A 72,089-nucleotide genomic window follows, 5' to 3' on the forward strand; every position below is an offset into this window, starting at 1 on the left:
GGGCGGGCAGAGTGCGGCCGGTCACATCCTGCTGCCTCTACTGCAGGGCGGGCAGAGTGCGGCCGGTCACATCCTGCTGCCTCTACTGCAGGGCGGGCAGAGTGCGGCCGGTCACATCCTGCTGCCTCTACTGCAGGGGCGGCCAGAGTGCGGGCGGTCACATCCTGCTGCCTCTACTGCAGGGCGGGCAGAGTGCGGCCGGTCACATCCTGCTGCCTCTACTGCAGGGGCGGCCAGAGTGCGGGCGGTCACATCCTGCTGCCTTTACTGCAGGGCGGGCAGAGTGCGGCCGGTCACATCCTGCTGCCTCTACTGCAGGGCGGGCAGAGTGCGGCCGGTCACATCCTGCTGCCTCTACTGCAGGGCGGGCAGAGTGCGGCCGGTCACATCCTGCTGCCTCTACTGCAGGGCGGGCAGAGTGCGGGCGGTCACATCCTGCTGCCTCTACTGCAGGGCGGGCAGAGTGCGGCCGGTCACATCCTGCTGCCTTTACTGCAGGGCGGGCAGAGTGCGGCCGGTCACATCCTGCTGCCTCTACTGCAGGGCGGGCAGAGTGCGGCCGGTCACATCCTGCTGCCTCTACTGCAGGGCGGCCAGAGTGCGGCCGGTCACATCCTGCTGCCTCTACTGCAGGGCGGGCAGAGTGCGGCCGGTCACATCCTGCTGCCTCTACTGCAGAGCGGGCAGAGTGCGGCCGGTCACATCCTGCTGCCTCTACTGCAGGGCGGGCAGAGTGCGGGCGGTCACATCCTGCTGCCTCTACTGCAGGGCGGGCAGAGTGCGGCCGGTCACATCCTGCTGCCTCTACTGCAGGGCGGGCAGAGTGCGGCCGGTCACATCCTGCTGCCTCTACTGCAGGGCGGGCAGAGTGCGGCCGGTCACATCCTGCTGCCTCTACAGCAGGGCGGGCAGAGTGCGGGCGGTCACATCCTGCTGCCTCTACTGCAGGGCGGGCAGAGTGCGGCCGGTCACATCCTGCTGCCTCTACTGCAGGGCGGCCAGAGTGCGGCCGGTCACATCCTGCTGCCTCTACTGCAGGGCGGGCAGAGTGCGGCGGTCACATCCTGCTGCCTCTACAGCAGGGCGGGCAGAGTGCGGGCGGTCACATCCTGCTGCCTCTACTGCAGGGCGGCCAGAGTGCGGGCGGTCACATCCTGCTGCCTCTACTGCAGGGAGGGCAGAGTGCGGCCGGTCACATCCTGCTGCCTTTACTGCAGGGCGGGCAGAGTGCGGGCGGTCACATCCTGCTGCCTCTACTGCAGGGTGGGCAGAGTGCGGGCGGTCACATCCTGCTGCCTCTACTGCAGGGCGGGCAGAGTGCGGGCGGTCACATCCTGCTGCCTCTACTGCAGGGCGGGCAGAGTGCGGCCGGTCACATCCTGCTGCCTTTACTGCAGGGCGGGCAGAGTGCGGGCGGTCACATCCTGCTGCCTCTACTGCAGGGTGGGCAGAGTGCGGGCGGTCACATCCTGCTGCCTCTACTGCAGGGCGGCAGAGTGCGGCCGGTCACATCCTGCTGCCTCTACTGCAGGGCGGGCAGAGTGCGGCCGGTCACATCCTGCTGCCTCTACTGCAGGGCGGGCAGAGTGCGGCCGGTCACATCCTGCTGCCTTTACTGCAGGGCGGGCAGAGTGCGGCCGGTCACATCCTGCTGCCTCTACTGCAGGGCGGGCAGAGTGCGGCCGGTCACATCCTGCTGCCTCTACTGCAGGGCGGCCAGAGTGCGGCCGGTCACATCCTGCTGCCTCTACTGCAGGGCGGGCAGAGTGCGGCCGGTCACATCCTGCTGCCTCTACTGCAGGGGCGGCCAGAGTGCGGCCGGTCACATCCTGCTGCCTCTACTGCAGGGCGGCCAGAGTGCGGCCGGTCACATCCTGCTGCCTCTACTGCAGGGCGGGCAGAGTGCGGCCGGTCACATCCTGCTGCCTCTACTGCAGGGCGGGCAGAGTGCGGCCGGTCACATCCTGCTGCCTTTACTGCAGGGCGGGCAGAGTGCGGCCGGTCACATCCTGCTGCTTTACTGCAGGGCGGGCAGAGTGCGGGCGGTCACATCCTGCTGCCTCTACTGCAGGGCGGGCAGAGTGCGGCCGGTCACATCCTGCTGCCTCTACTGCAGGGCGGGCAGAGTGCGGCCGGTCACATCCTGCTGCCTCTACTGCAGGGCGGGCAGAGTGCGGCCGGTCACATCCTGCTGCCTCTACTGCAGGGCGGGCAGAGTGCGGCCGGTCACATCCTGCTGCCTCTACTGCAGGGCGGGCAGAGTGCGGCCGGTCACATCCTGCTGCCTCTACTGCAGGGCGGCCAGAGTGCGGCCGGTCACATCCTGCTGCCTCTACTGCAGGGCGGGCAGAGTGCGGCCGGTCACATCCTGCTGCCTCTACTGCAGGGCGGGCAGAGTGCGGCCGGTCACATCCTGCTGCCTCTACTGCAGGGCGGGCAGAGTGCGGCCGGTCACATCCTGCTGCCTCTACTGCAGGGCGGGCAGAGTGCGGCCGGTCACATCCTGCTGCCTCTACTGCAGGGCGGGCAGAGTGCGGCCGGTCACATCCTGCTGCCTCTACTGCAGGGCGGGCAGAGTGCGGCCAGTCACATCCTGCTGCCTCTACTGCAGGGCGGGCAGAGTGCGGCCGGTCACATCCTGCTGCCTCTACTGCAGGGCGGGCAGAGTGCGGCCGGTCACATCCTGCTGCCTCTACTGCAGGGCGGGCAGAGTGCGGCCGGTCACATCCTGCTGCCTCTACTGCAGGGCGGGCAGAGTGCGGCCGGTCACATCCTGCTGCCTCTACTGCAGGGCGGGCAGAGTGCGGCCGGTCACATCCTGCTGCCTCTACTGCAGGGCGGGCAGAGTGCGGCCGGTCACATCCTGCTGCCTCTACTGCAGGGCGGCCAGAGTGCGGCCGGTCACATCCTGCTGCCTCTACTGCAGGGCGGGCAGAGTGCGGGCGGTCACATCCTGCTGCCTCTACTGCAGGGCGGGCAGAGTGCGGCGGTCACATCCTGCTGCCTCTACTGCAGGGCGGGCAGAGTGCGGGCGGTCACATCCTGCTGCCTTACTGCAGGGCGGGCAGAGTGCGGCCGGTCACATCCTGCTGCCTTTACTGCAGGGCGGGCAGAGTGCGGGCGGTCACATCCTGCTGCCTTTACTGCAGGGCGGGCAGAGTGCGGCCGGTCACATCCTGCTGCCTCTACTGCAGGGCGGGCAGAGTGCGGCCGGTCACATCCTGCTGCCTCTACTGCAGGGGCGGCCAGAGTGCGGCCGGTCACATCCTGCTGCCTCTACTGCAGGGCGGGCAGAGTGCGGCCGGTCACATCCTGCTGCCTCTACTGCAGGGCGGGCAGAGTGCGGCCGGTCACATCCTGCTGCCTCTACTGCAGGGAGGGCAGAGTGCGGCCGGTCACATCCTGCTGCCTCTACTGCAGGGCGGGCAGAGTGCGGGCGGTCACATCCTGCTGCCTCTACTGCAGGGCGGGCAGAGTGCGGCCGGTCACATCCTGCTGCCTCTACTGCAGGGCGGCCAGAGTGCGGCCGGTCACATCCTGCTGCCTTTACTGCAGGGCGGGCAGAGTGCGGCGGTCACATCCTGCTGCCTCTACTGCAGGCGGGCAGAGTGCGGGCGGTCACATCCTGCTGCCTTTACTGCAGGGCGGGCAGAGTGCGGCCGGTCACATCCTGCTGCCTCTACTGCAGGGCGGGCAGAGTGCGGCCGGTCACATCCTGCTGCCTCTACTGCAGGGGCGGCCAGAGTGCGGCCGGTCACATCCTGCTGCCTCTACTGCAGGGCGGGCAGAGTGCGGGCGGTCACATCCTGCTGCCTCTACTGCAGGGCGGGCAGAGTGCGGCCGGTCACATCCTGCTGCCTCTACTGCAGGGGCGGCCAGAGTGCGGCCGGTCACATCCTGCTGCCTCTACTGCAGGGCGGGCAGAGTGCGGCCGGTCACATCCTGCTGCCTCTACTGCAGGGCGGGCAGAGTGCGGGCGGTCACATCCTGCTGCCTCTACTGCAGGGCGGGCAGAGTGCGGCCGGTCACATCCTGCTGCCTCTACTGCAGGGCGGCCAGAGTGCGGCCGGTCACATCCTGCTGCCTCTACTGCAGGGCGGGCAGAGTGCGGCCGGTCACATCCTGCTGCCTCTACTGCAGGGCGGGCAGAGTGCGGCCGGTCACATCCTGCTGCCTCTACTGCAGGGCGGGCAGAGTGCGGCCGGTCACATCCTGCTGCCTCTACTGCAGGGCGGCCAGAGTGCGGCCGGTCACATCCTGCTGCCTCTACTGCAGGGCGGGCAGAGTGCGGCCGGTCACATCCTGCTGCCTCTACTGCAGGGCGGGCAGAGTGCGGCCGGTCACATCCTGCTGCCTCTACTGCAGGGCGGGCAGAGTGCGGCCGGTCACATCCTGCTGCCTCTACTGCAGGGGCGGGCAGAGTGCGGCGGTCACATCCTGCTGCCTCTACTGCAGGGCGGGCAGAGTGCGGCCGGTCACATCCTGCTGCCTCTACTGCAGGGCGGGCAGAGTGCGGGCGGTCACATCCTGCTGCCTTTACTGCAGGGCGGCAGAGTGCGGCCGGTCACATCCTGCAGCCTCTACTGCAGGGCGGGCAGAGTGCGGGCGGTCACATCCTGCTGCCTCTACTGCAGGGCGGGCAGAGTGCGGGCGGTCACATCCTGCTGCCTCTACTGCAGGGCGGCCAGAGTGCGGGCGGTCACATTCTGCTGCCTCTACTGCAGGGCGGGCAGAGTGCGGCCGGTCACATCCTGCTGCCTCTACTGCAGGGCGGGCAGAGTGCGGCCGGTCACATCCTGCTGCCTCTACTGCAGGGCGGGCAGAGTGCGGCCGGTCACATCCTGCTGCCTCTACTGCAGGGCGGGCAGAGTGCGGCCGGTCACATCCTGCTGCCTCTACTGCAGGGCGGCCAGAGTGCGGGCGGTCACATCCTGCTGCCTCTACTGCAGGGCGGGCAGAGTGCGGCCGGTCACATCCTGCTGCCTCTACTGCAGGGCGGGCAGAGTGCGGCCGGTCACATCCTGCTGCCTCTACTGCAGGGCGGCCAGAGTGCGGGCGGTCACATCCTGCTGCCTCTACTGCAGGGCGGGCAGAGTGCGGCCGGTCACATCCTGCTGCCTCTACTGCAGGGCGGGCAGAGTGCGGCCGGTCACATCCTGCTGCCTCTACTGCAGGGCGGGCAGAGTGCGGGCGGTCACATCCTGCTGCCTCTACTGCAGGGCGGGCAGAGTGCGGCCGGTCACATCCTGCTGCCTCTACTGCAGGGCGGGCAGAGTGCGGCCGGTCACATCCTGCTGCCTTTACTGCAGGGCGGGCAGAGTGCGGCCGGTCACATCCTGCTGCCTTTACTGCAGGGCGGGCAGAGTGCGGGCGGTCACATCCTGCTGCCTCTACTGCAGGGCGGGCAGAGTGCGGCCGGTCACATCCTGCTGCCTCTACTGCAGGGCGGGCAGAGTGCGGCCGGTCACATCCTGCTGCCTCTACTGCAGGGCGGGCAGAGTGCGGCCGGTCACATCCTGCTGCCTCTACTGCAGGGCGGGCAGAGTGCGGCCGGTCACATCCTGCTGCCTTTACTGCAGGGCGGGCAGAGTGCGGGCGGTCACATCCTGCTGCCTCTACTGCAGGGCGGGCAGAGTGCGGGCGGTCACATCCTGCTGCCTCTACTGCAGGGCGGGCAGAGTGCGGCCGGTCACATCCTGCTGCCTCTACTGCAGGGCGGGCAGAGTGCGGCCGGTCACATCCTGCTGCCTCTACTGCAGGGCGGGCAGAGTGCGGGCAGTCACATCCTGCTGCCTCTACTGCAGGGCGGGCAGAGTGCGGCCGGTCACATCCTGCTGCCTCTACAGCAGGGCGGGCAGAGTGCGGCCGGTCACATCCTGCTGCCTCTACTGCAGGGCGGGCAGAGTGCGGCCGGTCACATCCTGCTGCCTCTACAGCAGGGCGGGCAGAGTGCGGGCGGTCACATCCTGCTGCCTCTACTGCAGGGCGGGCAGAGTGCGGGCGGTCACATCCTGCTGCCTCTACTGCAGGGCGGGCAGAGTGCGGGCGGTCACATCCTGCTGCCTCTACTGCAGGGCGGGCAGAGTACGGCCGGTCACATCCTGCTGCCTCTACTGCAGGGCGGGCAGAGTGCGGCCGGTCACATCCTGCTGCCTCTACTGCAGGGCGGGCAGAGTGCGGCCGGTCACATCCTGCTGCCTCTACTGCAGGGCGGGCAGAGTGCGGCCGGTCACATCCTGCTGCCTTTACTGCAGGGCGGCCAGAGTGCGGGCGGTCACATCCTGCTGCCTCTACTGCAGGGCGGGCAGAGTGCGGGCGGTCACATCCTGCTGCCTCTACTGCAGGGCGGGCAGAGTGCGGGCGGTCACATCCTGCTGCCTCTACTGCAGGGCGGCCAGAGTGCGGCCGGTCACATCCTGCTGCCTCTACTGCAGAGCGGGCAGAGTGCGGCCGGTCACATCCTGCTGCCTCTACTGCAGAGCGGGCAGAGTGCGGCCGGTCACATCCTGCTGCCTCTACTGCAGAGCGGGCAGAGTGCGGGCGGTCACATCCTGCTGCCTCTACTGCAGGGCGGGCAGAGTGCGGGCGGTCACATCCTGCTGCCTCTACTGCAGGGCGGGCAGAGTGCGGGCGGTCACATCCTGCTGCCTCTACTGCAGGGCGGGCAGAGTGCGGCCGGTCACATCCTGCTGCCTCTACTGCAGGGCGGCCAGAGTGCGGGCGGTCACATCCTGCTGCCTCTACTGCAGGGCGGGCAGAGTGCGGGCGGTCACATCCTGCTGCCTCTACTGCAGGGCGGGCAGAGTGCGGCCGGTCACATCCTGCTGCCTCTACTGCAGGGGCGGCCAGAGTGCGGCCGGTCACATCCTGCTGCCTTTACTGCAGGGCGGGCAGAGTGCGGCCGGTCACATCCTGCTGCCTCTACTGCAGGGCGGGCAGAGTGCGGCCGGTCACATCCTGCTGCCTCTACTGCAGGGCGGGCAGAGTGCGGCCGGTCACATCCTGCTGCCTCTACTGCAGGGCGGGCAGAGTGCGGCCGGTCACATCCTGCTGCCTCTACTGCAGGGCGGGCAGAGTGCGGCCGGTCACATCCTGCTGCCTCTACTGCAGGGCGGGCAGAGTGCGGCGGTCACATCCTGCTGCCTCTACTGCAGGGCGGGCAGAGTGCGGGCGGTCACATCCTGCTGCCTCTACTGCAGGGCGGGCAGAGTGCGGCCGGTCACATCCTGCTGCCTTTACTGCAGGGCGGGCAGAGTGCGGGCGGTCACATCCTGCTGCCTCTACTGCAGGGCGGGCAGAGTGCGGCCGGTCACATCCTGCTGCCTCTACTGCAGGGCGGGCAGAGTGCGGCCGGTCACATCCTGCTGCCTCTACTGCAGGGGCGGCCAGAGTGCGGCCGGTCACATCCTGCTGCCTCTACTGCAGGGCGGGCAGAGTGCGGCCGGTCACATCCTGCTGCCACTACTGCAGGGCGGGCAGAGTACGGCCGGTCACATCCTGCTGCCTCTACTGCAGGGCGGGCAGAGTGCGGCCGGTCACATCCTGCTGCCACTACTGCAGGGCGGGCAGAGTGCGGGCGGTCACATCCTGCTGCCTCTACTGCAGGGCGGGCAGAGTGCGGGCGGTCACATCCTGCTGCCTCTACTGCAGGGGCGGCCAGAGTGCGGCCGGTCACATCCTGCTGCCTCTACTGCAGGGCGGGCAGAGTGCGGGCGGTCACATCCTGCTGCCTCTACTGCAGGGCGGGCAGAGTGCGGCCGGTCACATCCTGCTGCCTCTACTGCAGGGCGGCCAGAGTGCGGCGGTCACATCCTGCTGCCTTTACTGCAGGGCGGGCAGAGTGCGGGCGGTCACATCCTGCTGCCTCTACTGCAGGGGCGGCCAGAGTGCGGGCGGTCACATCCTGCTGCCTCTACTGCAGGGCGGGCAGAGTGCGGCCGGTCACATCCTGCTGCCTCTACTGCAGGGCGGCCAGAGTGCGGCCGGTCACATCCTGCTGCCTCTACTGCAGGGCGGGCAGAGTGCGGGCGGTCACATCCTGCTGCCTTTACTGCAGGGCGGGCAGAGTGCGGCCGGTCACATCCTGCTGCCTCTACTGCAGGGCGGGCAGAGTGCGGCCGGTCACATCCTGCTGCCTTTACTGCAGGGCGGGCAGAGTGCGGCCGGTCACATCCTGCTGCCTCTACTGCAGGGCGGGCAGAGTGCGGCCGGTCACATCCTGCTGCCTCTACTGCAGGGCGGGCAGAGTGCGGCCGGTCACATCCTGCTGCCTCTACTGCAGGGCGGGCAGAGTGCGGGCGGTCACATCCTGCTGCCTCTACTGCAGGGGCGGCCAGAGTGCGGCCGGTCACATCCTGCTGCCTCTACTGCAGGGCGGGCAGAGTGCGGGCGGTCACATCCTGCTGCCTCTACTGCAGGGGCGGGCAGAGTGCGGCCGGTCACATCCTGCTGCCTCTACTGCAGGGCGGCCAGAGTGCGGCGGTCACATCCTGCTGCCTCTACTGCAGGGCGGGCAGAGTGCGGGCGGTCACATCCTGCTGCCTCTACTGCAGGGCGGGCAGAGTGCGGGTGGTCACATCCTGCTGCCTTTACTGCAGGGCGGGCAGAGTGCGGGCGGTCACATCCTGCTGCCTTTACTGCAGGGCGGGCAGAGTGCGGCCGGTCACATCCTGCTGCCTCTACTGCAGGGCGGCCAGAGTGCGGCGGTCACATCCTGCTGCCTTTACTGCAGGGGCGGCCAGAGTGCGGCCGGTCACATCCTGCTGCCTCTACTGCAGGGCGGGCAGAGTGCGGGCGGTCACATCCTGCTGCCTCTACTGCAGGGCGGCCAGAGTGCGGCGGTCACATCCTGCTGCCTTTACTGCAGAGCGGGCAGAGTAATAATGAGGGGATAATTTATCTTCAGTCTATGGACTGAAAAACTGATGCAAAAAGACAGCACTATACATATTAAAGAAATAGGATTAGAATTGTACCTCTTGCTATGTTTGTTTCTATATAATACTCCGAACTAAAGTAGCTGCAAGAGAGAAAATAGTACGGCTCTAACCAATGCACAGATGGACTAAGTATGTCCCAATACACGGATGTACTAAGTATGTCCCAATATACACGGATGTTCTAAGTATGTCCAGGTGTGTCCCTTATGAAAACATGCAGGTAAAACTCTTTGGCTCCCACAGTTATTTTCTAATGCTTTGTACTGTGTGTCTCGGTGTGCTTTAAAAGTATAGCATTGTGGGAGAGGAATGCATCACAAATACCATGTATTGTTATTATATGTTTATTTAGTGTTAGCATGTATTGTAGCAATCCAGCATTGTCTAAGTCTTTGTCGGTGCAATGCAGAGTTACTGTACAAGGCCGCCTCCCCAAGACTCCCTGGTTTTAACAGTGCTGTATAAATCAGACACTCCTGCCATTAAAGTGACTAGCCTTACCCCTTATCCTAAAAGCTCCGACTGTTATCCCCTAATACTATCACTATCCCATACCCTAAAAACCTTACCATAAAATCCTTTACCCTACCCAAAAAAGCCCTACAGTTAACCCTCTAAGCTAAACTAGCCCCCTACTCCAAAACTAACCCATCCCCTTAAACTAACCACCTACCCTAAAACTACCCTTACCCTAAAATGAAAACTAACCCATACACTAAAATTAAAACTAACCACCCACCCTAAAAATAATCTCCCACACTAAAACTAACCACTTACCCTAAAATTAAAACTAACCCCCTAACCTAAAAATAATCCCCCACACTAAAACTAACCCCTTACCCTAAAATTAAAAAACTTACCCCCTACCCTAAAAGTAATCCCCTACCCTAAAACTAACCCCCTAACCTAAAAGTAAAACGAATCCCCTACCCTAAAACTAACCCCTTACCCTAAAAGTAAAACTAACCCCTTTGGCAGTACAGCCTGTAGGCGAGGTCAGACAATAGTCCACACGTGCAGTTCCAGGGTAAACCAAATGTTTAGTGGTTTTATTTCTCCACAACACAAATAAACATTTGGGCACACTGTCCCTTTGAGGCAAAACAAAACTCAGAAAAAGAACACCTACTCCCCATAGGGAGATCTTGCTAAACATTCCAGGCCCTATCTATCGGGCTGGCTAGACCCCTAAACTTACACCACAATAATTATGGAACAATATTAAAGTCCTTACTGTATCTTTGTTTGGGAATCTCTGTCCCTAGAGAGAACTTAGGAAATCCTTCTGGATAGCAGCTTGCACAGGACTGCTCTGTTGTCTGAGTCAGCCAACATATATAAGATGTAAAGTTACAAAAAGCAAGTTTCATGCATATGCTGTGAAAACAAAATTAAGTGCGCAACCCAAAAAACAACCCAATTGTGTTGAAAGATCAATATCTAAAAGTAATACTACTAATTGGTGTGAACCCTCCTTATTGTATTCTACTCAAACAATGGTTTAAGGCACAACCCTACTGTGGAAGTGACAAAAAATTATTTAAAACCATACATAACCGTTGGTATGTTGCGTATGCTTTTCTACAGTAACAGAATGGCTCCACACTCCCAAGAACTAGAGACAAAAGACAAAAAACAAGCACAAAACGCAAATAGTGAAGTATATCAAAACATTTTTAGTGTTAAAAAAGGAGGGGTAAGTATTCTGCGTACATCAAAACAATAGAACATAAGCATTTCGTGTCTCAATACACGAGTTACCACACAGCTGGCATCAGGGTTGGCGATAGAAGGAGATTCCCCAGGTAACTGGACCTCAGCCCTCTCCAGATGTCATCTGACTCCGTGGCTGTAGTTCGTCACCAGCGTCCAGGTCGGCTCCGGATCACGTGTTTTCAGGAACTCCGTTGGCGCTTCTGTGGTATTGGTAAAGAAGTTCTTACTCCAAAAGACACACTATGTGTGCATCGGGACACAATTTCTGAGTCCACTCAACAGTCTATTGTTCTGATGTACGCAGAATACTTACCCCCCCCTTTTTTAACACTAAAAATGTTTCGATATACTTCACTCTTTGCGTTTTGCGCTTGTTTTTTGCCCTTTGTCTCATGCATATGCTGCCTGCCCAAATAAACACAAAAGAGACTTTGGGGGCTATGCACAAAGCAGTGATAAGTGTTTTTAAGTGAGATAAATGCTTTCTGGCGCAATTTATGGTGCACATTTTTTAGCAATGACTGTGTTTTGATGATAAAAAGCCTTTTAAGCGCGATACAGGCAGTCCTCGGTTATCCGACACAATGCGTTACTCAAAATGGCGTTGTAAAGCGAAACGTTGTAAAGCGAAACACGTTTTCCCATAGGAACATTTTTTAAATGAAAGGTTCCGTTCCTGAAGGCATTTTTAACACTAAAATACACCAAATATTTTATGCAGGCAATAAGATATGCAGCACACACATAAATTATATAGTGCATATACTGTATAATATATAATATAACATAATAAATAATATAATATTATATAGTATAATATATATATATACGCTCTTACGACGCTTTGCAATGTTGTTTATGTGAATACGTATATATATATATATATACACACACATACACAACTTTGCAAAGCGTCGTAATAACGTTGGATAAGCCGTTTTGGCGTTGTAAAAATGAATATAGGTATACATTGCATAGCGTTGGATAAGCCATTCGTTGTAAAGCGAAGCGTTGTAAAACGAGGACTGCCTGTACGGCAGTGTTATCACTGCTTTGTGAATCGCGCTGCACGCAATATTGAGAAATAAAGGCTTTTATCTCACTTAAAAACACTTATCCCTGCTTTGTGCATAACCCCCAGTATGTGCAAGGCTAAAGGAGCAAACAGCATCATCTTCATATACTGTATAGTGTGTGCTACGTTTCCAATATCTCATTGTTAGTATTTCATGGTCCTGTTCAATCTGATTATGTTTGTGTTAGTTACATAGTCAACGCCTTCTTCTCTACCTCCCTATATCACCAAGCTGCTGTGTTATACTGTATACTGTAAACGTGTAGTAAAAGAAAGTAAAATGCTATTTTCACAGAAACAGATTACTCTGCTTCTCATATTTTTATAATGTTTTCTCTTTTTAATGGCATTCTTTTTTATACAAGTGCTATTTGGTTTATCGGCAAAGTCAAAATAACAAGTATACTGTATAGCTTTGATAAATCAGATTATATTAAGAAAAGTGATACAATAGTGTCTCAGCTTGTTCAGATCTGTAGATGTAAAAAAGTATCATAGAATTATGTATTGTACGCAAAGATTTTGATAATTAATGTATTAATTATCAAAAACTGCCACAACCCTCTTTTCCACAACTGACAACAGTGAATGTTTAAAAACACAATGATTACTTGTGGCAAGTAATGCCCTTTAACAATGTAGCATTGATATGTATGGCAGCATGTATCCCATTTCATTGGTAACCATAGGTATTTGGCAACTCATTTAGAACGATCAGAAGCAGACTCCTGTCGCACAGTTTTGCCTACAAGCATTTTATGTGGCTGAATCATTCTCTTTAACTGGAGATTTCACTGAGAATCAGCAGCGGACCTTCCACACGACTTGATGAAAGCTAATAGCAAAAATGAATGTCAAATAAGAGCTGTGATGACAAATGTTTGCATTACTGCTGAGGTGGCGAATGTGCTGCATGTTCAGTCCAAGAATTACCTCTATTTAGAGAGAAGTCAAGAAAAAGAATTGCTAACACTAAGAAAGTACAAAACATAGAACGCACAACTTTCCTCATACAAATGAGGCGGATACCACAGAGCTGGCACAGCAGATCTGGAAAATATTAAATGTTAGGGATTGACAAACCACACTGGACGTTGGTTAGAAATTAGATACATTAAAAATGAAATCGCATTTTCTACTTTGAAAGATGAAACAACTTTGGCTCAATAAGACGTTCAGCTGCTCGTGTAGGCCAAGGGTTCCTAGGAAATTCCCCGCCTCTTCCGGGAATCTTAGCGAGACTTGCCTCCCATCTTTGTTTACGACTAGTCGGAATGGGAAAGCCCATCTATAACGGATCTCGTTATCTCTGAGGACCGGCTGTGACTGGGCAGAGGCTTCTTCTTCTTGAGATACAGTAGTAGATCTGGAAAGATCTTGGAATTCCAAATATTCTTGATTCCTGCAGCCTCTTAAAATGTTCTCCTTGGTGGTGTAATAGTGTAATTTTACTATTGTGTCCCTGCTTTTCCGAGGGGCCGCTAATCTTGGACCCAAGGCTCTGTGTGCTCTGTCCATGGGCAGGTCGCTTGTTAGGAGAGACAGGGCTATTTGGGTAAATAATTTTGTTAGATAGGGTTGTAACTCATCTGGATCAATTGCTTCCGGGATGTTTCTTACTCTGAGATTCTGTCTTCTTTCCCAATTTGCCAAGTCGTCGACGTTATCTTTCAGGCTCCTGATTTCGTCGTTAAGTCTAAATAACTCATCTCCCATTGAACCCTGACTCTGCATGGATTCTTCGAGTTTATTCTCCAGCTGTGTGGCCCGCTCCGTCAGGGAAGACAGATCTGCCTTAAATTCAGCAACAGCCTTATCCAGAGCCACTTGGAAAACACCCTGCATCTCTTTAAATAACTATTTCAAGGCTTTTGGGGTGATTTGGGTGTTCTCCTCTTTATCTTGTACTTGATCCAGCTCAGTAATGTTTTCCCCTTGTTGTTGATGCTGAGGTTGTTGTTGCTGTGCACGCGCGAGCGCCATCTTGGATTTCGGCAGCCGGAGAGCCGTCTTTTGGAAAAAACGGGTCACCGGAGGAGGCTGCGGCTTCCTATCCTTTTTGGGGCATATCTGCAGGTTCCGCTGATGGGGAGAGGTATTTCAGAGAGAATTTGGGCGGTTTAGAGGGCTGAAACTTCCACAATTGATGCAGAGTCCATTGAGCAAGCTCAGAAAGCTCCCATCCTCCTCAACGCTGTGTGCGCACCCCCACTCAACCTCTTTAACAGAACATATGGTCTTGCGCACATGGGCACCAAATTAAGTAGACCACAAAGTCATATCATAGGTATAAAAACCATGAATTTTAAATGTTTTACCTGTTCTGGGAGGATGAAAAAGATCTCAGAATGACAGAGTGTGCAATATAAACATGGAAACGTTCTATACTTTCTGGTGGACAAAAAGGTTTGTGGGGGAAATGAAAACTAAGGGTCTGCATGAACCAAATAATCCCATATATTGTCCCCCTAGCTAAAAGAAAAAAATGGAGAGTTCTTAGAAATACTGTACTTTTCAACTTTAGATCACTATCCAATATATCCCAGGGTTTTAATATGATATTTCTAATATGATTCCATGTAGTAGAATAAGTACATACAAATGGGAGCCTAATTTGGCCTGGATCAGTAACCTTTGACTTTGGTGTCCACCAGGGCAGACCTATCAAGTGTATTAACCTTTTGGATATGTATGTGTAAAGTTTTATCAGAATGTCCTCTAACAGCAAATTTACCAGCAATTTCTGTAATATGTGCTCCAAGGTTCCTTACAGTCCTCTTTACTTTACTTGCATAAACTGAGATTTCTCACCAATCCTCGAGGATAAAACTATTAGACCTTAGAAGTTTGTAACAATCAGTCGGTTTTATGTATACAGTATGTCCGTTTGTGTTATCCATTTTAGACACATTAACATCTAAAACATGTATTTGTTGATAATCCACAGTAAGTTTGAACCTAATAGTTGAATGCTTTGTATTCAGATGGTTCACAAAACCATCCAATGACTGCATAGATCCTTCTGACATATAAAAACATCATCTACTGTATGTAGCGCTGCCATAGGGTACAATTTGCACAAAAGGGTCCACATTATAGATGAATTTACGTTCAAAATAATTCTGGAACCTATTTGCATACTCATGTGCAACATTGGACCCCATGGTGGTACCTTGACACTGTTGGTAATAGTGGCGCTCAAAACAAAACTATTTTTGTGTGAGTATAACCTCCAAAAGTTTAACATAAAATTCACTCTTCTCACTAGTGATGTCTTTATCTATTAGTCTTTATTGTCAACAATCCTTCCCTATGTGGGTTTAATGTATAAATACTTTCCACGTCTACAGTTACTTGACGTATCTTTGTCAATATGCCCCAAATCCTGTAAGATTCTCAGGAAGTATACAAAAAAAAGAAAAGAGCGCAGAGAAAAAAACTCTATGAAATATACAATTCACAATCCCTTCTAAGGGGACTAAAGTCCAGCACTAATACAGAAAGAGTCTCACACCGCTGCAATTCTCCAAATGAATCAATTACCGCAAATCCAAAGAAAGTTTGGTGGTGAATGCACAGGTAGATAGCCTCCTGCCTCTTCCTGGACTGAGAGTTTCCCGCTGCTCCAATCCTCTCCAGTGTTCCAACGGGGCAAAAAAAGGCACAATATCTAAAAAAGAAAAGAGCGTGGAGAAAAAAACTCTATGAAATATACAATTAACACAAATATTTATTATAGCATATAGAACACTTACAGTTTAAAATCACTCTATGGGCTCGCTGATATCCTCCCCGTATCACCCGATGGAAAGAACTTAGAGACCCCGGCTCCTCGGTCCACTCTTGGTGCACAGATCTAGTTAGTGCACGGAGCGGTGACCCTGCACAAGGCAGCCGAACTACGGATCCCAGCGTTCACTGCGGGTCCCACACATCTCGCCAGAGCTGCCGGTTAGCTAGACCGGCACTCCTATGGCTCTTATAGTGAACAGGAAAGGATTTTCAGTGTCCTGGCGGGGTTTGATACCACGTCCAGCCCTCGGACACTGTAACAGCAAATATCCCTCTACGCGTTTCGTGTGTATTCACGCTTCATCAGGAGGTAATTTTGGAATGCTAGGGATAATCATTTATACCCATAGATACATTCCCATTGGCCCATATGCGTCGCTGATTAAGCTTTGATTGGACAATTTACCCATATACACAGATGACATAGATTGACATAATTAACGGTTACCACAAAAAACAAAGCAACATAGAAATACATAAAAAAGACTAAAAACCACTACAAATATAAATAATTAAAAATCCATGAACTGCACATAAGAATACTTTAAAAACGTAATATTCTGAGTGTTCCAAATGAAAATATATGAACTAATTCACTCAGTCTATAAATACTTATACATATTATTACATCTGGCATAACATTTACACTCACAAACTTAAATTTAAACCACTTAAAAACAGACTAAAACATTAAAAAAATATATGTATGAAAACTTCAGATACCTATTGCCCTAACCTGGTGGAAACCTAACATGAACTGGATACAGGACAATCAAGCATCACTTAAAAATGCCCTCCTCACTCTATTTTAAAAATGGATGTAGCTCAAGTTGTTCATTAAGTCCCAAAGGGGCCTTGCTACATAAAGTAAATATCCCAAATTGTTCTTGTATGAAGGAGTTTTAAATCCCTATCTCCTTTCCTAACATCTTTAGCAATAACTTCCAAACCTCTAAATTGTAGTCCTTCTGCTGACCCACCGTGGTGGTCAAGAAAATACTGAGCCAGATTATGTATAGTTTTCCCCTTTCCCAGAGGCACCTTCATTTTTTATGCCATTGACATATTCCACAATTCTGACCTTAAGAGGTCGAATGGTCTTCCCTATATAATATTTGTGGCAGGGACAGTCAATGACAGACTACAAAATTGGTGGAACAAGTGATAAATCCACCAATCTTATAACCCTTTCCTGATCCATCATCCCGAAATGTTTTGCATTGTGCCATGTATTTACACGTGATGCATTTGCCACATTTAAAATAACCATTTGGTTTCCCCAGGAAATTATTAATAGATTGGGTCCCGCTGGAAGTGCATCGTGTTCTGAATATAGGTCTCCATTTGTGTAACAAAGGGTAAAAATTCTGTCCACATGAATGGCCAATGGTTAAAAAACTGAATTTGAACCAACTACTATAGGTCTTCCTGTTGGCGTTCTGGCATTCCTATAGATTTTGAGGATTGTATATAGTGCTAGATTAATTGAATGCTAATTTGTTAAAAGATCAAACCCTTTTGAATCAATAATATTTTTCTGTAGTGCAGTTAATATTATAGAATAACCCTAAAACCTCCGATAGTAGATTTATTGCACTTGTCTGGCCCTTTTTGCTCTCTCTGCTATAATGCTTTTATCAACAACAAAAGGAAAACCAAAAAGCCAAAAGAGCTGCAGAGTGCCACATTGTGTATCATCAGTGATACTAGCACCAATTTCAGTGGCACTGGAAGGTGCCTTAGGCTGCGGTCACAGTCACTGCCACAGCGCACGCCTCGGCGTGCGCTGTGCGTGTAAGCACCGCCCCTCAATGGGGAAGGGCCCAGTAGTCACCTTCACGCTGAAGGTGCAGCCACGCCGTACTGCACGGTTTTTTAAACTCAATGAAATTTAGTTTAAACCTTGCGACGGAGGAGTGGCCACGCCCCCACCGGCGGTTCACCCAATGAGGGCGAACTAGCCGCGTGACGTGATGGCCTCACCCCCACAAATCCCCGACCACGCCCCCTCCCGTCGCAAGCTCCCTCTCTCCTGGAGACCGCGGTTAGCGCTGTGCACACGCCGCCCCCCCCCCCCCCCGCCAGGCGCGCGTGTCACAGTCATGACTGGGACCGCAGCCTTATGCTTGTGGCATAGCATGGCTTTGTAAATATGGCTCAAAATGGCATAATCAGTCCCTCTTAAAACAACAACCTCTGAGCTACTCTATAGCACTCGCAGCTCAAACATCAGGACTGCAAAGCTCATTCTATGATCCTTTACTGTGGACGTGCTTACAAAGCAAATAAGCCATCGTTTGCAATTCCGCGTATCAATATAGTATCTACTTATGTAACGGGTGTTCGTGTCTGGTCTGACCCCCCCAATCTCACATTGGCCCCTGTGGTCTATCCAGCCCCATTACATGCGTGTGTCTGGTGGTGCACCTGTAGGCAACAGGACTCCTGGGTCTCCCACGTGATGGTATTCGGGGATATCAACAAGACAGGTATCTGAGGTAGTGGGGGACGAGTCCTACTCACATCACGTGCAGCGCCTCCACCTCATCAGGATCTATGCTTATGCAGGTAGATGGTCCTGACGAGGAACTCCTTCCTGGTGGTGAGGGCCCCAGGAGAGTAATTGCAGACTCACACCATGGGGTTGTCTCTGAACAGGGCATCTTTATTTGCATGGTATGGGCAAGCTGCCCCTCACAGCTCGCAGCTCAGCCGCTCATCTCTTTGCAGCACTCCATTAGGAAGGTCCCTTCTCCTCTAATAGAGCTGCTTTCCACCTCTCCTCTCAAAGAGATTCCCCAGCTTCTCTGTCTGCTTCTAACTCCTCTGAATCTCTGAGCTGCACTGACTCACAGCTAGCATGAGACCACTGCAACACTGTTGCAGACCTTCACGTGCCTCTCACTGAACAGAGGCAGCACAACAACAGGAAACTGAACTCCTAACTTTAGGCAGTGCTGTGTCTTATATCACCCCCAGAGGACAAACATGCTCTGTATCACTAAGGGTGGACATAAAGCATGTTGTCACTTCCTTTGGGACATATGACACCTCACCAGGGTTTGAGGGCAAACCTCCATGATTGTTGCTGGCAATCTTGCATACTTACCAGGTTTACTGCCAGCATGAGAAAGAGATATGTACACCAATCTTACACATGGCTACACTTACATGTTAATAAAATACCTCAGCAATATAATACATTCAACAATGGTAGTTTCATAATTAAGGATAACTTTATTAACTAAGAAAATTTAGGATTAAAGACTAACTGCTAAATGTTCAATAACAAATAGCATAAAATACAGCAAACACAATATGCAGCTTTGTTAAGCATTGGTTGGGAGATTTTACTGTACACGATCCAGCAGATGTAGCAAAACAAGCTCTACTTGCTCATAACATTTTTATCTTGCCTGGGACAGTGTAGTACAACGTTCTGCGGATAACAGCCCCTTCGTAAGGTACAAATAGTATACGTGCAAAAACCACAAACACACTTCTATTAATAGCCCAACAAAATGCTGCAATGCATGTGGGTGTGCTCCAAGGATCCTGGCACACACCCAGCCAGCACCGAGGATCCTGACACACACCCAACCAGCACCAAGGATCCTGGCACACACCCAGCCAGCACCGAGGATCCTGACACACACCCAGCCAGCTCCGAGGATCCTGGCACACACCCAGCCAGCTCCGAGGATCCTGGCACACACCCAGCCAACTCTGAGGAACCTGGCACACACCCAGCCAGCACCGAGGATCCTGGCACACACCCAGCCAGCTCCGAGGATCCTGGCACAAACCCAGCCAGCACCGAGGATCCTGGCACACACCCAGCCAGCACTGAGGATCCTGTCACACACCCAGCCAGCACCGAGGATCCTGGCACACACCCAGCCAGATTCGAGGATCCTGACACACACCCAGCCAGCACCAAGGCTCCTGGCACACACATAGACAGCTCCGAGGATCCTGGCACACACCCAGCCAGCTCCGAGGATCCTGGCACACACCCAGCCAACTCTGAGGAACCTGGCACACACCCAGCCAGCACCGAGGATCCTGGCACACACCCAGCCAGCTCCGAGGATCTTGGCACACACATAGACAGCTCGAGGATCCTGGCACACACCCAGCCAACTCTGAGGAACCTGGCACACACCCAGCCAGCACTGAGGATCCTGGCACACACATAGCCAGCTCCGAGGATCTTGGCACACACATAGACAGCTCGAGGATCCTGGCACACACCCAGCCAACTCTGAGGAACCTGGCACACACCCAGCCAGCACCAAGGATCCTGGCACACACATAGCCAGCTCCGAGGATCCTGGCACACACTCAGCCAGCACCAAGGATCCTGACACACACGCAGCCAGCACCAAGGATCCTGACACACACGCAGCCAGCACCAAGGATCCTGACACACACGCAGCCAGCACCGAGGATCCTGACACACACTCAGCCAGCACCAAGGATCCTGACACACACTCAGCCAGCACCGAGGATCCTGACACACACCCAGCCAGCACCAAGGATCCTGGCACACACATAGACAGCTCCGAGGATCCTGGCACACACCCAGCCAGCTCCGAGGATCCTGGCACACACCCAGCCAACTCTGAGGAACCTGGCACACACCCAGCCAGCACCGAGGATCCTGGCACACACCCAGCCAGCTCCGAGGATCTTGGCACACACATAGACAGCTCGAGGATCCTGGCACACACCCAGCCAACTCTGAGGAACCTGGCACACACCCAGCCAGCACTGAGGATCCTGGCACACACATAGCCAGCTCCGAGGATCTTGGCACACACATAGACAGCTCGAGGATCCTGGCACACACCCAGCCAACTCTGAGGAACCTGGCACACACCCAGCCAGCACCAAGGATCCTGGCACACACATAGCCAGCTCCGAGGATCCTGGCACACACCCAGCCAACTCTGAGGAACCTGGCACACACCCAGCCAGCACCGAGGATCCTGGCACACACCCAGCCAGCTCCGAGGATCTTGGCACACACATAGACAGCTCGAGGATCCTGGCACACACCCAGCCAACTCTGAGGAACCTGGCACACACCCAGCCAGCACTGAGGATCCTGGCACACACATAGCCAGCTCCGAGGATCTTGGCACACACATAGACAGCTCGAGGATCCTGGCACTCACCCAGCCAACTCTGAGGAACCTGGCACACACCCAGCCAGCACCAAGGATCCTGGCACACACATAGCCAGCTCCGAGGATCCTGACACACACTCAGCCAGCACCAAGGATCCTGACACACACGCAGCCAGCACCAAGGATCCTGACACACACGCAGCCAGCACCAAGGATCCTGACACACACGCAGCCAGCACCGAGGATCCTGACACACACTCAGCCAGCACCAAGGATCCTGACACACACTCAGCCAGCACCGAGGATCCTGTCACACACCCAACAAGCTCCGAGGATCCTGGCACACACCCAGCCAGCACCAAGGATCCTGACACACACTTAGCCAGCACCAAGGATCCTGACACACACCCAGCCAGCACCAAAGATCCTGACACACACCCAGCCAGCACCAAGGATCCTGACACACACTCAGCCAGCACCAAGGATCCTGACACACACGCAGCCAGCACCGAGGATCCTGTCACACACCCAACAAGCTCCGAGGATCCTGGCACACACCCAGCCAGCACCGAGGATCCTGGCACACACCCAGCAAGCTCTGAGGAATCTGGCACACACCCAGCCAGCACCGAGGATCCTGGCACACACCCAGTCTGCTTTGAGGATCCTGGCACACACCCAGCCATCACCAAGGATCCTGACACACACTTAGCCAGCACCAAGTATCCTGACACACACCCAGCCAGCATGGAGGATCCTGGCACACACCCAGCCAGCACGGAGGATCCTGGCACACACCCAGCCAGCTCCGAGGATCCTGGCACACACCCAGCAAGCTCTGAGGAATCTGGCACACACCCAGCCAGCACCAAGGATCCTGGCACACACCCAGCCAGCTCCGAGGATCCTAACACACACCCAGCCAGCACTGAAGAGCCGGACACACACGCAGCCAGCACAGAGGATTCTGGCACACACCCAGCCAGCACTGAGGATCCTGGCACACACCCAGACAGCTTTGAGGATCCTGGCACACACCCAACCAGCACTGAGGATCCTGGCACACACCCAGCAGCACCAAGGATCCTGACACACACACAGCCAGCACTGAGGATCCGGACACACACCCAGCCAGCACCGAGGATCCTGGCACACACCCAGCCAGCTCCAAGAATCCTGGCACACACCCAGCCATCACTGAAGAGCCGGACACACACGCAGCCAGCACTGAGGATCCTGGCACACACCCAGCCAGCACCGAGGATCCTGGCACACACCCAGCCAGCACTGAGGATCCTGGCATACACCCAGACAGCTTTGAGGATCCTGGCACACATTCAGCCAGCACTGAGGATCCTGGCACACACCCAGCCAGCATCAATCATCCTGGCACACACATAGCCAGCTCCGAGGATCCTGGCACACACCCAGCCAGCACCAAGGATCCTAGCACACAGCCAGTTAGCACCGAGGATCCTGGCACACATCCATTCAGCACTGAAGATCCGGACACACACCCAGACAGCTTTGAGGATCCTGGCACACACCCACACAGCTCCGTGGAACCTGGCACACACTCAGCCAGCACCGAGTATCCTGGCACACACTCAGCCAGCACCGAGGATCCTGGCACACACCCAGCCAGCACCAAGGATCCTGGCACACACCCAGCCAGCACCGAGGATCCTGGCACACACCCAGCCAGCTCCAAGGATCCTGGCACACACCCAGCCAGCACCGAGGATCCTGGCACACACCCAGCCAGCACCAAGGATCCTGACACACACCCAGCCAGCTCCGAGGATCCTGGCACACACCCAGCCAGCACCGAGGATCCTGGCACACACCCAGCCAGCTCTGAGGATCCTGGCACACACCCAGCCAGCACCGAGGATCCTGGCACACACCCAGCCAGCTCCGAGGAACCTGGCACACACCCAGCCATCACGAAGGATCCTGGCACATGCCCAGCCAGCTCTGAGGATCCTGGCACATGCCCAGCCAGCTCTGAGGATCCTGGCACACACCCAGCCAGCACCGAGGATCCTGACACACACCCAGCCATCACCGACGATCCTGACACACACCCAGCCAGCTCCAAGGATCCTGGCACACACCCAGCCATCACCGAGGATCCTGGCACACACCCAGCTAGCTCCAAGGATCCTGACACACACCCAGCCGGCACTGAGGAACCTGGCACACACTCAGCCAGCACCGAGGATCCTGGCACACACCCAGCCAGCACCGAGGATCCTGACACACACCCAGCCAGCTCCGAGGAACCTGGCACACACCCAGCCATCACCAAGGATCCTGGCACACGCCCAGCCAGCACCAAGGATCCTGGCACACACCCAGCCAGCAACGAGGATCCTGGCACACACCCAGCCAGCACCAAGGATCCTGGCACACACCCAGCCAGCTCTGAGGATCCTGACACACACCCAGCCATCACCAAGGATCCTGGCACACACCCAGCCAGCTCTGAGGATCCTGGCACACGCCCAGCCAGCTCTGAGGATCCTGACACACACCCAGCCATCACCAAGGATCCTGGCACACACCCAGCCATCACCAAGGATCCTGGCACACACCCAGCCAGCAACGAGGATCCTGGCACACACCCAGCCATCACCGAGGATCCTGGCACACACCCAGCCAGCAACGAGGATCCTGGCACACACCCAGCCATCACCAAGGATCCTGGCACACACCCAGCCAGCTCCGAGGATCCTGACACACACCCAGCCAGCACCAAGGATCCTGGCACACACCCAGCCATCACCGAACATTGTTAAAAACTGGGTAAAAGCAGGTACACAAACGTTAAATTGACTTTGTGAGATCTTATTGTATTTAATTGAGGAGAATGTGCAGGAAAACAATACATATTTGCAGTGATCAGGGCTCAGTAGTTGAAACTCAGCTACTAAGTGTAGGAAATAGAAGCAGATAAAGGACCACCTGTCTATCTTCTCTGCCCATATTCCCATTGGTTGTAAACATTAGATCCTAGTAGATCCTTTGCAATCTTTCATATGTCTTTGTGTTTATCCAAAGTAGTTTTGGTTTGTGAATTTCGCTGTATTATCCTCCACCTCCTTTGGCAGAAAGTCCCACAGAAAACCTTTTTTACATCAATATTTCTCCAAAACAGAAAACCAACCCAACTAGGTGAGACCACAATGAGAATGAGAAAGTGAATGCAAAGGATATTCTCTGACTGGCTCTATGGGGCGGCCCCTTTAAAGGACCTGTATTTACATGCAGAGAACCTTGCAGACTCGTCTGGAAACAGCAGAAATGGCAGTAATCCTTTTTAGATCATTGGTAACCGTTGTTTCCTTTTCACTTAAGCACATTGTCTTCCACAGGGGAGTACAAATATTCTGCCCACACATTCCTATCACATCGTGCAGAAGCCATAATGTTACAATGTTATAATGTCTGCTCCCATCAATCTCACCCGCTCCTGCACGGAACCTTAGAACAATGTTATAATGTCTGCTCCCATCAATCTAACCCGCTCCTGCACGGAACCTTAGAACAATGTTATAATGTCTGCTCCCATCAATCTAACCTGCTCCTGCACGGAGCCTTAGAACAATGTTATAATGTCTGCTCCAATCAATCTCACCCGCTCCTGCACGGAACCTTAGAACAATGTTATAATGTCTGCTCCAATCAATCTCACCCGCTCCTGCACGGAACCTTAGAACAATGTTATAATGTCTGCTCCCATCAATCTCACCCGCTCCTGCACGGAACCTTAGAACAATGTTATAATGTCTGCTCCATCAATCTCACCCGCTCCTGCACGGAACCTTAGAACAATGTTATAATGTCTGCTCCCATCAATCTCACCCGCTCCTGCACGGAACCTTACAACAATGTTATAATGTCTGCTCCCATCAATCTTACCCGCTCCTGCATGGAACCTTAGAACAATGTTATAATGTCTGCTCCATCAATCTCACCCGCTCCTGCACGGAATCTTAGAACAATGTTATAATGTCTGCTCCATCAATCTCACCCGCTCCTGCACGGAACCTTAGAACAATGTTATAATGTCTGCTCCATCAATCTCACCCGCTCCTGCACGGAACCTTAGAACAATGTTATAATGTCTGCTCCATCAATCTCACCCGCTCCTGCACGGAATCTTAGAACAATGTTATAATGTCTGCTCCATCTATCTAACCCGCTCCTGCACGGAACCTTAGAACAATGTTATAATGTCTGCTCCCATCAATCTAACCCGCTCCTGCACGGAACCTTAGAACAATGTTATAATGTCTGCTCCCATCAATCTAACCCGCTCCTGCACGGAACCTTAGAACAATGTCATTTCTTACGCCTACACTATATGCTATACCAGGGGAGGCCAACTCCAGTCCTCAAGGGCCACCAACAGGTCAGGTTTTCAGGATATCCCTGTGTCAGCACAGCTGGCTCAGTCAGTGGCTCAGTCAAAGACTGGATATCCTGACAACCTGACCTGTTGGTGGCCGCTGAGGACTGGATAGCCGCACAGATAAATAGCCGCGCAGATAGATAGATAGCCGCGCAGATAGATAGCCGCGCAGATAGATAGCCGTTCAGATAGATAGCCGCGCAGATAGATTGCCGCGCAGATAGATAGCCGCGCAGATAGATAGCCGCGCAGATAGATAGCCGCGCAGATAGATAGATAGCCGCGCAGATAGATAGCCGCGCAGATAGATAGCCGCGCAGATAGATAGATAGCCGCGCAGATAGATAGCAGTGCAGATAGATAGCCGCGCAGATAGATAGTCGCGCAGATAGATAGATAGCCGCGCAGATAGATAGATAGCCATGCAGATAGATAGATAGCCATGCAGATAGATAGCCGCGCAGATAGATAGATAGCCGCACAGATAGATAGATAGCCGCACAGATAGATAGATAGCCGCGCAGATAGATAGCCGCACAGATAGATAGATAGCCGCGCAGATAGATAGCCGCACAGATAGATAGATAGCCATGCAGATAGATAGATAGCCATGCAGATAGATAGCCACGCAGATAGATAGATAGATAGCCGCACAGATAGATAGATAGCCGCACAGATAGATAGATAGCCGTGCAGATAGATAGATAGATAGCCGTGCAGATAGATAGCCGCACAGATAGATACAGTAGATAGCCGCGCAGATATATAGATAGCCGCGCAGATAGATAGCCGCGCAGATATATAGATAGCCGCGCAGATAGATAGCCGCGCAGATAGATAGCCGCGCAGATAGATAGCCGCGCAGATAGATAGATAGCCGCGCAGATAGATAGCCGCGCAGATAGATAGCCGCGCAGATAGATAGCCACGCAGATAGATAGCCGCACAGATAGATAGATAGCCGCGCAGATAGATAGCCGCGCAGATAGATAGATAGCCGCGCAGATAGATAGCCGCGCAGATAGATAGCCGCACAGATAGATAGATAGCAGTGCAGATAGATAGATAGCCGCGCAGATAGATAGCCGCGCAGATAGATAGCCGCGCAGATAGATAGATAGCCGCGCAGATAGATAGCCGCACAGATAGATAGATAGCCGTGCAGATAGATAGATAGCAGTGCAGATAGATAGCCGCGCAGATAGATAGCCGCGCAGATAGATAGCCGCGCAGATAGATAGATAGCCGCGCAGATAGATAGCCGCGCAGATAGATAGCCGCGCAGATAGATAGCCGCGCAGATAGATAGCCGCGCAGATATTTGCCGCGCAGATAGATAGCCGCGCAGATAGATAGCCGCGCAGATAGATAGATAGCAGTGCAGATAGATAGCCGCGCAGATAGATAGCCGCGCAGATAGATAGCCGCGCAGATAGATAGATAGCCGCGCAGATAGATAGCCGCGCAGATAGATAGCCGCGCAGATAGATAGCCGCGCAGATAGATAGCCGCGCAGATAGATAGATAGATAGCCGCGCAGATAGATAGCCGCGCAGATAGATAGCCGCGCAGATAGATAGCCGCGCAGATAGATAGCCGCGCAGATAGATAGATAGCAGTGCAGATAGATAGCCGCGCAGATAGATAGCCGCGCAGATAGATAGCCGCGCAGATAGATAGATAGCCGCGCAGATAGATAGCCGCGCAGATAGATAGCCGCGCAGATAGATAGCCGCGCAGATAGATAGCCGCGCAGATAGATAGCCGCGCAGATAGATAGCCGCGCAGATAGATAGATAGATAGCCGCGCAGATAGATAGCCGCGCAGATAGATAGCCGCGCAGATAGATAGCCGCGCAGATAGATAGATAGCCACGCAGATAGATAGCCACGCAGATAGATAGCCGCGCAGATAGATAGCCGTGCAGATAGATAGCCGCACAGATAGATAGATAGCAGATAGATAGATAGCATCGCAGATAGATAGCCGTGCAGATAGATAGCCGCACAGATAGATAGATAGCAGATAGATAGATAGCCGCACAGATAGATAGATAGCAGATAGATAGATAGCCGCACAGATAGATAGCCGCGCAGATAGATAGCCGCGCAGATAGATAGCCGCGCAGATAGATAGCCGCGCAGATAGATAGATAGCCACGCAGATAGATAGATAGCCGCGCAGATAGATAGCCGCGCAGATAGATATTTCACATTAGACTTGAGCTGCAATGGAAATTGAATACATTTAAAGCAGTAATGATGTTACAGTATATGATTCTTGGTAAATTGTTCTGTTTTAATTGATTTAAGTGCTTTGAAAATGCACACATGTTGGACATATGAAAGGAAATTAGTTTGTATTATATTCATATAAGTGATATACCCAGTATTTAATTCTGTGGGCTACATTTTAGTGACTCGTCAGCTTTTAACCAAACTAAACCATAAGGCTGAAAAGCTGCAAATTGACAAGTTCTTTTTATCCACACAAATAAAGAGCGTACGCTGACACGCGGTCCCAATCTGTGCTGTGACTAGGACAAATGGGAGAAATGTGTTAATAAATAGGATACAGATTGGGAGGCAGGAAGACTTACAGACAGTACTCCACCTAAAACTGTCAGGGAGGTTTTCTTACACACAGTGCGGGAACATAAAAGCTGCAGAAAAGCATGAAATGTGCCACAACCTAATATAATAAGTGTTTAATGTAACTCTTCTGGATCTCTGCCTGCTGACCCAATTAAAAACAGCACAAATGGGGCAAAACCTCAGCTTTTACCAGATGCCAGATGAAAATTAATGTACATTGAAATTTTACGGCCAAATTGCCTTGATAGGCAGAACTCTAAAGGGTTAATTGTATATATCCCGATGTGGCCATTCCTGGACGGAAATCCCATACACATCTATGGGGATTTTCACCTGGATTTTCACATCTCAAACAGCGACTTCGGCATATATAGAATAAGGTCCTAAAGCCGTTAAGCCCCTTTCATTTCCCAGCGCAGGAGAGGAATTCAGCCCTCCTTTCAAAGGAATGGAAATAAAATCTTTTTCAGCACAGGGAAGAGGCTACAACTGAAAAACTGGGCAATGCAGCTTGTTAAACTGCCCCATGTTTATTCAAAGGAGTAGTTCCCCTTGCCCCCTCAATCAGGATATCCATGTTCAGCGCAGATGGCTTAATCAGAGGCTTAGTCAGACAGCCTCTAATTGAGCCTCCTGTGCTGAAGCAGGGACTAACTGAGCCCCCTGTGCTGAAGCAGGGATATCCTGAAAACATGACCTGTTGGGGAGCTAGAGTTGAGCCCCCCTGGACTAGATGATAGGAATAGTAGAGACTCTTGGGTTGGGGGGACGAGTAGGGATTAGAATGATGCTCTTTGATGACGTACAGTATGTTGTGGTTTCTTAAAAGAAGTAAGAATCCTCACCTGGTGTGATTTACAGCACGAGCATCGGCAATTAATTAGTGGGGGAAGGATCAGAAGAAAACAGCGTGTTTGTGCAATGAATGTACTGTTAGATTTTGTCTAGACAGCTGCTCAGATTAGTTCAATGAAACAAGCCGGTAAGCAAAGAAATAGCCCATTTTACACTAATTCCATTTCAAACGAGGGATGAGATGCCATGAAAATGAGATCCGACCACCATTCGTAACGTTCAGCTGGTGTGCTGGAGAGGTCTCCCAACCTCAAAGGTGCTGCAGTGCTTTAAGATGCTGTTCTTTTTACACATTGTTTTCTATTTGTGTAATAAACAAAATCACCATACTGTACACTTGAATGCCTGTTTCCCCTGCACATTATTCCCTGTGGGTTTTATTCCGAAAAAAAAGCGCTCAAACCCAGAATTACGTAACGTGGCTACAACTAAAAGCCTCGCCCACTGTGGGACATTACGTGGAATTTCTCCCAAAAAGTCAGTGTCTCCTTCGTCAACAGGGAGAGCAGGTATTTCTGCTGGGGTGGAAAAGTGAGAATAAGCAGCAGACCGTCCACGTGAATACTTTACTGCAGGCTTTCGGCCTGTGTAAAAACAAATTAAAACAAAGTAAAATACCGCCATGATGGTTTTGTTTTGTTACAAGTTTGGTAATCTCCGTTCACGGGCCTCACATTGAGATCATTTTGCAAGATTTTTGGTATAACTACACTTGTAAGATCCAAGCACAATCAAATAATCTCTTAGCAATTGTTTGTTTCTTTTCTTTCACATCCTAAACTATATATTTTATTGTAAACCTCTCTCCCAGCTGTACATTTTCGGGAAGGTATATTAATTGATAACATTTAATTACGCAGAAAAAAGAAGCTGTATGGTGCTCAAACACAGATGAATGGCTCAAACAAGCCTGAGTGAAATGATTCCATCACTGAATAAATCCTTGGAGTATCACTTAAATAAACAGACTAATGATCATATAACGAAAAACACCTAAATCCACCGTTGATCGAATAGCTGGATGGAGTTCCACTGGGATTAGTGATAACTCCCACTGGCTAGTGTCCAGACATATGTGCATCGATGTGGACAAATGAAAAGGTGTGCAAGAGTAGAATTACTCACATCCGTAGGGTCTTCTGTGTGATGTCCCTCCACAGGTGTGTGCCTCCGTTTTTCCACAGGATCCAAGCACACAGGTAAAGGAAAGTTGGATCACTACTGTAGACAGTGAAAAAAGAGAACTGTGAGAGAGTGTTACACACACCCACACACATACACACACCCACACACACAGATACACTCACCCACATACACAGATACACACACCCACCCACACATATACACACACCCACACAGATACACACACCCACACAGATACACACAGATACACACACCCACACAGATACACACATCCACACAGATATACACACCCACACAGATACACACACCCACACAGATACACACACCCACACACATACACACACCCACACAGATGCACACACCCACACACACATACACACACACACACACAGATACACACACCCACACACACAGATACACACACCCACACACACAGATACACACACCCACACACACAGATACACACACACACAGATACACACACACCCACAGATACACACACAGATACACAGACACACACACACACAGATACACACACACACACACACACACAGATACACACACACACTGATACACACACACACACTGATACACACCCACCCACACACACACACTGATACACCCTGCCTCCCCCTGCACCGTCCGATAGCGACCGCACAGCCACCGCTGCCCAAGCCCGAGCCCATCTCCCGCACCAAGGGGACGGAAGGAAGTGAGCGCCAGGAGAGGCAAAGGTGGGAGCGCCGGGGGGCAAAGGTGGGAGTGCCGGGGGGCAAAGGTACAAGGTGGTACAAAGGCAGGCGCACCCCCGCTACCAACTCCTATTAATCCCCCTCCCACCCCCTGACTGGGACCTGGGACAGAAGGGGGACACTCACCGTGCAGCAGGCAGAGGAGATAGGAGCGGGAAGACAGACACACCACGTGTGCTCTGCACAAAGCGGAAACCCCGCCCCCGGCTTCCTTTGACATGCCTGCGACCAATCCCCTGCGGGCCGGCCGGCATTCTAATTCCCCCCCCCCCCCCGGCATTCTCCTTCATTCAATCCCCCCGGCAGCATGCATTCATACACATAGAAAATACTTACCGGCCGCCGCATCCTCCTCACCGCCGCTGACCCGCAATACCGGGACCAGGGACAAAACCCGGGACATTTCCGGGACAGACCTTAAACTGGGACAGGACAGAAAAAAAATGGGACTGTCCCGGCAAAATCGGGACAAATGGTCACCCTACCCTGATAGGGCAAGGCAGAAACACCGCCCAACTCCCTGAGGAGCAGGCTACACTGGAACTCCTCTAAATGTGGGTAGGAAGCATCTTGCATACCTGGGGAGGGGTCAGTAACTCTGCTCCAAGACTGGGCAGGGTTTAGATGACTGATGGGCATCACACCATACTACATGTGACCCATTTAACGACCTCACAGGCATGAAACTCCCAACTGCCATTAGACCTGCACCTGGATATGGCAACAAATTAACTAGAGACTAACGGGGGACACGCTGGCCCATGTGAGAGGGATTTAACCCGAACACTGCCTGCAACTTACCAGGACTTACATGCTAGGGCCAAGAAACACATAGCCAGGGGCACTAGGCTACACTTGGGAAGAAGTATGAGGAGCTCCGTCTTTGACATGTTAAGTATGAGTCGGCGGAGGGACATCCAGGATGATATCACGGAGAGACATTCAGAGACTTTGGTCTGTACAGCAGGTGTAAGGTCATTGGTTGAAAGGGGAATTTGTGTCATCAGCATAGAGGTGATATTTGTACCCATAAGATGTGATAAGATGTATTTAAATATGTATACTAGTATCAAAGAATTCTCACAGATAATTCAGAACACCTTACTATGGGGTGTGCAAACACTGGCAGATCTGGGGCGGTAATATTGTACATGGAGGGATATAGCAATGTACACAAGTGGAAAGGTGTTAGACTATAGAATAATACATTACAGTTTTATAACTAATAACTATTTGAGATTAGCAGAATCGGGTGTTTCAAATAAGAACATTAAATTCCAAAACTAAATACAAAAAACTTAAAATCTTGCATTTTAAAAGACTGATATTTATTTGGATATTCCTTACTTCTGCTGCAAAGGTTTATTGTATTGTAATTATAGGATGCAATTAATATATTTTTTTTATAAAAGTACTTGATGCAAAACCAGAACCGAAACCAAATAAATTGGCTTTGTACAAAGCCAAAGCCCAAAGCAGCTCACCCAGCGGCTCACCCAGCGGCTCACCCAGCGGCGTACATATCTCTAATAACTATATTCAAATATTATCGTAAACATACCATTATTATCATATCAAACAAGGCTAATGGGGCATTAAGGTACACCACCTTTTTTTGCTGTGTTTGGTTAAGAAGACCACCCAGAATCACACGTGGTCTTATTTATCAAATATGAGGCTTAACTATTCTTCATTGCCCACCAAAACTGCTGGCAACCTGGGATAGATCAACATGGCTGTCAATGACTAAACTACTTCCAGGTCACCATTCATCTGGCAGTTCTACCAGCAATCCAAGGGGGCCAGAGCGGGGTCTTTCAGATAAACATCTTTCCGTGTAAACCTCAGAAATTACAAAAAACAGAGATAGGGGGATTGCACTCCAAAAAGAAAAGGAAAAATCTTATTGACAAACACATTGAAAACGCCCAATTAGTGTCGTTCTCCTCCCATATAACACAATCACAGGATACGTCCCAGAACTGGGACACGTGTTGCAACATGTGAGTGATGGGAAACATGTTCCTCTGCCCCCGGGCGGCTCTGGGGGGTAACGATGCGTTCGCTTATACCAATATGATTTATGAATATATTCTGCGCACCGTTATTTTTTTAGTGTAAGCCTCAGACAAAAAGGCGAGCCCCGGGGGTTCAGGAAACTCTCCTTCATCTACACGGCTGCATCTGTTTTACTGACGAAGGGTTCTTCTCAGAGACCCAAAACGTACTGCCCTAACACCCCGCTGGGCCCTAATGGGGTAAGAATGCATTTGCTCTCATATATATATGGTCTATGGATTCTTTGCTGTAAAGCTGGACTTTTGCTTTGCCTAAAAGTTTGATAGTTTATATGGTCAAATAAAATGAAAATACTTTTTGTACTATTTTGAGTACATGGACTGATCTCGTTATTCTGCTGTTATTACAGTATTATATGAGTGTAAATGGCTTCTTACTAGTCCTAGTTTGCAGCTTTTTCATTGCAGTTGGCAACTTTTTCGTACCTTTTTTAATCTTTGATTTGGAGTGCAATATTTCCCTTTGCTAGTGTACGTATATAAACCAAAACCAAACATATACTGAATATACAGGGATCTATTTACTAAACCCTCTCAGCTGCAAACATGGGGCAAACCAGGACAAAAACACCCCCGTATTTATCAAAGGAAAGGAATCTCACTGAAAGCCCTCTGAGGTTTCCCTTTGATAAGTCATGCAGTGGTTGTGTCCCAAGATTGCAACTGGGAGACTTTAGCAAAGAATCCCTAACGTTTAAGATCGTCTCTCTTAAATCTTCGGACAGTCACTCACAATTGTCCTCAAGATTCTGGGCGAGGATAATGGCGAGGCAATGATTTATTGAGAAATGGTGTACTTTGCAAAAGTAGTGTTTATTAACTGTGGGAGATTTTATATTAATGCTCTAAATTCTTATATGCCACAGCGACAAAGTCTGCAGTTTTGCACTGGACATGATGTTTTGTGATGTTTTCCTGCACTGCTGATTTATAAGGATTATATCTAGGCTGATGCCAACGATGAATTGCATGATGGGTCTGATGTCAGTTGGGTTAACTCCCTCACAAACTCCCAATATGGGAAATTAGTTCAATCTGGTGTCATTCTTTTGCACTAGATTGCCCCAGTTTTCTGCTGGGACACATTAATAAATAACCCCTACAGTACCTTAGCAACATTGAGTATTGGTGTTGCATTCATTTGAAATTCCTCAGGGATGTAATATATCGTCTACAGTTTGTTCAACAAAGTTATTTTTTTTTAACATTTTTCAGAATTACAACAGCTTAAAGGCAGAAATTAAAAATACAATGTTTGCAATACATTTGTATGTAAACCCCCCCCCCCCCCAAAATAAGAAAAGATTAATGAAAAAAAGAACAGGGGAAGAGTCCAAAATATGTAGAGATACGCGAGCACTCACAAATCAGAGATACGGGCGGCGGCTGCTGAAACTCGAGGGTGAAATCCCAGAGAAATGAGGCGGAAAGAGGAGATCTACAAAATAGTTGTCGTGGTGAGTATTTATTCACCCAACGTTAAAGTCCGACTCAGCAGCTTTTCTCTGCCTGGAGACTGAAGCGTCCAATGAATAAATGCTCACCCCTGGAGCACTGTTTTCTATGCTACTCTTTTTGCTTCATATCTATGGAGGAGGAAAAGTACCGGAGGAGATCAGAGTTGACTTAAACAGAAGTTTTGGACCAATCGGCAGTTCAGAGTCTATTTAATCCGCCTCATTGTGTATTTCTGATCTTATTAAGATAAGAATACTCCAACGTGGTATAATAAAGATGCAGTGGCGGTTTATATTGGAAGAACCATAACGTGTGACCTAGCCGGGTACCAGAGCAGAAGGTCTAAGTAAGATTATTATTATTATTATTATTATTAGAGAAACCTATTATCTCACCAGTTCTGACATGGGGCCCAGATTAGTCTGACATTTGTAGGGTTTGTTTTACATGGCACCTCAGCAATGGCCGATCGTTTAATCATTTGTTACTACAGGGGGCCTTAAAAAGTGACCCACTGTGTGCTCATGTGCATGTCATTACCCAGAATCCCTGGCTGCTGTAGAAGCGCTGTATGATAAGAGATAATGGGGGAGGGCAGGGCTGTAAACCTGTCTGAGATGTGAATGTGCTCACAGGTGGCATTAGTATTTGCTATACAGGGGCCCTCAATGCACCGGACGCTGGCGTTTCTTTTACATTTTCTTTCATGTGATGTTGATTTATATTGTATGTAATATTTCTAGATCAACATCATCAATAGTGGTATGTCGTGATCATAACACAGTATATATATATATATGAATAGCAAGGGTGAATATAGACATGAAGGATACTGAGGTGGGGCACATTAACGTTTAATTCTAGCTTGTTGCAAATTGGATCAAAATTAACGATTATCCCCAGTGCGCATCAAACGGAGACACACACACACACACACACACACACACAATGTGTGGAAATGTTAGGATTGAATTGTGAAAGAAAATATGCTCCTATAAAAAAAAGCCCACGGTTATGGAAAACATTTAATAGAAAATGACGACGAGTTATAGTAGCCGTTACTAATCTCTTAGGTAAATGACGTGTTGCAGCCCCCTGGATCCTGCAGGGGTTAATAAGGGAACGATGAGATGATGCTTCGTCTGATGCTCTTAGATCTTCATTGCTGTTCCATCTGACTTCAATTCACACAGCCATGATGACCAGGAGCTGGCCCTGTGCCATGACTCGCATGCAGACGGAGACGTATCATACTGCTGTGCGGGGCTGAACTTCACTGGCCAGAGCACTAACAGTGGGAGAGAGACCGGGAAAGGAGCAGCCAAGCCTGGGACTTTCCATCGCATGGTCTTCTCACAGAGCTAAACAAACAGTGTATTCCATAACCATGAGCACCCGTCACCACCACCATCACACCACCACAAAGACATCTCCGCCACCAGAGCTGGGCTGGGGGTTGCCCCCTCATCCTTTCTTTGCATTAATGGGGCCTTAATGTCAAGTTAGTTAACCCCGTCAGACTCATAAAAAATATTGAAATTACTACGTTGCTTAACCCCGCCAGTGCCAGGGGGGCCTCAAACACAACTCTTTGTAATGTGTAGATAGCCGACCGGGCGTGGAAGGGGTTAATAGCCTGTCCCGCTGTGTACGGCTCCAGTCCCACATCCCACCATTGGATTTGTGCTAAGATGAAGTAACTCAGCGGTGTGACATCTTTCCTGCAGATTTGGGAGCAGGTGAAGCTCCGAGGCGTTGCTCCCCGACCCGAAGATAACCCCCATACAAGTCATGGGGTGGGGGCCCGGCGTGCAGTGAATGCTGGCCCTAATGTGTGCATGGTGGCACACTGGGAGTGCTCATTTGCATGTTATTACCCAGCATCCCTGGCTGCAGGGGAAGCACTGACTGCTAAGAGATAAAGGGGAAGGGCAGGGGTGCAGACCTGTGAGACGGGTGACTTTGCTCACACGTGGTATTTTGATTTGCCCTAAACAGTACGATGTAAAGCTAAGATTATAGTAGGCGTGCAAGGCAGAGTGCATGGCGTCGCCTGTTGCCCGAGAGATGGGTGCACTGAGATGGAGGCGATGGGAAGGCGTGGCGGACATGTCACCAGGCTGGTTCACCCTCATTGGCTGAATTGCTCACATGACTGTCAAGAGAAAAAACAAGATAAAAGCATCCCGCCCACGCACACTATGGCCTCACACCCGCTCTGTATCCCACCCACGCTCGCTTTGCATCCCGCCCACGCTCGCTTTACATCCCGCCCGCGCTCGCTCTACATCCTGCCCGCGCTCGCTCTGCATCCCACCCACGCACACTATGGCCTCACACCCGCTTTGTATCCCACCCACGCTCGCTCTGCGTCCCACCCACGCACACTATGGCCTCACACCCGCTTTGTATCCCACCCACGCTCGCTTTGCATCCCGCCCACGCTCGCTTTGCATCCCGCCTGCGCTCGCTCTACATCCTGCCCGCGCTCGCTCTGCATCCCACCCACGCACACTATGGCCTCACACCCGCTTTGTATCCCACCCACGCTCGCTCTGCGTCCCACCCACGCACACTATGGCCTCACACCCGCTTTGTATCCCACCCACGCTCGCTTTGCATCCCGCCCACGCTCGCTTTGCATCCCGCCTGCGCTCGCTCTACATCCTGCCTGCGCTCGCTCTGCACCCCGCCCACGCACACTATGGCCTCACACCCGGTTTGTATCCCACCCACGCTCGCTTTGCATCCCGCCCGCGCTCGCTCTACATCCTGCCCGCGCTCGCTCTGCACCCCGCCCGCGCACAATATGGCCCCGCGCCCGCTCTGCATCCCACCTGCGCACACTATGGCCCCGGGCCCGCTCTGCCTCTCGCCCGCGCACGCTATGGCCCCGCGCCCGCTCTGCATCGCGCCCGCGCACGCTATGCCGGCCTGTATCAGCTGCTGCACTTTGTTCTCGCAGCGTTGCATTACTATAATCGCAGCCTGAGGGTTTGTGCTCCTGGTTTACTCCCCATTACGTGTTTTGTATGAAAGATAAAAAGATAAATGTAATAATGTCTCACATTCCTAACTCCAAAGAGTACAATAACATTCTTTAGGACGTATAGTTCATTGCCACAACTTTTGATGTGGCTTGTTAAGAAATATAGTTAGGATGCTGCAGTGAGTGACAGATTGAATTGGTTTTCACTGTGTTACTGGGCGTTTCTCAGAAAATTCACCCTAATGGCCTTATTTAAGCAACCTTGTAAAAATTATTTAACATCAATATTTCCATGGATAATTTCATTGTGACATGTCATTGAACAATGTAATCCATTTTCTAAAAGAAAATATTGTTGAAGTCATTAGTGTGAGGCTGAGGGTTTAATTCATGACAGAGGTAATCTACAGCTTTTTAATATATTTTTACAGATCTACAGATTCTTACATAATCGACAGACAACTTTTTTTTCCAGCTAATTAAAACATTATGGTCTTTTATCTCCTGTAAATTACTGGGGAAAGATCAATTATACTAGTGAAGATGCCATTGAGATGATTAAGAAGAGTTCTTTGATGCTCAGGTTAATGGATACTAGCCTAGTTAAAACATAATCACAAATCCCTAATAACACTTCTCTCCCACATGGGGACATTTCAGCAGTTGGAGGAACAGGTGACATTGACTTTGTGAACCATGTCATTCTCATTTCTAGCTGTTATTTTCACCATATTGTGTCTTTCTATTCCCTTTGAGGGACAGCCCACTAAAAAATATGAACGTAACAATGATATTTTCTTTCATGACATCAAACATTTGACTTTCTTATATGGTGTCTTTGGTAATTAATAGTTTCATTAATGACTCAATATCGGTGTCAATCGAATGTTTCAGCGAGAAGGACAAAGGGCAAGGAAAAGAGAGAGAGTGGGGGGTCAGGGAGTGGGGTGTCAGGGAGTGGGGGGACAGGGAGTGGGGGGGTCAGGGAATGGGGTGTCAAGGAGTGGGGTGTCAGGGAGTGGGGTGTCAGGGAGTGGGGTGTCAGGGAGTGGGGGGACAGGGAGTGGGGGGACAGGGAGTGGGGTGTCAGGGAGTGGGGGGTCAGGGAGTGGGGGGTCAGGGAGTGGGGGGTCAGGGAGTGGGGGTCAGAGTGTTTCCCTGCATGAATAAACCACACAATATATTACACAAAGTAAAAACTTTCATTACCTTAAATGGAATTTTGGGGACAAAACACCTTTAGGCTGAGTCCCCGCTAGTGCTGAGCGTGCTGAGCGGGCGGCGCTTGCGGCGGTTACTTACATATATAGACATATGTAAGTCCCCACTCACGCGGCGCTCATGCACGGGCACACACGCGCTCAGGTAAACAAAAAAATTATACTTTCCAGCGCGCTCAATGCCCCCCCCCCCCCCGGTGTAAATGCTAGGACACCTGGCACTCATGCTTGGGGACTCAGCCTTAGTGTTGATCATGATACTTTGTGCACCACCTACAGAAGGGGGTCCCAAAGACAGAGTGGTTACTTTTGGGGTGATCCAGTTAAAGTAAATTGGGAATCGCTGATCAAAGCCTAGTCTGCCCCCTCATTGTCAGAGACCAATCAAGAGAAGGGTGGAGGCACTTTGCCTGGACATGGCTCCGCTGCACAAACAGTGACATCACAGTGACAAACAGTGACATCAAAGGTAGGAGTTAAACACAGTTCAATCTTAATTTTTATGAATTCCAAAAGGCACGAATTATCCAAATTGAACCCCTTAATATAGTCGCTGCGATTTTTTATCCTACGCTGTGCTGCATCTTTAAAGAACATTTAGCTACATGCAATAATCAAAAGCCAGAACATCATATTATTTGAGCCAAACTCCGCCTCACCTTACACTGCCTCTTGTAATCTTGTTCTGTGTGAAACAAAAATTGATGATAATTCATCGGAGTTTACACATGCACGGCAATATAATCTGCTTGGATTCAGTCCGACAAGCGTGCTCTCATTTCATACAAGAAGAAATACTGTACTCCCTACTAAATAAAATCCTTTATGGAAAACTCTCCCTGTTTGACACCTACTTGCTTTTATCATGACTATAAACACGTAGGAACACGATGAAAGGCTCTGCTTCTGTTTACACGGCATTATCTCTAACTCTAGAGAGTTCTACAACTCACTGAATGACATTTTTGCTACACATACTATGTTGGCGTGGGATAACTGCCAGATTTCTTCCGTGCTTTGTAGCAATTGTACAATAAAAATCAGAGTAACTGGCTCTCTCAGAAAGATTCCAGCCCATATTATCCAAGTGATGCTATGCCGCTGCTGGAGGAAATATTATCACCCCATTCACATGAAAGGGTCTTCCACCTAAATATCTGAAACTGCGACAAAGTAACAAATGTAAATATAAAAATATCCATGGCCAAATTAACCAAATAATACATTGAGGAAAATATTGACATTAAAAAAAACTTAGAATTCACTTAAGAAATGAAGTTGTAAATAAATCAACTTTTTAATCCCAATACAAGAGTCCAGTGTGTAGATTTCTTGAAACCAAGTGCTACTGTTCTACTCAAGCCTTCCGGAGGCTTCTGAAACACTAGTACCCCTTCAGCAAGGTGATAGCACTCACATGGAATTAAAGAAACTAAATTTTATATAGTGTAGTGTAACGGGGTACCCCCTGGCTACTGTTCTGCCCTAGGGCTGACAGTAAACCCTGGTACTATCAGGTTGTCAGTAGTTGGTATGGGGGTTTTCCCCTTCACCTTTGGTACTGCACTTGAGTGACAGCAGAGGGTGGTACATCCTGTTGTAGCTGGGACAATGGGATGCCTGCCTTCTGGCTGTACTTAAGGGCAGGACCGCTCTAAAGTTAGGGGGTTTTGTTCCTTCCCTCTGAGAAAGGCAGGTCAAACGTCTGGGAGCCTGAGATTGGGGCCTTACCATGTGCTCTTCCCTCCGGGGAGATTGAATGTGCACCTTACCTCTGCCTCCACTAGGGAGGTGGGGAAGAGCTAGGATGACTCTGGGTGCCCTTGGCCTGTAGTTGCGGTCCAGGGACCATCATCCAGTGAATACTGATGGACTGTATCCGGCAGAAGACTGCTGTGTAACTGTTACTGCAGAGTGTAGTAACAAAACCGTTCCTGTTTGCAATATACCTCCTGCCTGGTGCGTGACCTTACTGGGGGGAAAGGTAATAAGTTCTACCATGGGAGATCACCTTCAGTTCCTGGAGCCTACGGCAGATGGAGGCACTGAACTGCTAAGGGGATATGTGGGGTATGAACCCCAGAAGCCTGTTCCTGTGTCCCCACTACCACCGGCGGACGACTCAGCCTCCTGTTGTCACCAGGTATATGGACCACACACCCTCTAATGGCCCCTATCTGCGACCGGGTGGGGGAAACACAATTACAGTAGTATAATCTATTTGCTCATGCAGAATAAAGAAAAGCGATGCACTCAGATTTAGTAGCTATAGAACAGGCATTATGATATATCCCTAATGGAACTCAGACGTACACCTGGCACTGGAATTAGGAAATCTCTCTGAAGCCATAATTTGGGTAAAACGCAAAAAGCACATGCCAGGAGCCATAGGGAATACATTAAATTACCTGTTCTATAGGGGTTATTCATTCACCTGTGATAATGCTACTATCACACAGAAACTATCATTTAAGTCAATGGGAGTTTCTGTGTGATAATACCTCAACTGATACTATCACAGTTTAATTAATAACCCCCTAAATGTGCATCGTTTTGCTTTATTCTGAACTAGCTAGAGTACCCGGCTTCACACGTATAGTCAGGTCCCCCCTGGGTCCCCCTCGGCTGCCCTTACCTCGGATGCGGCTGCGGTTGACAGCTGAGGCTAGGGCAAGTAGCATGCGTGGAAAACTGCAGGAGTGCTGCAGGAGTTAGAGGGGCGACCAGGTCGCCGGAGGTCCGCAGCGGCTCCCTTCACAGGGAACCACCATCTTGCCAATAGCCACGCATGTGCAATGGTGATTCGCGCATGCGCAGAGGGCCCAAGGTGCGGTGGCCATCTTAAGGAAGATCATGAATGCGCAGTGCCTTCATATAGCGGCGGCCATGTTAGGTTTAGCTCCGCAGGGGAACTACAATTCCCATCAGCCCCAGGGGCTGTTAGACATGTGCTGCCACAGAGCCAATGGGAAAGCCAGGTTCACGGAGAAGGAGATTCCTACTTTTGGTTCCCTTGCAGACACGCCAGTCGGAAGGGGAGCTGAGAAGGAACAGTTTGTGTCCAGGGAGCTGTGGATCCCTGGACTAGGCTTAGTTTGTCCCCTTAGGCCCAAGGTAGGCCCTGAATCCCCATAAGCTTGTGGGTGCTGTAGGGACAGACCCTTAGACAGGGACATTGCCACCTTTAGTATTATAGAGTCAGGGACACAGCAAGACGCCGCACACAGTCTTTGCGGCCTGTGGTCTGGGACCAGATCACCACCGCAAGATAAAGAGACTCTCTTCACGGTGGACACTCCAGCCGGAGCTCACCCCATGTGGAGGCGGAAGCCATCGCCGCCGACGGCGTGGGACCAGACCGGCCCCTTTCATCAGTTGGCGGTACCCAGGTGCCAGAGCACCCAGCATGTATCCCATCCCAACAAGTGCACCAACTATCATACACACTTCCTGTGGGTAGCGCTACCGGACACTTTGGGGTGGGTTGGCTCCTCTGGACACCAGGGTGGTTAGGTGCCGAGGGCACCCCTGTACTTTGAGGGAACTGCACCAAGGTGTATAGGGTGGTGATTGGACAGTGGGTCACTGTGTGGGTACGGCCCAGCGATGTCAGCATAACATATACAGTTTTGTGAAAAAGAAAGTACACCCTCTTTGAATTCCATGGTTTTACATATCAGGACATAATAACAATCATCTGTTCCTTAGCAGGTCTTAAAATTAGGTAAATACAACCTCAGATGAACAACAACACATGACATATTACACCGTGTCATGATTTATTTAAGAAAAATAAAGCCAAAATGGAGAAGCCATGTGTGAAAAACTAAGTACACCTTATGATTCAATAGCTTGTAGAACCACCTTTATCTGCAATAACGTGAAGTAATCGTTTTCTGTATGTCTTTATCAGTCTCTCACATCGTTGTGGAGGAATTTTGGCCCACTCTTCTTTACAACGTTGCTTCAGTTTGTTTAGGTTTGTGGGCATTTTTTATGTTCCGAACATGTTCCTGTATGCGAACCTTTAAAGCGCGTTTTGTGCGGCCCACATATTGTGAGCCGCACGGGCACTCAATCAAATATACTATGTGATTGGAGGTACAACAAATAAAATCTGTGGTATCAAAAATCTCATTATTTGACTTGTACTTGAATGATTTTTTCTCTGGGTGTAAATATTTGCATACTGTGCATTTTCCACATGGAAAGTTACCTTTAGGTTTGATATGGAACCACAGACTTTCATCCGTACAGTTTTTATTTACACCTATGTCACTAGGGGCTAGCATACTTTTTAGATTTCTGGCCTTCCTGTGTATGAATTGAGGGGCCTGTGAGATATGAGGTCCCAGAATTGGGTCATTATACAGTATTGCCCAATGTTTCTTAATTATCCTTTCTACATTCATAGTCATTGAGTTGAAATTCGTGATAAAAGGTACACTGACCAAATCACCATCAGTAAAAGTGTTTTTTATATATTTTTGTTTTTGGTGCTAACACTTGGCTTCTTTCCAATTTTCTGACTCTTTCTAGATCTGTATCTAGTTTCTGAGGGGAATAACCCCTCTCTAGAAATCTCGAGCGCAGATTATTTGCTTGTTCTTCAAAATCCTCAATCAGACTGCAATTCTTTTTTAATCTGATAAACGGGCCTCCCGGAATATTTTGGATCCAGCTTTTTTTATGATTGCTTGATGCCAATAATAGATTATTGGCATCCACCTCTTTGAAATAGGTTTTTGTGATCACCTTCCCTTCATTAGTTACCATGAGTTTTAGGTCTAAGAAGTTTGTTTCCTTTTGATTCTCTACATAAGTAAAGGCTAAGTTCTTATCATTATTATTTATATATTGCATAAAGGATTCCACAGAATTTAGATCCCCATCCCAGACACATATAATGTCGTCGATGAATCAACGCCATATTATAATATTATCTTTGTACGGATTATTATTCCAGATCTGTTTGGATTCCCATTCTCCCATGTACAGGTTTGCGAAACTGGGGGCAAATTGAGTGCCCATCGCAGTTCCGCAAACCTGTAGGTAGAATTCATCCATAAATAGGAAATAATTGTGCTCTAGTATAAACTGAATGGAGTCTAAAATAAACATCTTATTAAGATGATGCAAATCCTGATCCCCCATCAGGAAGGAATTGACCGCTGAAAGGCCCTCTTTGTGTGGTATATTTGTATAGAGGGCCTGCACGTCACACGTGAGCCACCTATATGTACTTTTCCACTCAAACTCATTTATTAAATTTAGCACAGAGGTAGAATCTCTCAAATGAGACGAGAGTCTTCCCACATATGGTTGAAGGACGTGATCAACTTATTGGGAGAGGTTAGCTGTAAGGGATTGAATTCCTGATATAATGGGTTTCCCTGGGGGATTTACGACCGACATGAATTTTGGGGAGGTGATAGAAAATGGAAATTTTGGGTTGGAGTAATTGATTTACCTTGTCGGCATACACATTTCAAAGCTAAATCGAAATTATATCCTGCACAATCCAAAGGACACCATATAGAACCATTTTTCAATATGGTGAATAATGAATTTAATACTCTCACAACAAATTTAAAATCTGATTATATCAAATATAATCTAAATAAAAAAGAATATCTGGTTCAGAAATTCTTGAAGGACAATAAAAACCTGGTAATTAGACAGGCAGATAAAGGAGGGGGTGTGGTCCTGCAAGACCGTAAGGATTACGAGAGTGGGGCACTTCACCTCCTTAGTGATACCTCCTCCTATCAAAAATTAAAGAAAGATCCGACCAATGATTTTTTAATCCGTCTGAAAAAGCTATTGGATCAAGCCTTAAACAGCTCTGTGATTTCAAAAAATGAGTTCTCTTTTCTATATGTAGATTGCCCAAAAATTCCCATTTTCTATCACCTCCCCAAAATCCATAAATCGGTCGTAAATCCCCCAGGGAAACCCATTATATCAGGAATTCAATCCCTTACAGCTAACCTCTCCCAATATGTTGATCACTTCCTTCAACCATATGTGGGAAGACTCGTCTCATATGAGAGATTCTATCTCTGTGCTAAATTTAGTAAATGTGTTTGAGTGAAAAGGTACATATAGGTGGCTCACATGTGAAATGCAGGCCCTCTATACAAATATACCACACAAAGAGGGCCTTTCAGCGGTCAATTCCTTCCTGATGGGGGATCAGGATTTGCATCATCTTAATAAGACGTTTATTTTAGACTCCATTCAGTTTATACTAGAGCACAATTATTTCCTATTTATGGATGAATTCTACCTGCAGGTTTGCGGAACTGCGATGGGCACTCGATTTGCCCCCATTTTCGCAAACCTGTACATGGGAGAATGGGAATCCAAACAGATCTGGAATAATAATCCGTACAAAGATAATATTATAATATGGCGTCGATTCATCGACGACATTATATGTGTCTGGGATGGGGATCTAAATTCTGTGGAATCCTTTATGCAATATATAAATAATAATGATAAGAACTTAGCCTTTACTTATGTAGAGAATCAAAAGGAAACAAACTTCTTAGACCTAAAACTCATGGTAACTAATGAAGGGAAGGTGATCACAAAAACCTATTTCAAAGAGGTGGATGCCAATAATCTATTATTGGCATCAAGCAATCATAAAAAAAGCTGGATCCAAAATATTCCGGGAGGCCCGTTTATCAGATTAAAAAAGAATTGCAGTCTGAATGAGGATTTTGAAGAACAAGCAAATAATCTGCGCTCGAGATTTCTAGAGAGGGGTTATTCCCCTCAGAAACTAGATGCAGATCTAGAAAGAGTCAGAAAATTGGAAAGAAGCAAAATGTTAGCACCAAAAACAAAAATATATAAAAAACACTTTTACTGATGGTGATTTGGTCAGTGTACCTTTTATCACGAATTTCAACTCAATGACTATGAATGTAGAAAGGATAATTAAGAAACATTGGGCAATACTGTATAATGACCCAATTCTGGGACCTCATATCTCACAGGCCCCTCAATTCCTACACAGGAAGGCCAGAAATCTAAAAAGTATGCTAGCCCCTAGTGACATAGGTGTAAATAAAAACTGTACGGATGAAAGTCTGTGGTTCCATATCAAACCTAAAGGTAACTTTTCATGTGGAAAATGCACAGTATGCAAATATTTACACCCAGAGAAAAAATCATTCAAGTCCAAGTCAAATAATGAGATTTTTGATATCACAGATTTTATTTGTTGTACCTCCAATCACATAATATATTTGATTGAGCGCCCGTGCGGCGCATAATACTGTTGCGGCCCATTTTATTCTAAAACATCGCCGCTTTTTTCCTGGCTTTTTTCTCGAATGCGACGCACTTCACCTGGAGCATGCTGCATTCATGTTGCGTTCTCAACCGCGGGTCATGCGCGGTTCATGCGCGGTTGATGCGTTTATTGAGAAGGGTTCGGATTTAATAGGTTTCAATTCTTCGCGTGTCCGCCAGATGGCAGATATTCATGAATTGTAATGCGCATGCGCTTCAGTAATGTGTCGACTTGCAGGTGTTTCGTTTAAAAAAGATACCACATTGTGCTATTGTAAATTGGCCTTGAGACTGAAGGAAGAGGTTACAATAATGTATCAATTTAGGCTTTTCATATTAAAGAAAGACAAAGACCAGTTTCTGTTATTCTCCAGAGACTCGCCCGCCATGAGTGTTCAAGTGCAGCCCGCTTTCCAAAAACCAGACAGAACTTACGTGTATTTGAGATGATAAGATGGCAACAGTTGTTCAAATTTATCAGTACTTTATCGAAAACTATGACTTTTACAAATTTTCGCCAGCTCCTCATGTGTGGAAGCGTGCAATAAGGAAAAGGTTATGTAGCGATCCATGTTTTTATCGTATTGATCCACAATTTATTGGAGGGTATTGGTGTGTTTCACCAGCTTTTTCCTGTATCTATGATCATGCAGACGGCAAAAGGCGAAAGGTAATGTTAAAACCAACTAAGAAACGACAGTCGCTGCCAAGCAATGCGCCAGCACCAGCACCGGCTTCCAATAACGATCCCACCGTCAGTGACAACCCTTGCTGTCTGTCCAGGCAGCCTGAGCCGGATTTCGCGTGGAGTTTCGAGCAAGCTTGCATGTACCTAAGCGATTTCCAGCCTCATCAGCTGACTACAGGTGTAGTAATCCCGCTGCCAACTATCAACGTGTATGATCAAGAATACTGGACTGGCAGTGGCCCGGCGCCGGCGACAGCTGAATGGGAAATTCTATGGTGAGTATTGTTGCCGTATTATTTTCTGTGTTTTTTTTTATTTTGACAATATCAATATCGGTGCGATTCGATTCAAAAGTCAAGCGATAAATATATAGACCATATTGCGACTTTGTTGCCCATTGTGATCACGCTTAATGGGCAAGCATCAGGAAAGTAGTACTCTACTGTAGTATTGTAAGTACAGTATGATACAGGTAACTATGGCACTGATTTTTTCTTTCCTAATAGTCAGAGTATACAGTAGTTACAGTATAGACTAGTTTGACAGTACTAACTGCATACACAATGCCATAATGCCATAATACAGTATACACCTACAGTACAGTAACTGCTCAATTTTTTTCTTTCCAGAGAGAGCAGCACCAGCCATCTGGTTACATAGTATTTAACAGTAGTCAGAGTATACAGTAGTTCCAGTATAGACTAGTTTGACAGTACTAACTGCCTACTAACTGCTCAATTTTTTTCTTTCCAGAGAAAGCAGCACCAGCCATCTACAGTAGTACTACACATCACACAATGCCATAATACAGTACGCACATAACTGCACTAATTTTTTGTTTTCTTGTCTTTTCAGGAAAAAAGGATGGCCTGGGGGGAGGGGGGGCGTTATGTGCAGTCGTATCTGTTTGTACAGTCAAGTGTACAGTATATAAATAGCAGTAATGATGTACACAAAACCTCTCCCCTCTCAATGAACTACTGTACTGTACACAGAATGAGGAAGAAGATAAAGACAGAAAAAATTATATTACTATATATATATTATACATTATATATTATTAAATAATATTATTATAAATGTGCATTATTCATGTTTATCCATGTTTTACAAATGTTTTATAAATGTTTATCCAATTTCAATCTGCCAGAAGAACTTAATAAAGACTGCATTATGTATTATTCATGATTATTTTTATATTTGTATTTTTTGGTTCCTGATAAAATAAAATAAATATTTATTTACATTCCTGCTAATCATAATCATTGACAACACCCCCCTACCCCCACACACCTACAGTACACCAAAGAAAAAGAATGTATGACAAAACATGAATCAGTTAATGTTATTTTAACTCAATTCTCACAGTGCTGTGCAATTCAGATTTACATTTCAAATTCGAGATGGGATTTTCCAAAGCGTTACCGTAAACAAAGCCTCAAAGGGTTGGGGGGGGTTGGGTGAGCCATGCGCAGTAATCAGCTATCTCCCACCTCAAAGAGGATTACATGCAGGCACAGTGAGGTGATTGACGCTCGGCTAGGGACGGATTAAAAACACAATGACTAGCTTCAGAAAATTAATGACTCTGTGGAGGTGTCTGTCGATAAGAGTTTCAAAACCTTGAGTGAGCCTTGTGTGTGTGCGTGGGGGAGGAGGCTGCATGAAGGATTAGCTTTGCAGCAGTTCAAAGAAATTACATAGAGTAGAGTACAGTAATTTCAAAAGGCAGTTCATCATAATAATTTGATCCCTACACCCCCAAATACAGTACATAAAAAGCACACAAATCAACCATGTGCAGTCAAACGCACAGGGTCGCAGTCAAAAGCTACAGCACAGATTGAATATCGTAATATCAAGATTGTTTTTGCAGGCTTGTGGATAAAATAACAGTTAAAAAATTATAATAAAAAAAAAAAATTTGGGCACTCACTGAAGCAAGCAGTGGTGGGTGAAGTTACAGGCGCATGTGCAGTAATCAACTAGCTCCCATCTGAAAGAAGATTACACACAGGCGCATAGAGAGGTGATGTTCTGCTAGGAACTGATTAAAAACACAATGGCAAGCGTTTTATATTTATTTTTTCTGTTCCTGGTAAAATAAATATTTATTTACATTCCTGCTAATCATAATCATTGACAACCCCCGCCCCCACCCCCCCACACCTACAGTACACCAAAGAAAAAGAATGAATGACAAAACAACATGAATCAGTTAATGGTTTTTTTAACTCTCAATTCTCACAATGCTGTGCAAATCAGATTTACATTTCAAATTCGAGAAGGGATTTTCCAAAGCGTTACGGTAAACAAAGCCTCAAAGGGTTGGGGGGGGTTGGGTGAGTCATACGCAGTAATCAGCTAGCTCCCATCTCAAAGAGGATTCCACACAGGCGCAGTGAGGTGACGCTCGGCTATGGACGGATTAAGAACACAAAGTCAAGCTTCAGAAAATTATTGACTCTGTGGAGGGGGGGGTTGGGTGAGTCATGCGCAGTAATCAGCTAGCTCCCATCTCAAAGAGGATTCCACGCAGGCGCAGTGAGGTGACGCTCGGCTATGGACGGATTAAGAACACAATGTCAACAATATTGTGACCAGTCGACCAGGCGCAAATTGGAAACTCAACGAATCTATTCTTAAAATACCCGAAATTTGTACTACAATAGCTCAGGAAATAACTCAATTTTTTGAGGTTAACACAGACTCTGTGGAATCCCATACGGTCTTATGGGAGGCTCATAAAGCAACTTTAAGGGGCATAATAATCAGTATTACTGCCAAAAGAAAACGAGTCAGAGATTCCAAAATTCGGACGCTCCAATCCAAATTACATTCCCTGCTATCAAATCATAAAACCAATTCCGATCCAATTACAGCACGGGAACTGAAAGACACAAAAATTGAATTAAATATGCTATTGACTTCCCGAGCAGATAATTCCTTATGTTGGTCAAAGAGAAAGTTTTATGAAAAAGCTAACAGGCCGGATACGATGCTAGCTCGAACACTAAAGGATAGGCAATCTAAATTTAATATCCAAGCTATACGCTTAAAATCAGGTATTCCCACGGCCAACCCTAAAAAAATAGTAGAAGAATTTGGTTCATTCTATGGTTCCCTATACGACGGAAAGAAAAAGTGGCACATAATAAAAACACGAGCAGAGCACTGAGAGATTTCTTGGCCAGCTCAAAACTGGAGAGATTGACAGAGCGTGACAGAGAAGCTATGGGCGCTAACTTCACATTGGAAGAAGTGTCGCAAGCCATCAAGGAACTGAAACCATCAAAAGCACCAGGTCCTGATGGCTTCTTGGGGTTGTACTACAAGAAGTTCTCTGAATCACTCGCCCCACGGTAGCTCCATATGTTTAATGCTATTTTAGCAGGAGCCCCTATTCCCGAGGATATGCTACGGGCGTCTATATCACTAATACATAAACCTGGCAAGGATCCGCTCAATTGTAAAAGCTATAGACCAATTTCTCTAATCAATACCGATATAAAAATATATGCCAAACTTCTGGCCAATAGATTGAGTCTAATCCTACCCAGACTAATACATCCAGATCAAGTTGGGTTTTTTAAGGGGAGGCAGGCAGCGGATAACACCCGACGATTCATTGATCTGTTAGAATTGGCAAACAAAAATAACATAAAAAGCATGTTATTAAGTCTGGATGCAGAAAAAGCTTTTGATAGGATAGACTGGCCATATCTACGAGAGACGCTCGCGGCATTTGGCTTCGGAAATCGGGTGAGTGGAGCGATTATGTCGCTGTACTCAGGCCCATCTGCCAGAGTCATACATCAGGGCTTCCCCTCAGACCCTTTCCCTATCCAAAGTGGCACGAGACAGGGGTGCCCATTATCTCCCCTCCTGTTTGCCCTATGTATTGAACCCCTGGCGGCACGTATTCGAGAAAATCCGGATATCTCAGGGTTAAACGCATACTCCCAATCACACAAAGCGGCCCTGTATGCAGATGATATCCTACTAATAATCTCAAAACCCCTCACATCATTGCCTAATCTATTTGACCTTTTAGATAAATTCTCTAAGGTCTCTGGGTTTAAGATAAACCAATCCAAGTCTGAGGCTCTGAATGTCAATCTCCCCGGACATATAGAGAAACTACTGAAACTGAATTTTAATTTTAACTGGCAAAAGAATTCACTCAAATATTTGGGGATCCATATCACCAAAGATGCAAAACACATCTATAAGGCAAATTATCCCAAACTAATCCGGACTCTAAAACAAGACCTAATCAGATGGTCCTCCAAGAAGATTTCTTGGATAGGAAGGATACACAGCGTGAAGATGAATTTACTTCCCCGTATCCTATACCTCTTCCAGACATTGCCTGTGCCACTCAAGCTGAAGGATATACTCTCACTTCAGTCTGAAATATCCAACTTTATATGGGGAGGTAAAAAACCGAGAGTAAATAAATTAAATATGAAGAGACCTACCTTAGCAGGGGGCTTTGCGGTACCCTGCCTGTTGTCATATTTTAAAGCAGCTCAATTAAGCCAGATCATTCAATGGCATTCCGACCCTAAATTAAAAAGATGGGTGGAGCTAGAAACTGCTGCTTGCTCCCCATTAGAGTTTAATAATCTGATTTGGCTACCTAAGTCGTCAAGGAAAGACACTTTGTTCCCACTCACCTCAACGACTAACTCTTTATCTGTCTGGGAAGTGTCAAGACGGAAAAACTCACTCACATCAGCAAGCTCGCTGATGTCACCTATTTGGAACAATCCTAATTTTGCGCCGGGTGTTATTGGTCATAATCACTCAATCTGGAGACACAAAGGATATGATAGACTCAAAGATCTGGAGGGCTACGATCTAAAAATTAAATCATTTGACCATCTCAGATCAGAAAATGATATCCCCCATGCTGAATTCTACAAATACCTTCAGATCAGAGCATTTTATAATAAATTCGCCCCATACCCCCCATTGACGAATTTTGAAAAGCTCTGTCGGGCAGAAACCGACACAAAGGGACTCATATCTACAATATACGGAGAGGTAGTCGAGCCTGCAACTTCAAAGCAACAAATGCCCTCATTTCGTACCCAATGGGAGAAAGGCCTTGGGGAGACCTTAGAGGACGAGGAATGGAATACTATATTTTTAGGAGCCGCAAAAAGCTCGATGTGCACCACACTGAAGGAGAACGCATATAAAGTCCTCATGAGATGGTACCTCACCCCACTCAAATTATCTAAGTTCATACCAGGGTCCTCTCCACTGTGCCCTAAACAATGTGGAGGAACAGCTGACCTGTTACATATGCTGTGGTCCTGCCCGCGGATATCCCCGATATGGGAAAAGATCAGAAATTGGATCCAGAGAATATTCGATCTCACTATTCCCCCAGACCCGTGGCTGTTTCTCCTAAACAGACCTCTAAAGGGCCTATCAAAATCCAACAACAAACTAATTGCACACTTTGCAATCGCCACGCGGTGCGAGATCGCAGCATTATGGAAACGCCCCGAAATTCCAATTATCCCAACGATTCGGAACCGTATTTGGTATATCTGCCAGATGGAAAAGCTAACAAGCCTAGTTAATTATACTGGCAACAATTATCTAAAAGTTTGGGCCCCATGGCTAGCTCAGACAGACATCCCCGGGGTAGAGCGTGACACAATTTGGCTATAATAGTAATAGACGCGTTCTCCTTGGGTGGAGTGGAAACTAAGTTTACAGCTGGATCACCATTCCCACTCATTATTAACTACTTATACTGCCACACGATCTTCTACGAGGTCCCATAGCTCATGAGCCGTCTTAGTAGACTCCAGAAACCATTACATCCTCACCCTATACGCTCCCTTTCCTCTTTCCGCCCCCCTCTACCATACCTCCCCCTTTTTTTATTTTTTTATTATTTATTTATTTTTTTCCTTTGTTTGTAACAAGTATTATTTTACCGTGGATACACATAACCTAAAATAAGATCCTTACCTACGCGGCGGAGTAGGGCTCGAAAGGCCGCGTGGGCTCAATAGATATGTTATACCTATATCATTATGTAATCTATGCTACCCTGTTCACCATGTATTGGATTTGTTTTTCATTTATACCATGTATTTACACACTAATAAAATACAAGTTATAAAAAAAAAAAGAACACAATGTCAAGCTTCAGAAAATTAATGACTCTGTGGAGGGGGGGGGTTGGGTGAGTCATGCGCAGTAATCAGCTAGCTCCCATCTCAAAGAGGATTACACGCAGGCACAGTGAGGCTTTTTAGCTTGGCTGTGGACGGATTAAGAACACAATGTCAAGCTTCAGAAAATTAATGACTCTGTGGAGTTTCAAATCCTTGAGCGGGCCTTGTGTGTGTTCGTGGGGGAGGGGGCTACAGGGTACAGCTGCATGAAGTTCAAAGATAATGACATACTGTACTTTAATTTCAAAAGGCAGTTCATCATAACAATATGATCCCTACACCCCCAAATACAGTACGTATAAAGCACACAAATCAACCATGTGCAGTCAAACGCACAGGGTCACAGTCAAAAGCTACAGCACTGATTGAATATCGTAATACAGTATCAAGATGGTTTTTGCAGGCTTGTGGAGAAAATTAAAAAGAAAAATTAGAATAAAAAAAAATGTTTTTTTTTTTTTTTGGTCACTCACTCAAGCAAACAGTGGTGGGCGAAGTTACAGGCGCATGCGCAGTAATCACCTGCTGTCAAGCAGGAATGTGATTGAAACCAGACACACGTTCAAAGGAATGGTGTGGGAGAGATGTACTGCATTGTAGAGAATATAAGATGTTGAAATACCCTGCAGTGCAGTTAATTATCCTGAGCGAGGGGAGAGTGCTGTATATGCCGAAATGTGACACTGTTACAGTACTGTACACGCCTATGCGTTTCAACAATTTTCAAATGAGACATACTGTACAGTACAGCACTGCAAATGCATGTAGACTTTAAATATGCAAATTTACAATCACTGCGCGAGCACACACAGACTGTGTACTGACGTAGGTTGAACCGCGAAGGTATTAGACTTCCAAGACAACAGCTCGCAAACGCCCCCCTGAGTTTTTACACAGCATTGCAGTATTGCAGAAAGTGAGAATAAAATGCTAATATCACGAGCGCTAAAATAACGCAATTCACTCCGGGCAAAAAAAAAAACGCACCTGACCGGGATTATCTGAGAGCCGCGGAGCTAGCCGAGTTAGACTCAGGTCGGCCGCCTCTGTATGTGGGCCGCACAAAACGTGCTTTAAAGGTTCGCATACAGGAACATGTCCGGAACATAAAGAATGGGTTCTTGAAGCATAGTCTCTCACACCATTATGCACTTTATCATAATAAAGATCCCTCGTCCTTGACCTTTAAGGGTATTAAATATATAGCCAGAAATAGGAGGGGTGGCGATAGACTAAAGGAACTTTCACGCCAAGAGACCTTCTGGATACATAGGCTTAATACTATGTATCCTGGGGGTCTAAATGAGGGCATTGACATTTGGTCCCTCTACTGATCCTCTAGCCGCCCCCCTAGATAATCAATATAATGTGGCTCACCCTCTTCCATTTATTCGAATAACAATTTTATTTGGTTTATATACCACATATATATTTTATATATTTTTTGTGCTTTGTATTTGATCCTAATTTTAATCTATTGGTATTTGTTTTATATTATGCTGATTTTATAATGCGATTTTCTTCTTCTGTTCCAGTTCATTTCGATTAATACCATTCATATTATGTGTTTATTAATGTTGTTCTATATTCACTGTTCCGTTTTTTTATATTCAATTTGTAGTAATAAAACTTTATTGTTCAATGTTCTTAGTTAATAGACATAGAAGTGTGGTGCTGGAGGTGCCGCCCGGTTCTCCGCCGATTGGCTGGTGACGTGGGAATGCCCGACCATGTGGGGCCTTTATGTGGTCTTTCTATATACCCCTGATGAAGAAACGCTTACGTTTCGAAATGCGTTGGAAGACTTCTAAGACTTTAGTGAGCTGTTTCTATCACATCCGTACAGTACCCCTCTGAAGTAGCTATTACTGTGAGATCGTGCTGTTGGACCGCGCGACCGGGTGACGTCATCCGAGGTGGGCGGAGTAGCGGCAGCATACAGTACAGCCCGGATCTATCGCAGTGGAACTGACTTTGTGCTACTATCCTGCTTTATGAAGGACTAACCGGGTTATTGCCTACTTGGGACCTACCCATCATTTACCCATTCGGCGCCACTGGTGACTGAGCCACAGATTGATCAGGCTGGAACGCTCTGTGGTAGATGTGGAACCCCTCATGCGGAGACCCCATGATATACCAGATGACATCTAAGTAGAGGCGATTCGGCTGGTTGGTGCTTGGGTAATTTGTCCCTTGAAATGCCTCATTAATTCATCGATAGGTTAAGCCTGTGCTAATGAGCTTAACAGCAGCTTCTTTGCGTATAACTAGCTCAGTGAATACAACGCTAACATCACATTATCTGCCCTGATTTAACAACGGATAGTGAATCACCCCCAAAATGAGATGGGGTGAATGTTAACTTGACTGTTACTTTCCTTAGAAACATATGTAAGTATTTGATGCTATTCTTTTTCTGTGCACGATGTGTACTAAGTATCTCCTTATACAGCTTTGTTACATTCAGTTACTTATTCATGGAAGGAGCACTAGTAGAAAGAAGTGTAGAAAAAAATGATGTTGCAACATAAATACTTTCTGTAATAGTGATTAATGGAACTGCTTTTATTACAGTGTCCACGGCAATTCCATTCATGAGATCCCCAGCGCGTTTATCTCTGTGGTGAGAAACCTGAGTACTGTATAAGAACTTTTCAGTACAAAGGAAACTAAATAAACCCCACAGATATTTGCTGCAATGTCTATTTATATGTGGCAGTTTTCATGTAAAGTAGTTTCATGTTTTCTAAACCTGACTGAATGGGAAATGTACGTTTCACACATCACCAGAAATGAGAAATGTCTAAAACAGTTACACATTCTTGAAACAAATGACCACCAAAAGATGCTGACCATGCAAAGGAAGCGCAATGCTCGGCCCACCATCAGCTCTTCACAGCCAAAAGCCCTCCACTGTGAAATGAGTTACCCACCCTCAAATGTAGTAACGAGACCCCCTGCTTTATCCGTGTTCTATCCAGTTAGAACATGTAAGTATTCCGCTCACACTCTTTTAAAAGCTTTTTATACCAGAGATTCAGGCAGCCACCGCGCCACCACCGCTCAACCACCGCGCAGCCACCATGCAGCAACCGCGCAGCAATGCAGCCACCGCGCCACCACCGCTCAACCACCGCGCAGCCACCATGCAGCAACCGCGCAGCAATGCAGCCACCGCTCAGCCACCACGCAGCCACCATGCAGCAACCGCGCAGCAATGCAGCCACCGCGCCACCACCGCTCAACCACCGCGCAGCCACCATGCAGCAACCGCGCAGCAATGCAGCCACCGCTCAGCCACCACGCAGCCACCATGCAGCAACCGCGCAGCAATGCAGCCACCGCGCCACCACCGCTCAACCACCGCGCAGCCACCATGCAGAAACCGCGCAGCAATGCAGCCACCGTGCCGCCACCGCGCAGCCACCGCGCAGCCACCATGCAGCAACCGCGCAGCAATGCAGCCACCGCGCAGCCACCATGCAGCAACCGCGCCGCAATGCAACCACCGTGCAGCCACCGCTCAGCCACCGCGCAGCCACCATGCAGCAACCGTACAGCAATGCAGCCACCGTGCAGCCACCTCGCCGCCAACGCTCAGCCACCGCGCAGCCACCATGCAGCAACCGCGCAGCAATTCAGCCACCGTGCAGCCACCGCGCAGCAACTGTGCAGCAACCGTGCAGCTGATAATAACTTGTTAACTGAAAGGAGAAAAAAAAACTAAACGTATTGTCAGAACCCGTCCTGCTGCACAGTTTTCGCAGAAATGCCAGACGCGTTTGGCAGGAGAGCACGCGACTCCGCAGCGTTGCTGCGATCTGCTGCCCTTTTGTTCACTTCATTTAAAGATGGAATGTTTTGTGACCGCGCAGCAGAAGGGGAAGATGGGCTGGAACGGATACATTTAAAGCAAAGTCAAATTCCATATCTTTTTTTATCCTCTGCAGTTTGCTTGGCATCGGCAGCAAATCCGCCCACTAAATATAAACCCGACAGATTCCTGTGGGAAAGTTCATTAGGAATATCTAACATTTTTTTAAATTGACCAAATAGCTGCTAAACATCTGCGTTTCTCTCTCAGATCTTCACTATTGCTCCCACCAGATGCAGGGTCTCGTTCTTTCAATTTCACAGGTATTCACATGCTGAATTATCATTCATCTGCAAATATTAGGTCAAAAGGGGAATTGTTGCAGAGAAAGAACATAAAATGGAACATGAAGAAACAAATAATAGGAAATGCGGCCTCCCCACAGAAGCCTAAATTAGTTTGTCAGATAATGTTAGTATCTTTCCCCCTGAGCGTGTTCTGCTCGGGAAAAATCTATATATTTGTTAGTGTTTTAATCTCTAGCTTCTGAGGTTACCCTGGTAACATTAAGCAGCACTGGTCCCTGGGGAGAGCTTCATTTTAACCTCCCTGACACATCATATTTCCAAAGCGTATATCTCCGGGATGCTGCATCAGATTAAAAAAAATAAAAACAGCGTTGAAAGGGAAAAGGATAGATCTACTAAAGTAAAAAGATAAGATGCTAAATCAGCATTTATCCTCAGCATGGACGGCTGCTTTAAAGCCTCATTTCTGAGAGGTTGGCCCATACCTACAAACCAATGTTATTGCATAAGAGACCCCAGAAGGTATTTCCCAATGCTAGAAGGCGTCATGTGACTATATGGCTTTATATATAGCCATGGCTGGTCCAGACTATTTCTGCCCTCCTGTCACGTAAGTCCTAGTAGCTACAGGCAGTGACAGGCTATCCTGTGGGGTTTGCCCCCTCACGCAGCCTCCTTGAGTGGCAGGAGAGGAGGTGACACTGGGTCTGTGTTGCAGCCAATCATGGCGCAGACCCTCTGACCTCCCCTTTTGCATTAGGGAGAATCATTCCAAATTATAGAGTCAGTCTGAGATGGAGTCCTTCCAAGCTGTGGAAGGGAGAGAAGCTCAGCCCCTTCTGGGGCTGAGGAGCTCAAGATCTGAGCATAGCACAAGGCCTCAACATTATCTGCTGGCCCGCACCATCCAAGGGTCTGGAACCCATTTTCCACAAAGATGCAAACGCTGTAATACCAGCTGCAGTGGCTGCACCAAATAAAGACCCCTTTTATATACTTCTGACTAAGCCGCAGTCTATTGGGCAGAGGTATAGGTGAAAAGACTGTCATGGCGGGGACTGCCTGCAGCTCTGTTGGAGCCTACAGTGACTAGAACCTGAGGATCACCTAAAGCCTGTCCTGTCCCCACAACATAGCAGAAGCTCATCTCTCCTGGATCCTCACCAGTAACCAGCACCACGCGTACCTGTAGCCTAGGCAAAATCTCCCAGAGGGGGGGGGGGGGGAACAGTGCTACAAATACATACATATGGGCAATTTTCTTCCGAAAACACCAGTAGTCTCTATAATACAGATTAAGAATGGGAAGCACATTAAACCGCTTTACCACGCTCATTAATAAAAGACTGCAGTAACACTTTGAGGGCAAGGATTTCTGCTGACTGGTGCCTCTCTGGTCATTACACAGGGAAAAGGCCTGTATAATTATGAGTAATGAAAAAGAACCGGAGCACAGCCCACCAGCACATCTCAGGACACGGGGGTCTTCTTTATAACGGTTTATTGATAAAAGAACATAGGGCAGAGTTCCTAAAGACGCTCTGACATGTTTCGCGCACAGGGCGCTTTATCAAAGAGTGGTCTGTTAGGACACACAACAGCGTCAGAAACATGTCCTAACAGACCACTCCTTGTGTGTCCTAACAGACCACTGATTTATAATCATCTTTCCCACTCCACCTACCTGTGAGTAATTTTACTACCACGCGATCGTGCTGCATGTGGCAGCCAGTCGGTAACAAGCCTTTCATTTACTATCTTTGTTTACTCATTACCTTCTTATACATTATCCTTACTGGCAATTGCTCACAGGCTGACACACATGGTGTGTCTATTACAATATCTAGAGACCCTTATATACAGCGTATCCCCTACACACCTCTACAAACATTTTTTGGAGCACTGGAGTGTTTGGACTGCCCTGTGGTCTGAATTTCTATGTATGTATAATTATGATATTGTCATGAGGGGTTCTGCACTAAATCAGCCAACGGTTCAGGAAAGTGGTCCGCATTAGTCCCAGATAAAAAGAAAAGGTATTTAATTCTGAATTCTTCATTACATTGATAAATTATTTAAAGAGGACACCTATAAGGTTCTGAAAGCTTGTACACTAAAGAAGGACTCTGACACTGGGTCGCTAAAAGGTATCAGAACCTACATCGAATCTGCTTCTCTCCAGAACCAATACGGCTGCTAAAACCACAAACTAGATTATTTAAGAAAACAGATTTGTGAACTAAACGGGGGTGATTTTTTAGCACATGAAAATAGTCATTCTTGTGGTTCGTTATGAAATATATATGAAGAAGTTCCCATACTTGTGTCTGCAGAAAAACAGATCTCATTCAAGTGTTCACTTAATAGCTGTAAGTCACTTGTCACTGCGCTGCTACAACATCAAAGCAACCCATACAAATGTGTATCACAAGAAGAATGCACATAAAAAAGGGGAAGCTGCAGCTTATCAGATCAATATGCCGATTTATTACAGCTGTAATGCATTTCGACTGTAGGACATTAAACATCTTCACTTCCTGCAACATTCATGTGTTACACCAATAACATGACATCTTTGTTCAAATTCCAACGAGACTTTTTAGTGCACTTAGGAAATCCTTTACCCAGCATGTGAAGATGGTATTGTGAGTCCCAAAACAATAACCCATGAAGGAGATCAGAAAGTGCAACATTTCTAACAGACTGCAAAACAGCCAGCACTCTGAAACACCACGGAGACATTGCACAAACCCACTGAAACACCACGGAGACATTGCACGAGCACCACTGAAACACCACGGAGACATTGCACGAGCACCACTGAAACACCACGGAGACATTGCACGAACCCACTGAAACACCACGGAGACATTGCACGAACACCACTGAAACACCACGGAGACATTGCACGAGCACCACTGAAACACCACGGAGACATTGCACGAGCACCACTGAAACACCACGGAGACATTGCACGAGCACCACTGAAACACCACGGAGACATTGCACGAACCCACTGAAACACCACGGAGACATTGCACGAGCACCACTGAAACACCACGGAGAAATTGCACGAGCACCACTGAAACACCACGGAGACATTGCACGAACCCACTGAAACACCACTGAGACATTGCACGAACACCACTGAAACACCACTGAGACATTGCACGAACCCACTGAAACACCACGGAGACATTGCACGAACACCACTGAAACACCACGGAGACATTGCACGAACACCACTGAAACACCACGGAGACATTGCACGAACACCACTGAAACACCACGGAGACATTGCACGAACCCACTGAAACACCACGGAGACATTGCACGAACCCATTGAAACACCACGGAGACATTGCACGAGCACCACTGAAACACCACGGAGACATTGCACGAACACCACTGAAACACCACGGAGACATTGCACGAACACCACTGAAACACCACGGAGACATTGCACGAACACCACTGAAACACCACGGAGACATTGCACGAACACCACTGATACACCACGGAGACATTGCACGAACACCACTGAAACACCACGGAGACATTGCACGAACCCACTGAAACACCACGGAGACATTGCACGAACCCATTGAAACACCACGGAGACATTGCACGAGCACCACTGAAACACCACGGAGACATTGCACGAACACCACTGAAACACCACGGAGACATTGCACGAACACCACTGAAACACCACGGAGACATTGCACGAACACCACTGAAACACCACGGAGACATTGCACGAACACCACTGAAACACCACGGAGACATTGCACGAACACCACTGAAACACCACGGAGACATTGCACGAACACCACTGAAACACCACGGAGACATTGCACGAACACCACTGAAACACCACGGAGACATTGCACGAACACCACTGAAACACCACGGAGACATTGCACGAACACCACTGAAACACCACAGAGACATTGCACGAACACCACTGAAACACCACGGAGACATTGCACGAGCACCACTGAAACACCACGGAGACATTGCACGAACACCACTGAAACACCACGGAGACATTGCACGAACACCACTGAAACACCACGGAGACATTGCACGAACACCACTGAAACACCACGGAGACATTGCACCAACCCACTGAAACACCACAGAGATATTGCCACGGACCCACTGAAACACCACAGAGACATTGCACGAACCCACTGAAACACCACGGAGACATTGCACAAACACCACTGAAACAACACGGAGACATTGCACGAACCCACTGAAACACCACGGAGACATTGCACGAACCCACTGAAACACCACGGAGACATTGCCACGGACCCACTGAAACACCACGGAGACATTGCACGAACCCACTGAAACACCACGGAGACATTGCACGAACCCACTGAAACACCACGGAGACATTGCACGAACACCACTGAAACACCACGGAGAAATTGCACGAACCCACTGAAACACCACTGAGACATTGCACGCACCCACTGAAACACCACGGAGACATTGCACGAACCCACTGAAACACCACGGAGACATTGCACGAACCCACTGAAACACCACGGAGACATTGCCACGGACCCACTGAAACACCACGGAGACATTGCACGAACCCACTGAAACACCACGGAGACATTGCACGGACCCACTGAAATACCACGGTGACATTGCACGAACCCACTGAAACACCACGGAGACATTGCACAAACACCACTGAAACACCACAGAGACATTGCACGAACACCACTGAAACACCACGGAGACATTGCACGAAGCCACTGAAACACCACAGAGACATTGCACGGACCCACTGAAATACCACGGTGACATTGCACGAACCCACTGAAACACCACGGAGACATTGCACAAACCCACTGAAACACCACAGAGACATTGCCATGGACCCACTGAAACACCACGGAGACATTTCCACGGACCCACTGAAACACCACAGAGACATTGCACGAACCCACTGAAATACCACGGTGAAATTGCACGAACCCACTGAAACACCACGGAGACATTGCACGAACCCACTGAAACACCACGGAGACATTGCACGAACTCACTGAAACACCACTGAGACATTGCCACGGACCCACTGAAATACCACAAAGACATTGCACGGACCCACTGAAACACCACGGAGACATTGCCACGGAGCCACTGAAACACCACGGAGACATTGCCATGGAGCCACTGAAACACCACAGAGACATTGCCACAGACCCTCTGAAACACCACGGAGACATTCCACAAACCCACTGAAACACCACAGAGACATTGCACGAACCCACTGAAACACCACGGAGACATTGCCATGGACCCACTGAAACACCACAGAGACATTCCACAAACCCACTGAAACACCACGGAGACATTGCCACACACCCACTGAAACACCACAGAGACATTGCCATGGACCCACTGAAACACCACAGAGACATTCCACAAACCCACTGAAACACCACGGAAACATTGCATGCCCAGTCGACATTAGGTAACCATCCACTGGCAAATGCCTGCTGTATAACAGCAGCATATGTTCAGTAACACCCAGTGCAGCTCTGATAAAGTTCTTTGTGAAAACAGATTTTTATCTGTTATATATGTACCGGTATGTATGTATGTATGTATGTATGTATGTATGTATGTATGTATGTATGTATGTATGTATGTATGTATGTATGTATGTATGTATGTATATGGTATAGCCTATCCCATAGCCTCTTTGCATATGGGATAGGCTATACCCAGTTAGAATCAACCCCACACTGATGAGACCCATTAAGGTCGAAACAGCTGTCTGTGGGTGGTTTTCTGGGTATGCACCTTAACCCTGGCTGTGCTCAAAGCTGTGACCATGCAGCAAGCTTAAGCCTATAGGGAACCATGTTAAAAATGGTTTTTGAGGCAAAAAGTGACACTGTGTGCTCATTTGCATGTCATTTCCCAGAATCCCTTGCTGCAGTGGAAGTGCTGTATGCTGGGTGATAATGGGGAAAGGCGGGGTTGCAGACCTGCCTAAGACATGCAGATGAGCATACAGTTATATTTGCATATTTGCTTTCCTGTTGTAGGTTTTTGTCACTTTTTTTACTCACCATAACTTAACTCAGTATTATATATATATATCTATATATATATATATATATATAATATATATATATATAGATATATATATAGTGGCCAGGTCTCCCCTATGGGTATCCCCGTGGGCTTCCCCTTACCTCTGGTTGCTGCAGAGGGCCGCGGGTGCATCCGCCGGGTGCCGGGAGGTGTGGTGAGAACAGGGCAGATTGGGGAGGCGAGCAAGTCGCCGACGACTCCCATTGCAGGGTGCCGCCATCTTGAATGTGTCTGCGCAGTGCAGTTCGCGCATGCGCAGTAGGTTTGTAAATGCGGTGGCCATTTTGCTACTCCTCACGCATGCGCAGCAGGCCTTGCAAGTGGCGGCCATTACACCCAAGGCTCTGCGGGGACTGCAATTCCCAGTAGCCCCTGGGGCTGCACAGCACGTGGGCTGTTATGGCCTATAGGGTCCTCAGATTGTCGGCAGAGGCATGAAGATACATTTGGCACGCTCAGGAGACCATGCCAGTCGGAAGAGGAACCTCAGTGGAGCATGTAGTGTTCAGGGAGCAGTGCTTACCAGATCTCCCCCGTTACACCCCAGCTAGGTCCCGACTCACAGTAGCTTGTGGTTGCTTCAGGGAAGGCCCCTTAGCTAGGGACGCTTCCCCATTTTACTCTCTAGTGTTAGGGACACAGTGAAGACGCCGCACAGTGGCTGCGGCCTGTGGTCTGGGACCAAACCACCTCTGTGTAAGAAACACTGTATGGTGATTTTATCCACGCCGAAATTCACCCCACGTGGAGGCAGACGCCATCGCGGACGACGTCACTGGATAAGCGGATCCCTGTTGCTAAATTGGGCGCACTGAGTACTGGAGTTGTGCATAAACAAATGCCCATAAACCTCAATGAACTGAAGCAACGTTGTAAAGAAGAGTGGGCCAAAATTCCTCCACAACGGTGTGAGAGACTGATAAAGTCATACAGAAAACGATTACTTCCAGTTATTGCTGCTAAAGGTGGTTCTACAAGCTATTGAATCATAAGGTGTACTTAGTTTTTCACACATGGCTTCTCCATTTTGGCTATATTTTTGTTAAATAAATCATGACGCGGTGTAATATGTCATGTGTTGCTGTTCATCTGAGGTTGTATTTACCTAATTGTAAGACCTGCTAAGGAACAGATGATTGTTATTATGTCCTGATATGTAAAACCATAGAATTCAAAGAGGGTGTTCTTTCTTTTTCACACAACTGTATGTATTGCTAGAGGTCTTAAAGAATAGACGACAAATAGCTAAATGTCTGATTGTCTCAGTCAAGGCAAATCTGCATCAGATAAACAGGTGCACGCTCTTTCCCTTCGGGAAAATCATCTCAGAGCCCCGCCTCCTGACCCAGGCCCCGCCCACCTGCAGAGGAAGGATTTCCCTCTGTGCTTCCTGCTGCATCTCAGGGCCCCGCCCCCTGTCACAGGCCCCGCCCACCTGCAGAGGAAGGATTTCCCTCTGTGCTTCCTGCTGCATCTCAGGCCCCGCCTCCTGACCCAGGCTCCGCCCACCTGCAGAGGAAGGGATTCCCTCTGTGCTTCCTGCTGCATCTCAGGGCCCCGCCCCCTGTCACAGGCCCCGCCCACCTGCAGAGGAAGGATTTCCCCCTGTGCTTCCTGCTGCATCTCAGGCCCCGCCTCCTGACCCAGGCTCCGCCCACCTGCAGAGGAAGGGATTCCCTCTGTGCTTCCTGCTGCATCTCAGGGCCCCGCCCCCTGTCACAGGCCCCGCCCACCTGCAGAGGAAGGATTTCCCTCTGTGCTTCCTGCTGCATCTCAGGCCCGCCCCCTGGACCAGGCCCCGCCCACCTGCAGAGGAAGGATTTCCCTCTGTGCTTCCTGCTGCATCTCAGCCCCGCCCCCTGACCCAAGCCCCGCCCACCTGCAGAGGAAGGGATTTCCCTCTGTGCTTCCTGCTGCATCTCAGGGCCCGCCCCCTGACCCAGGCCCCGCCCACCTGCAGAGGAAGGATTTCCCTCTGTGCTTCCTGCTGCATCTCAGGGCCCGCCTCCAGACCCAAGCCCCGCCCACCTGCAGAGGAAGGATTTCCCTTTGTGCTTCCTGCTGCATCTCAGGGCCCGCCCCATGACCCAGGCCCCGCCCACCTGCAGAGGAAGGATTTCCCTCTGTGCTTCCTGCTGCATCTCAGGGCCCCGCCCCCTGGACCAGGCCCTGCCCACCTGCAGAGGAAGGATTTCCCTCTGTGCTTCCTGCTGCATCTCAGGGCCCGCCCCCTGGACCAGGCCCCGCCCACCTGCAGAGGAAGGGATTCCCTCTGTGCTTCCTGCTGCATCTCAGGGCCCCGCCCCCTGTCACAGGCCCCGCCCACCTGCAGAGGAAGGATTTCCCTCTGTGCTTCCTGCTGCATCTCAGGCCCGCCCCCTGGACCAGGCCCCGCCCACCTGCAGAGGAAGGATTTCCCTCTGTGCTTCCTGCTGCATCTCAGCCCCGCCCCCTGACCCAAGCCCCGCCCACCTGCAGAGGAAGGGATTTCCCTCTGTGCTTGCTGCTGCATCTCAGGGCCCGCCCCCTGACCCAGGCCCCGCCCACCTGCAGAGGAAGGGATTTCCCCCTGTGCTTCCTGCTGCATCTCAGGGCCCGCCTCCTGACCCAGGCCCCGCCCACCTGCAGAGGAAGGATTTCCCTCTGTGCTTCCTGCTGCATCTTAGGCCCCGCCTCCTTGCCCAGGCCCCACCCACCTGCAGAGGAAGGATTTCCCTCTGTGCTTCCTGCTGCATCTCAGGGCCCCACCCCCTTACCCAGGCCCCGCCCACCTGCAGAGGAAGGATTTCCCTCTGTGCTTCCTGCTGCATCTCAGGGCCCCACCCCCTGACCCAGGCCCCGCCCACCTGCAGAGGAAGGATTTCCCTCTGTGCTTCCTGCTGCATCTTAGGCCCCGCCTCCTTGCCCAGGCCCCACCCACCTGCAGAGGAAGGGATTCCCTCTGTGCTTCCTGCTGCATCTCAGGGCCCCGCCCCCTGACCCAGGCCCCGCCCACCTGCAGAGGAAGGATTTCCCTCTGTACTTCCTGCTGCATCTCAGGGCCCCACCCCCTGACCCAGGCCCCGCCCACCTGCAGAGGAAGGATTTCCCTCTGTGCTTCCTGCTGCATCTTAGGCCCCGCCTCCTGACCCAGGCCCCGCCCACCTGCAGAGGAAGGATTTCCCTCTGTGCTTCCTGCTGCATCTCAGGGCCCCACCCCCTGACCCAGGCCCCGCCCACCTGCAGAGGAAGGATTTCCCTCTGTGCTTCCTGCTGCATCTCAGGGCCCCACCCCCTGACCCAGGCCCCGCCCACCTGCAGAGGAAGGATTTCCCTCTGTGCTTCCTGCTGCATCTTAGGCCCCGCCTCCTTGCCCAGGCCCCACCCACCTGCAGAGGAAGGATTTCCCTCTGTGCTTCCTGCTGCATCTCAGGGCCCCACCCCCTGACCCAGGCCCCGCCCACCTGCAGAGGAAGGATTTCCCTCTGTGCTTCCTGCTGCATCTCAGGGCCCCACCCCCTGACCCAGGCCCCGCCCACCTGCAGAGGAAGGATTTCCCTCTGTGCTTCCTGCTGCATCTCAGGGCCCCGCCCCCTGACCCAGGCCCCGCCCACCTGCAGAGGAAGGGATTTTCCTCTGTGCTTCCTGCTGCATCTCAGGCCCCGCCCCCTGACCCAGGCCCCGCCCACCTGCAGAGGAAGGATTTCCCTCTGTGCTTCCTGCTGCATCTCAGGGTCCGCCCCCTGACCCAGGCCCCGCCCACCTGCAGAGGAAGGGATTTCCCTCTGTGCTTCCTGCTGCATCTCAGAGCCCCGCCCCTTGACCCAGGCCCCACCCACCTGCAGAGGAAGGATTTCCCTCTGTGCTTCCTGCTGCATCTCAGGGCCCCACCCCCTGACCCAGGCCCCGCCCACCTGCAGAGGAAGGATTTCCCTCTGTGCTTCCTGCTGCATCTTAGGCCCCGCCTCCTTGCCCAGGCCCCACCCACCTGCAGAGGAAGGATTTCCCTCTGTGCTTCCTGCTGCATCTCAGGGCCCCACCCCCTGACCCAGGCCCCGCCCACCTGCAGAGGAAGGATTTCCCTCTGTGCTTCCTGCTGCATCTCAGGGCCCCGCCCCCTGACCCAGGCCCCGCCCACCTGCAGAGGAAGGGATTTTCCTCTGTGCTTCCTGCTGCATCTCAGGCCCCGCCCCCTGACCCAGGCCCCGCCCACCTGCAGAGGAAGGATTTCCCTCTGTGCTTCCTGCTGCATCTCAGGGCCCGCCCCCTGACCCAGGCCCCGCCCACCTGCAGAGGAAGGGATTTCCCTCTGTGCTTCCTGCTGCATCTCAGAGCCCCGCCCCTTGACCCAGGCCCCACCCACCTGCAGAGGAAGGATTTCCCTCTGTGCTTCCTGCTGCATCTCAGGGCCCCACCCCCTGACCCAGGCCCCGCCCACCTGCAGAGGAAGGATTTCCCTCTGTGCTTCCTGCTGCATCTCAGGGCCCGCCCCCTGACCCAGGCCCCGCCCACCTGCAGAGGAAGGGATTTCCCTCTGTGCTTCCTGCTGCATTTCAGGCCCCGCCCCCTGACCCAGGCCCCGCCCACCTGCAGAGGAAGGGATTTTCCTCTGTGCTTCCTGCTGCATCTCAGGCCCCGCCCCCTGACCCAGGCCCCGCCCACCTGCAGAGGAAGGATTTCCCTCTGTGCTTCCTGCTGCATCTCAGGGTCCGCCCCCTGACCCAGGCCCCGCCCACCTGCAGAGGAAGGGATTTCCCTCTGTGCTTCCTGCTGCATCTCAGAGCCCCGCCCCTTGACCCAGGCCCCACCCACCTGCAGAGGAAGGATTTCCCTCTGTGCTTCCTGCTGCATCTCAGGGCCCCACCCCCTGACCCAGGCCCCGCCCACCTGCAGAGGAAGGATTTCCCTCTGTGCTTCCTGCTGCATCTTAGGCCCCGCCTCCTTGCCCAGGCCCCACCCACCTGCAGAGGAAGGATTTCCCTCTGTGCTTCCTGCTGCATCTCAGGGCCCCACCCCCTGACCCAGGCCCCGCCCACCTGCAGAGGAAGGATTTCCCTCTGTGCTTCCTGCTGCATCTCAGGGCCCCACCCCCTGACCCAGGCCCCGCCCACCTGCAGAGGAAGGATTTCCCTCTGTGCTTCCTGCTGCATCTCAGGGCCCCGCCCCCTGACCCAGGCCCCGCCCACCTGCAGAGGAAGGGATTTCCCTCTGTGCTTCCTGCTGCATCTCAGGGCCCGCCCCCTGACCCAGGCCCCGCCCACCTGCAGAGGAAGGATTTCCCTCTGTGCTTCCTGCTGCATCTCAGGCCCCGCCCCCTGACCCAGGCCCCGCCCACCTGCAGAGGAAGGATTTCCCTCTGTGCTTCCTGCTGCATCTCAGGGTCCGCCCCCTGACCCAGGCCCCGCCCACCTGCAGAGGAAGGGATTTCCCTCTGTGCTTCCTGCTGCATCTCAGAGCCCCGCCCCTTGACCCAGGCCCCACCCACCTGCAGAGGAAGGATTTCCCTCTGTGCTTCCTGCTGCATCTCAGGGCCCCACCCCCTGACCCAGGCCCCGCCCACCTGCAGAGGAAGGGATTTCCCTCTGTGCTTCCTGCTGCATCTCAGGGCCCCGCCCCCTGACCCAGGCCCCACCCACCTGCAGAGGAAGGATTTCCCTCTGTGCTTCCTGCTGCATCTCAGGGCCCGCCCCCTGACCCAGGCCCCACCCACCTGCAGAGGAAGGATTTCCCTCTGTGCTTCCTGCTGCATCTCAGGGCCCCGCCCCCTGACCCAGGCCCCGCCCACCTGCAGAGGAAGGGATTTCCCTCTGTGCTTCCTGCTGCATCTTAGGCCCCGCCCCCTGACCCAGGCCCCGCCCACCTGCAGAGGAAGGGATTTTCCTCTGTGCTTCCTGCTGCATCTCAGGGCCCCGCCCCCTGACCCAGGCCCCACCCACCTGCAGAGGAAGGGATTTCCCTCTGTGCTTCTTGCTTCATCTCAGGGCCCCGCCCCCTGACCCAGGCCCCGCCCACCTGCAGAGGAAGGATTTCCCTCTGTGCTTCCTGCTGCATCTCAGGGCCCCGCCCCCTGGCCCAGGCCACGCCCACCTGCAGAGGAAGGGATTTCCCTCTGTGCTTCCTGCTGCATCTCAGGCCCCGCCCCCTGACCCAGGCCCCGCCCACCTGCAGAGGAAGGATTTCCCTCTGTGCTTCCTGCTGCATCTCAGGCCCCGCCCCCTGACCCAGGCCCCGCCCACCTTCAGAGGAAGGGATTTCCCCCTGTGCAATGTGCCGCTGATAGGAGAGCTATATATACCCTCCCGTCTCCTTATGACGACATCACTGGTCACGTGACTTACTGGGGAGGGGCATCTTTTCTGCGAGTCATCCTGCATCACATGAGGGGGGAGGAGTAACGCGAGTGAGCCCACACAGTTAACCCCTTATTCTTACTAGTAGTCCCCAAAGGAGGCCTCCGTAAGCAAAGGGCGTTGTGAAAGAAAACAGTAACTGAGTAACCATCGATTGTCGCTGATTCTTCAAACTAAAATGGTGTATTACCCGCTGAGATTAAAAAATAGAGGAGACACTGTAAATGGAAACTTTTCCTGATGTGTTTCATGCCCAGCTAATTTTGGGCTTCGATTGCACATTTAAGTGTGTAAAGGAAAACAAAGTACAGGCGTCCTCGGTTATCCAACGGAGTCCGCTCTGGAAGTAGCGTGGGATAGTGAAACCGTTGTAAAGCGAGTCCCATGTTAATCAGTGGCGGTGAGCGTTGGATAACGCATCCAGGCGTCGGGTAACGACCCTTAGGGTTGCATTGTAAAGCGATGGATATGCCATTCGTGGTAATGTGAAACGTTGGATAGCGAGGACTACCTGTAGTACAAAGAAGTCATTGGTTTTGTAGGGAAGAAACATTTTTTATACACTGTATCTTACCTATTAGTTCTCGAGACGGGCGCGTCCTCCCAAATCCGTTTCCTGGATTTTCTAGCATTTTCCCCGTAAAATCCGCAAACAGATTTGTTCAGTTTTAATCCGCCTGGATTTATCAGAAACCGCCATTGGATACAACCCGAGGATGGATTTATGGATCGGCGCGCGGAATCCGCAGAGCGTACCGGTAATAATAATAAAAAATCTGCAAAACGCGCGTCGCGTCGCGTCCATCTCTAATTAGTATGTAGAAAGATTTTAAACTCCATTTTTCACGTGTGATGTCACTGGTAACACGATTCCAAACACTGCTACTTTTGAAGAAAATAAAAACAAGAAACATCCCTGAAATCTTTGTTTTCTATCCCGTAAACAGAAACCAGTTCCCCATTACATTCTGGCTTGGATAGACTGACACCTAGTGGCCAGATTTGTGATCCAACCAAATAAAACACACTAATTAGAGATGTTCATACGTTTCGCAGGAGGCCACGTACAGGCCACGTACAGGCCACGTACAGGCCACATACAACGCTACATTTGTGCTGTTTGTTTTTTAGAGAGATTAAACATTTCATGGTCTAATAGTCAGAGTTTGCAAGAATATATATATATATATATATATATAAAGCAGAAAATAGCCGTGTTAGTCCAGTTGCGATAGTGCAGAATAAATGAGTTCTTCAGTATTAGGTGATACCTTTTTTATTGGACTAACAATTTATGTCATAGGACAAGCTTTCGACAGTTATCCTCTCTTCTTCAGGTCATCAGGTATATCAGTATTGCTTGACCTGAAGAAGAGAGGATAACTCTCGAAAGCTTGTCCTATGACATAAATTGTTAGTCCAATAAAAAAGGTATCACCGAATACTGAAGAACTAATTTATTCTGCACTATATATATGTATATATATTTTTATATATATATATATATATATATATATATATATATATATATATGTATATGTGTGTGTGTGTGTGTGTGTGTGTGTGTGTGTGTGTGTGTGTGTGTGTGTGTGTGTGTGTGTGTGTGTGTGTGTGTGTGTGTGTGTGTGTGTGTGTGTATATATATATATATACATGTGTGTGTGGCCAGGTCTCCCTTATTCCCTACCTTCTCTGCGGGAGGGGGACAGCAGCCTAGCGGTGCGTGCGGGTGCCATCGGAATGGCAGACGGACCCGCCGGGAGTGCAGGGAGCACGGCGGTGGGGGGTTGCGCCCGATCGATGGTGCCATGGAGTCCCGCGGCGGAGGAAGGGACCGGCGCTGCCATCCTGTAAATAGCTGCACAGGCGCAAACCAGATTCTGCGCATGCGCAGCACGAATAGATGTGGTGGCCATTACACAGTGCCCCACAGAAGAGAGATAGGGACACATGAGCAGGCTTAGCCAATAGGGATGAACAAATAGGTGATTGGTGCGCAGCTAATAATTAGTGAAACACAATAGGCAATATGCAGTGCACAGTGATATTATAATCAGAAAAAATCAACCTTGAATGTGGTTACGTATGATGCGTCTGCAGCCCTTCTTGGGGGTGTCCCAGCACCCCTAGAGCTATAGAAGAGACAAAAAAACAAGGCGCACATAGTGAAGTACAATAAAAATAAAAGTTTACTTGTAAAAATATATATAATCTGCGTACATCAATAGAGTAAAATATAGGCAGTTGGTAATTGGGTATACCACACCAGTACACAGCTCCAGACGGCACTCCTCACTCAATTGTAGGGTGCAGGGGATCTCTCCTCATCTGATGTCAAGCTGGTAGTTGTGGAAGCCGTCTCCCTCTCACTCAAGACGGGGCAGGTCGGGCGCTCCATGGAGAAGTAGCGACACGTGACTAATGTGCTTGGATGCGGATGTGAGCGGAGGCTGCTACACGCGGATGAGGACAGTTGCTCCAGGACTATCCGGCTGCAGAGACTGAGACCTGCCCCGTCTTGAGTGAGAGGGAGACGGCTTCCACAACTACCAGCTTGACATCAGATGAGGAGAGATCCCCTGCACCCTACAATTGAGTGAGGAGTGCCGTCTGGAGCTGTGTACTGGTGTGGTATACCCAATTACCAACTGCCTATATTTTACTCTATTGATGTACGCAGATTATATATATTTTTACAAGTAAACTTTTATTTTTATTGTACTTCACTATGTGCGTTGTGCGCCTTGTTTTTTTGTCTCTTCTTTAGCCAATAGGGCTAGAGTATTCTCCCTGACAGAGATAGATACAATTGGTGCGCTTGGACCGTCAGTAGGAGCTGGGACAAGGAAAGGGTAGGGTGTGTGTGCAGGGTGTCCATGGCCCCTGCACTAGGCCAGAGACCCCCTTAGGTCCCAGCTAGGCCCCGACTACCCTAAGCTTGTGGTTGCTGCAGGGACAGGCCCACTAGATAAGGACAATGCCCCTGTAGTACAAGCGTGAGGGACACAGCCAGGACACGGCGGCGAACTGGCAATCTGGTGGTTTTGGACCAGATCACCCACAGTTAACAGACTCTCTTCATTTTGGGACCCTCCAGCTGCACACCACCCCACGTGGAGGCGGATTCGTCGCTGACGACGACGGCATGG

The 72,089-nt window shown here is 49.7% G+C and overlaps 1 long non-coding RNA gene across 1 annotated transcript; it reads right to left on the reverse strand.

Moving 5' to 3' along the window:
* Positions 1-11,585: 11,585 nt before the first annotated feature.
* LOC142496308 (uncharacterized) lies at positions 11,586-39,386 on the reverse strand. The gene is made up of 4 exons (XR_012801945.1): positions 38,821-39,386; positions 30,753-36,107; positions 29,647-29,742; positions 11,586-15,400 (listed from the first exon to the last, which is right to left on the reverse strand). It is a non-coding gene; the product is annotated as an uncharacterized LOC142496308 (long non-coding RNA).
* Positions 39,387-72,089: the final 32,703 nt, after the last annotated feature.

The sequence above is a fragment of the Ascaphus truei genome, chromosome 5 (genome assembly GCF_040206685.1).
Source record: "Ascaphus truei isolate aAscTru1 chromosome 5, aAscTru1.hap1, whole genome shotgun sequence".
NCBI classification, from domain to species: domain Eukaryota; kingdom Metazoa; phylum Chordata; class Amphibia; order Anura; family Ascaphidae; genus Ascaphus; species Ascaphus truei.